A 71,458-nucleotide genomic window follows, 5' to 3' on the forward strand; every position below is an offset into this window, starting at 1 on the left:
CTTTAACGCAAGAGTTTTTGCATTAAAGTATTTGCACAAGAGAGCATCTACACTGGCATGTGCCTTTGTGCAAGAGATGTGCTTTTGCGCAAGAGCATCCATGCCAGTGTAGATACTCTCTAGCGCAAGAAAGCTCCGATGGCCATTTTAGCCATTGGGCTTTCTTACGCAAGAAATTCATGTTGCCTGTCTACACTGGCCTCTTGCACAAGAAGGCTTATTCCTGAGCGGGAGCGTCATAGTTCTTGCGCAAGAAGCACTGATTTCTTACATTAGAACGTCAGTGTTCTTGCGCAAGAACTCACGGCCAGTGTAGACAGGCGGCAAGTTTTTGCGCAAAAGCAGCCGCTTTGGTGCGAGATCATGCCAATGTAGACACAGCCTACGAGCGGTGGCAGGCAACCAGTGGTGCAGCGCGGCTGGTAGGATCGGCTGCAGGCGAAGAGCGGTGGCAGGTGACCAGTGGCGCGGTGCGGCCGGTAGGAGCGGCAGCAGGCGACCATCAGAGCATCCGGTGGAGTGGAACGAGACAGCTGGTGGAGTGTGGCGGAGTGGCTCACATTAAAGACTGCAGCAGAATCCTAGGGAGAGGGCCTCGGACCACGTAAGGTGCCCCTATCTATCCCTCCACCCCCATTTCCACCCAGGTTGGGAGGTAAAACCCTGCAGGTGAACTTTTGGACTCTGGGCGGTACTGACCAGGTACAGAGACTTTTGGGGTGTCGGACTTTGGGACTTCAGATGATTCTTAGCTGGGGGGGAAGGGCTTAGCTCATGTTTGGACTATCAACTCTGTTTCTGGTATTTTCCCAAGTTAATGCCATATGACTTCTCTCTCTTTTTCATTAAATGTTTCTTTCCTACACTCAGACTCTGTGCTTGTGAATGGGGAAGCATTGCCTCTCAGAGGCACCCAGGGTGTGTGAATTTCCCTGGTTTCTGGGTGGGGGCTTGAAATGGACCCCTACATATTGAACCTGGCCCTGATTGCTGCTGGGCCTACCCAGCAGAAGGGTTACATCTATATAAAACCATGGTATGCCCACATCTTGAATATTGCATACAGATGTGGTTGCCTCATCTCAAAAAAGATATATTGACATTGGAAAAGGCTCAGAAAAGGGTAACAAAAATGATTAGGGGATTGGAACAGGTCCCATATGAAGAGAGATTAAAAAGACTTGGACTTTTCAGCTTAGAAAAGAGAAGACTAAGCGGGGATATGATAGAGGTCTATAAAATCATGACTGGTGTGGAAAAAGTGAATAAGGAAAAGTTATTTACTTATTCCCACAATATAAGAACTAGGGGTCACCAAATGAAATTAATAGGCAGCAGGTTTAAACCAAATAAAAGGAAGTTTTTCTTTACTCAGTGCACAGTCAACCTGTGGGACTCCTTGCCAGAGGATGTGGTGAAGGCTAGAACTTTAACAGGGTTCAAAAAAGAGCTAGATAGATTCATGGAGTTTTGGTCCATCAATGGCTATTAGCCAGGATGGGTAGGAATGGTGTCCCTAGCCTCTGTTTCTCTGGAAGCAGAAGACAGGGGAGGGATCATGTGAGGATTACTTGTTTTGATCCCTCCCTCTGGAGTATCTAGCATTGGCCACTGTCAGCAGACAGTATACTGGGCTAGATGGACCTTTGGTCTGACTCAGTATGGCTGTTCTTATGTTCTTATATTAATGGTTAAAGTCAACTGGTTCTTTTTCTGTAGATAGAGGTGGTTGTAGGTGCTGGGTCTCCTAACTGGATGCCAAGTGCACCATATACCCCCATTTCAACTATCCGGGTCTCTCATTTTTTCACCAAAATTAGAAGGGTTCTGCCTAGAATATTTCTTAAAATTTTGTAATTGATTGGATGCAGCATTCATGAGTTATCACCTTCCAGAGAGACAGAGAAATGCTATGAAGTTGTGCGTAAGTCCTTGCTTCGCATGAGGCATGGTGAAGAAAGGTTTATCTCTGGAATCTGCCAGCAGGATCTGTAGGCACAGATTGCCAGTGCTGCACAGATGTCTGCTGTGGAATTCTCCTACATTAGCCACAGAAATTAGTCAATACAATCATACAGATTTCCAGTGTCCTTGTTTATACATTATTGTGTGGAATAGTACTGACTTCCCTTCAAGGTTGGTGCGGTTCAGTAGTGATTAGATTTAGGCCTCATCTCTAAAATTCAGATCCTATTTTGAGCATTGCGAGACTTGGTAGTATTTGAACTCAGAGATTTAAATGTTCTGACAAAAAAAAATTAAAGCCAGTTTAACCGCAACTGACTGCAACGGTTATTTACAAATATACAAAATATATTAAAGATGCTAACAGGCATATTGCAAAAAAACACATTCACATTTGGCACTGACTGGCATCTAAGTTTGCAATCTCCTCTAAGAGGCTAGAAACTGAACCACAAAGGAATGATATTTCCTCTTTTATCCCTAAGCATGGCATGTCCAGATGGGGATGAAGTCACATTGGTGAGACAGAAGGGGAGATATTCCTGGCTTGTGATGTATCATTTCTGTGCACAGAGCCCTTCAGCTTCTAATGATATAACTCTGGGGCCAGCCATAAACATTGTCAGGTTAATAATCTTTCTCTGTGAATGGCTGTCGCAAGTGGAAATGATCAATAAGATGGGGTATTGCTGAGGATTTAAAGAGCATACTCAGATGAGCTAGTGATGGTCACAGCATAAAAGGAATATATAATATTCATCAATAATACACATTTAATTAAGACACTTCTGTCTCAGAGAATGGGGATCCTGTGAAGAAGGTATATTGTTTGTATTTTCCAGAAAACTTTAGCTTTATGGATAATAAAAATAAAAATAAAAGATAATTCGTATAGATCTAGCAACTAAAATATAATCTGACTGGTGTAAAATTAGTCAAGAATATAAAAAGGAAAAAGGCAAGACTACAAAAGGATGCACATAAATGAACATGTGTCACCTCCAAGTGTAAACAACATGTTCTGTAAACATTTTATGTGTAGATAAACTGTGGAACATACTGTATTTAAACAGGATATTGAAATGTTGCATTTCCTCCCCAGGTGTGACCAGCAGAAGAACAAACTTTCTGCTTAGCAAAATGCAAGGCGGAAAAGATAATTGAAGTCGTGATACAGGGACCAGCAGAGCACTAATGAAGACAAAAATCCTTAAAAAGAGAAGTGGAGACTAAAAGTCAATTACAAGTCAAGAAAGCCAATAAACTACTCTTCTTGCTAAAAAACCTGACTTCCTCACTGAGACGCTCCTGAGGGGGCAGACACATTTGCTCACGCCTTTCATCACCACGTTGGAATAATCAGACTTTGTGATTCTTTGTGAGTCAAATGAGTGGGGGTAGCAGTGATGGAATTCACTCCACCACTGAATTGCAAGCCACTAGGCTACAGTACAGCAGTTTTGTGGCTACTATTCCTACCCCTCAGCACCAGTTTCAGAACACCCTATCCACGTACTTGTAGATTCTGCAGGTAATCACTGAGTCTGCACCCAGTCCTCCTAAGCCCATTTTATCAGAGCCTTCTGTGAAGATCTTAGATGGGGCCAAGGACTTTGTGTCAGCCAACCACTATCTGCATGCATTCTGGTGTCCACAACATTCCAGATTTGCTAAACACATATGGGAAGATTTGGTCTTGTCTTTCTGGGTGAATGTCAGCTTCAGAGAATTACAAAGAAAGTTAAGGAGAGGATTATAAAACCCACGGTTTTACTTTCAGCTTTACCAGTCAAATATTAGGCCACTCCGATATTAAAACTGATACAATATAACAATGTTCTTTATATTTAAAAAAGATATAATCTGAAGAAAAATTGGTTATTTTGGGCCATTTTATGTCACATGAGATTCTCTTGTCTTTTCACAGTCTCATCCCAACAGCAACACCGATGTTGTTTTTGGCTGGATGCTTTTGTGTGTTGATGGTTGTTAATGCCAGTTTCTAGTTTTCTTAGTGAAATCTTATAGCAAACACAGAATTGTGCATCAGTTTTTTCCAATGAATCATTCTCTCCCTGGAATCTTTCACTGGATGGGAACTGTTCAGAATATGTCTTGAAATATGACTATTTGCCTTTGGACTCTATCCTGGGTATTGACTCTATCTTTCACCAGAACTGAACTTTTTACTGTTCTTAACAAGGGATTATTTTAAAAAACCAACCTGTTACTTTTGCTATTAAATTTTGTTGGCTTCTTTCTGTTTCCTCATTTTCACTAGTTTGCAAAGCATGATTTTTTTTAAATTCTTTTGTCCAGTCCAAAAGGTGCAGTTTTCTTGATGCTATGTAGCAAGAGATTCTGGATGATAAGGTGTGGCATTCCCCAGGATACAATTTGGATAGCTGAACAGTTGTTTTCCTTCAATTCTCCAACCTGAAGTGCCCTTTGCATTGCTTTGTTGTGAGAACAGCCACTCCTGGTCTGCTCACACACAGTTTCTAGCATGTAAATCACTCCCAGCTATACTGTATGGGTGCTATGGCCAGCCACTCTTGAATTACGCTGCAGAGCAATACCAGCAAAATCCCAGTCCTGGACTTTCCCCCAGAAATGTGCATGTTGTACTGCCCAGACCTTTCCTTGACAACAAAAGCTCATATAAAATCCATCATTTTATTAATGCAAAATGATATGCAGAAATCTTGTTATCTCAAATGGAGTTTCCCAAACACTTCAATCCAAGCTCAGTGGTTTAAATTAAACGATACAATAAGTTTATTAACTACAGAAAGAAAGATTTTAAGTGATTACAAGTAGTGAGGCATAAAAGTCAGAATTGGTTATAAGAAAACAAAAGTAAATCACATCTAATACCTCACTTCACAAGCTAAGTGAATTCAAAGTAACAGCCTGTCTCGCCACATGCGCCAAGAGTCTTATTGGCTGAATGTCTCTCAGTTAGGCTCCATTCCTCAGGCTAAAGCTGTTTCCTTAGTTCTTAGAGGTATTGTGGCTGCTGTGGGCAGAGAAAAAGGACAGAATAATTTGGGGTGTTTGGTCCTCCTTCTTATGCCATTTCCTCTTCTTTGAGCATCATTGCTAGCTGGGGTCCAGGAGGCAGAAAGTCTGAGGGGACAGGAATCACCCTCTGTTTCTTTGCCAAGATGTACATTTCTTACATTTTCCCTGCCAAAGAATGGCCAGTGACACAGGCAAGTCTATTTGTTTTCATTAACACCTGGCTGAGGCATCAGTTTTCCTTTTGTCTCTGAGGAACTGGCTTGCGGCTGCTTCCCCAGATTTGAAAGATGTTTAAGCAAGATCATACTATAGTCTATAACATTACACATAATGTTGCCACACATATTTTATCAGCAAGGAGTAGTCCTGTGTCAGCTACAAAGATAGATAGATATATATTATCATGAGCTTTTGTACTCTCAAGCTCATCTGAAGAAGTGAGTTTTGCCCATAAAAGCCCATGATACCTTTTAGGGTATGGCTACACTAGCCACCCTAGTTCCAAATAGGGTGGCTAATGTAGTCATTTGAACTTGCAAATGAAGCCCGGGATTTAAATATCCCAGGCTTCATTTGCATGTTCCTGGGTGCCGCCATTTTTAAATGCCCGGTAGCTTGAACTACCTGCCCGCGACTACATGAGGCACGGGCTAGGTAGTTCGAATTAACACTCTTAATTCGAATTACTGTTACTCCTCCTGCAAGGAGGAGTGTTAATTAAGAGTGTTAATTTAAACTACCTAGCCCGTGCCACGTGTAGCCGCGGGCAGGTAGTTTGAGCTACCGGGCATTTAAAAATGGCAGCGCCCGGGAACATGCAAATGAAGCCTGGGATATTTAAATCCCAGGCTTCATTTGCAAGTTCTAATGACTACATTAGCCACCCTAGTTCGAACTAGGGTGGCTAGTGTAGCCATACCTTTATATATTTTTTCATTTGCCTCTAAGGACTACTAATTGTATTTAAAGTTACAGACTAACATGGCTACCCCTCTGAGATATTTTCCAGGACAATAATGATTGGCAAATCATCAGTTTTCAATTGGTACTTTATTAGGCATAGTTGTAAAAAAGGGATGGAGCTAGGGATACAGATTGTCACACAAGGCACAGTCAATTAAGGCTTAACAAAGACCTTTCATGAAACTTCTTGTTGATTCTATTTTTAGAATCAAATTCAAAACAAATCTTTTTCAGAGGGTGTGAAATTTTGGGATATAGCATGTGTTGTGCCCACGTTCAGTTTCTGCCCCAAACCAGAAGTACCAAAATACCAGAAACAAAAAAACTTTTCTCATGGTGTTGTAGTTTAGACTAGACCAGAAGTGAAGCCCCAGATTTCTCACAATAAAGCTTTACTCTTCAGCTCTTGGAATTTTTATCCCAACAGGGGATTCCAGATCCTTAGCGGGTTGAAATAAATGCTGAGTGGGACTCTAGCTTTTGGTCATTCATCTAAACCTAGGTCAGTCTCTACATTTGAAGCATTTGAAGTTCTTCTGTACCTATAATTCCAGCTGTGTATTAATAAAATGTCTAGTAGAAACCAACAAGCTTTCAGAGCCAGGAACTTAAAACTTGAATCCCACGCTACAAGTTTTTTGCATGCATACACCCACACATTTGTTCTTTTCTGTAACTCTAATATACAGACAAAAACATTTGGTGATTCTGTATTTTGTTCACATATTCTGATTAGGGATGCAAAAGGTTAGCTGGTTAACTGGTTAATCGGTAAGCCTCCCCCGTAATGAGTGAGGCTTACCGGTTTCAGTTAACCAGTATGGGCTGGAGCAGCTCCCCGCCTGCCCTGAGCAAAGGGCTGCTCGCCCACTGCAGGCAGGGTTTGCTCTGGCTGGCAATGGGAGGACAGCCTCCTCTCATCCCATCGCAGGTTACTGTGGCTCCCCAGGAGCAGGGCTGATAGGGGCTGACGGTCTGCTCCCAGGGAGCCAGATGCAAAGCCAGAGCAAAGCTTCCCCAGGAGCGGGGCCAGCTGCCTTTTGCCAGCCTGCTCCTGGGGAGGTCACTTCAGTGTGGTAGTAAAGCCTCCCCACAGGAGCGGAATGGAGCAGAAGCAAAGCCTCCTCCCTGGAAACGGGGTACAAGGGGCTGGCGGCCCGGTTCCCCAGGAGGCTTCGCTGCAGGCTCTGCAGTATAAAGTTAAGCTTTAAACTCCACAGCCCACAGCATGTGCAACCACTAAGACCTTTAGCAGTTACAAGATAACCTTTTAAAACAACTTTTTATATCCCCAATTCTGATTTTTAGCTGTCTTGCCTTGTATGTTCATTTCTCTGTTTTAAGGTATAGATCTGAATTTGAGAACATGTTTATACATTTTTACTCAATGCCTTATTTTCAGTTCCTGGGATTAGTGTTTGTGTAGCTTTTGATGGATACTTGTCAACTCACAGGGGCAGGGTCCATCAGGGTTGTGGATTTGCTTCAAGACAGAGTTGATTAGGGATAGAGACTTGCTTTTATTAATCTCGCGACGTCACTACTATTATAGGCTTAATACTGCCCAGATGGTTACATAGCTACTGCAAAGTAACATGCCAGTAAGCACAGGCAGTGCAATGCATAAAAGAGTAACAGGCACTTGGAAATGCTTACGCCCTTTCAGGTCTGCGGGGAGTCCCATTCCAGTCACCTTGCACCAGGCTGCAGTGGATGTGGCTTCAGCTGGGGGACCCAAGACACCCGCAGAGCTCTAGGTCCCTGGTGAAACTCAATGGGCACAGGACTCCCTACACTAGTTATACTACAGTTGTTTACCGGGTGTGCACATACCTAGCTCAATGCCATTCTTATCACTCTTATGAGCTGAGACCGAGGTCAAACTTGTTTACTGCTCAGTAGTTTTCCAGCTCAAGGCATGGGTTAAAGCTGATAAAACCCTGCTACTGTTTGGGCTTGCAGGGTCCCAGCCTATGCTAAGCCGGGTACAGCAGGGATGGAAACTTGCATCCCAGGCCTCCTAAGCTGCAGGACCCACATATGACTTTTATGTGACAGTACCCAACTGGAATACTAAAAGCCGCTAGCAAGTATTTGTAGTGGAGCTGGTCAAATGATTTACTGTTAATAACAATAATTACAAATTTAGTTTTTTTCATGTTTGTGAATTGTTTGTGAACAGATCAGCTGTCCCTCTTCGAGGTAGACAAACAAGCAGGGAAACCTGAGAACTGGCTGTCCAGGGGGGGTCCCTTTAAGCACAGACCTCAGATAGCTGCAGGCAACAGCCCCACACAGTAAGTCCTGACCTGGTGCCCTGCTAGAACTGGTTCCGGCCAGCCTTAAATGCAATTCAGAGTACACTCAGTGTGAATGCGTTATTTCGAAATAGCAAAATGCTATTTCAAAATGTATTTTGTGTCTAGACGCGTAATTTTGAAATAAACTATTTCGAAATAACACTGTAGTGTAGACATACCCTTATTCACTATCCATGATGTCTGATTAGCAACATAAGTCATGAATTTTTGCATCTGGTTCCTAATTGAACAACAGTAACTTTTTAATCAGAAGAGTAAATAGTTTTCCTTCATATGTCAGTCCCCATGTTCATGTGAAAATAAACATATCTGTAAAAAAACCAGCTATTCTCCATGAACTAAAACTTATTCGTGTTGCTTCCTTTTCAATAAATGCACTTTTAGTCTTTCATTATGGAAAACAGCACAGAAAGAAAGCACAAATGTAAAATCAGTATGAAGGTGTTCAATTTCTGTGCAATTCCTGCACCTTGAATTTCTGCCCCCAACAGTCAGGAAAACTTTGATTTACCTTCTTTGCATGAAAAGCAACAAGAGCTTGTATTAAACAACTATGTAATTTTTATTTAAGGATTAGGTAGCCCAGATGCAAGAGCTATGGCAAGCTACAGCCTGCTCTAGACTGATCTGTCCCCTGCAAAAGGGCCTACTCTTCAGAGACTGAGCCCCAAGCCACAAGATCTGTACAGCCTTTTTTAGCTCTGTAGCACAAACCCTGAAATCCTGAGTCTGTCTACCCAGGCTCTGAGATTCCCTCAGTGTCTAGACACACAGCAAAGTTAGTGGTAGAGCCCACAACTTGGATTCTTTAGCAACTGGATCACTCAACCATACTCCCTTTATATTTGTACATCTGTAAGTCAAACCATTGCACCTGTAATTAATCTAACATAACTTTTCTACAAAGATGTTTGCCTTTGCCCATGTAAACTAAGTCTGTTAGTGACAAAAGTTTAAGGTCAAGGAGTAATAAATATAAGCATACAGGCTGTAGTGTAGCACATCTGCAACAGAGCTGACAACACCTGCATTTCACAGTTTTGATCAGAGAGTTATTTCTAATTAGCTGTTCCAAATTATTTTCAGCTCCGTATGCTGTTCTAGTGAGCATTCTGAGGTAATTTAATTTAAAAATCAACTTTGGAAGCCATCCAAAAGTAAATATGTCCCCATTGTTCATGAACATCTTAAAAAAGCAAAACAGGATTTGCTGATAAAAGCTGCAGTACTGTGCAAAGAATTGATATCTCTGTTCAGCTAAGTTATGCAAATAATTGCAAAGCCAAATTATTACAATAAACTTCCAGTTACATAAAAATATAAAAACAGCCATACTGGGTCAGACCAAAGGTCCATCTAATCCTGCATTCTGTCTTCAGACAGTGGCCAAAGCAGATGTTCCAAAGGGAGTGAACAAAACAGGTAGTCATCAACTGATCCCTCTCCAGTTATCCATTTCCAGCCTCTGACAAACAGAGGATTGGGATACCATTCCTACCTATCCTGGCTAATAAGTATTGATGAACTTCATGAGTTTATCTAGTTCTTTTTTGAACCTTGCAAAAGGCATGGTCTTCACAACATCCTCTGGCAAGGAGTTCCATGGGTTGACACTGTGCTGCTTGAAGAAGAACTTCCTTTTGTTTGTCTTAAACCTGCTACCTATTAATTTATTTTGTCGACCCCTTAGTTCTTATGTTATGGGAACAAGTAAATAACTTTTCCTTATTCACTTTCTCCACATCAGTCATGATTTTATAGACATCTATTATATCTCCCCTTAGTCAAAGGGTACCATTTTTGGGAGGGTAGGGGAGCAGCAGCCATGCACTCTCGGACCTGGCTTGCTTTTCATCCTGTTCTCTTGGCAATCAGGGAGTGAGGGGAAAGTGCTTGCATTCCATGCATGCCTCTCACACCTGTCTGGCGAAGGGAGCACACTAGCCAGGTGTGAGAGGCACGCACAGAATGCAAGTACAGGTTGGGCCTCCCTGGTCCTGTACCCTCTGGATCTGAGCTGTCCCAGTCCAGGAAGTTTGCTAGACCAGGGGAAGTCAGTGCTTCCCTGCTGGCTGCCCCACTCCTGGGTTCCTCTCCCTGGGGCTCCCTGCCTTGCGGATGGCCCTCCTAACTCTGACCCACCATGGCTTCCTACCTTGCAGCCCGTCTGCTGTCCCAGAGTCTCTCAGAGTCTCCCAGCCAGGGCGGAGACTCCCCAGCCATTTGATTCCTCTAACACGGGGGTTTCCCCTGCCTGGGCAGGAGCTCCCAGGCTGCCTGCCATCTGGCCCCACTAATGCTGGGGTTTGCCTGGCTGGGGCTGGGGCACCCTGGCAACTGCCTGGCCCTGTTGATGCTGGGGGGTTCTAGGCCAGGGTGGGGGCTCCCCAGATGCTGCCTGGCTCATTTGGGGCTCCCCTGCCCCTGCATTGCTCTGGGGCTCTTTGGTCCGGCAACATCCCTGGCTCTGCTGGACCACAGATGTTGCCAGACCACAGAGTCCTGGATTTGTGAGATGCAACCTCTACTTCCCCTCACAACCTGATAATCCGGGGAACGGGATGAAAAGCAAGCTGCATCCTGGAGCACATGGCTGCTGACCGCCCACCCTCCTGAAATGGTGCCCTTGCCTTAGTCTCCTCTTTTCTAAACTGAAAAATCCCAGGCTACATCTACACAGCCCTCTCTTGTGCAAGAAAATATGCAAATGAGGTGAAACGGTGAATGTCACCGTGTCTCATTTGCATACTTAATGAGCTGCCATTTTTGCACAAGGGGCTTTTGCGCAAAAAGGAGCCATCTAGACGGCTCCTTTTTGCGTAGAAATCCCCTCTTGCGCAAGTTCTTCCTGAAAAAAAGTGGCAAAATGGCTCTTGTGCAAGAGAGGGTTTTTGTGCAAAAAGGAGCCAAGTAGATGGCTCCTTTTTGCACAAAAGCCCCTTGTGCAAAATGGTGGCTCATTAAGTATGCAAATGAGGAGTGGCGATATTCACCGCTTCATCTTATTTGCATATTTTCTTGTGCAAGAAAGAGCAGTATAGATGTAGCCCCAGTGTTTTTAATCCCTCTTCATATGGCACCTGTTCCAAATTCCTAATCATATGGCCCTTTTCTGAGCCTTTTCCAATGCCAATATATTTTTTTGAGATGAGGCAACCACATCTGTATGCAGTATTCAAGATGTGAGTGTAACGTGGATTTATATAAAGGCAATAAAATATCTTCTGTCTTATTCTCCATCCCTTTGTTAATGATTCCTAACATTCTGTTTGCTTTTTGACTATTGCTGTACATTGAGTGGATGTTTTTAGAGAACAATCCACAATGACTCCACGATCTCTCTCTTGAGTAGTTGTAGCCAAATTAGTCCCCATCATAGTGTATATATAGTTGAGATTGTGTTTTCCAAAATTAGCCCCCACTATGTATAGTTGGGATTTTTTTCCAATGTGCATTACTTTGCATTTATCAACTTTAAAATTCATTTGCCATTTTTGCTACCCAATCATCTAGTTTTGTGAGGTCCTTGTGAAGCTCTTCACAGTCTGCTTTGTTCAACTTTCTCAACAACTCTTTGAAACATAGAAGTTTATAAACCAGATTTATAAATAGATAGAGGTTTATAAACACGTTTATAGCTACGTGTTAAAGGGTATTTTAGGTTCATTCTTAGTGGAATCAGATGCCATTACTTTTTACAGTTCCAAACAGTAAAACATCAGTAATGGTGGAGTGTTCATAAAGCCATAGAGCATAATTTAGAATTCAGTCCAGTTTCCAGAGCAAAGGTGTAGTGTGTGCGCTGCTGTTGAAAGGTGTGGCCAGCCAGCTGCATGGACTGAGGGAAGGTGGAGGTGGGAGGAGGCTAGACTCACCCCCTTTGCACTTTTCCCTTTTTGGGGTGAGATGCACCCTGAAAGCAAAAGGACAAAGTTATTGCACTGGGGGATTCAGGTGAACAGGGGGGAAAGAAGAAGGCTTTTTGCACCTGCCTCTTCCCCTGGGCATGCATCAGGTATAGGTGATTACATTATGGCTCTTAGACTCATGAGCAGACAGATCAGTGACTAAATTGTTGTTCCATGAAAAAACAGGACTTTAGGTATTCTAACCAGTGCTCTAATGCTATGCCCTAAACAGGATGCAGCAGAGCATTTACTGACAGATAGTGACAGTTTCATGCTACAAACCACAGGTCTGATTCTGCAGCACCTACACAAACAAAACACTTCTGAAAGGGACTGCAAGATCAGACCATCTGACACTAGAAATATCAGTGATCCTGGGTGAAATTGTTGCTCCACTGAAGTAATGGGAGTGCTGCCATTTACTTTACTGGTGCCGGATTTCACCCCTTAGCTTGAAACCTTTCAGGATTGTCACGGATTCTCAATTCTAGCACTCGGCTGTCACAGTACATTTAAGTTGTTTTAATTTATATGTCTAATAAGGCTGCAAAGCAATGAAGGATTGGTTCCTATTCCCAATGAAGCTGCTGGGAACTTTGCCATTGACTTCAGTGGGAGCAGGAGAAGGGCTTGTACAATCCCGTGGAACAAGAAATAAACATTGCACAAACCACAGCAACAAACACAATACAATGACATAGCAATAGCTGGGTCCATTCTGTGACTAGGTGCCCCCACGCCAAACAAATAAATAGTCTGGGCCAAAGCTTAACGTGTCTTTGGAGAGTGAAGTGAAGCCCTAGGAACTTTGTAAGCAGTCAGACTGTAAAAGAGGGTAGGCGGTGCAAACCCAAGCATCAGGGACCTGCAGAATAGCAATGCTGGAGAGAGATCCATTGGGAGCTAATGGGACAGAGTAGAAGTTAACTGGAATGAAAGTTGCGAGCAGTGAGAGTTGTGAGCATTTGTCAGACGCTAAACACTTTGCAGGTGTTGCCGCAATGTACGTGAAATTGACATGTCTTGATTTCAAGCACGGCTATAGACCAAGTTCTGTCTACCAGTTCTGGCGTGCATTTAGTGAAACTCATTACCGCAGCAATAGATGTGGCCAGGTCTTAACGTTACATTAAATCAGTCATTGACGTAATCATTCAGGTTGGCTTTATAGATGTAAACAAGTTGTCTGTGAGACATGTAAAGTCATATTTCACTTCCTCTTCTAACTGTAGACTTGTTCAGTTATCAGCAGGATTGCTGTGAAGGAAGGTAGGCTCTTTTTCAAGCTCTCATTTCATGTATTAAAGCAAAGCTAGTGAGCCTGTACTGTTGGAATATGCCAAATTAAAACAGTGTTTTTCTTATGCTTTTCATTTTGAATACCCTCTTGTCAAAGTGGGAAAATTACAATGAGGTAAGATTTTTGTTAGTGCATTTTATTTTGCTAAATTTATATTCTGAAAAATATTTGCAGTATTTTCTCAAGATATTTTTCCACAAACATAAAGAGGCAGACAGGTTTCAGAAATACAGGCAAGAACAGTATTGTGATTTGATCAGTTTGCCCGCCAAAATTTTGCAAGCATGGAAGAGCTAACATTGTAGCTGTAACAAACCGCCGGTGTTAGAGAGATTGAAATTTTAGTTCTGGCAATTAGTAGTAGCTTGATTGTTATCAAATGTTGTTACAAGAGGTCATTATGTTTTATTGTATAATTTCTGAGTAAAAATCAGTACAAATCTTTTATTTTAATTGCATTTGGTAGTAAAATAAATTCTAGCAAACCTCTGTTTCATCTACCAAAGGGTTTTTTTGGAATTAAAAAATTCCTTGTGCTAGCTGTTTTGATATGCAATCTATATGCTTTGTAATTATATTGTGAGGGCAGAATAAAAATGTTCCTTTGACTTGGGAGACTGAGAACACAATGTGATAAAAGTCTAAAGATGGGTGGGACCCAGTATTCTCAAAGAATATGCGGCAACTGCCACTGATAGGGAAAACGCAGTATGGTCTACGATTGCCATTATTAAACTAGATTAGACACAGCCAGATTCTCTGATGGAGGCATTTAAATCACACTTTCTAAAGCTTGTTTATTGAAGAGACTCTTTAATCCTGGGGCAAGTGTTCCAACAGGTGGCTAGATATCAGAGGGAATTTAACTGATTAATGTAATCCCTCATCTGGTGGCAGTTTGTGTATCATAACTTCAGACAAAATTCAGCTGCACAGCTGGGCTCCAAAGCTGAAGCAGTAAGTAAATCAAAAGGGAAATCCTCTTTTGGTGAATCAGTTAGCGTGCAAAGCCAGTCTTGCCATAGACTCCAGGTAGAAAGATCTTTAGCTTTAGCATATGAAATAAGGATGTTAGGGTTTTCTTTTTAAAAGCCACAATGTGTACTGTCAAAATGTGTCTCAATGGATGGTGCTTGGCGCTTTAATCCTGTCTGACCACAGTGGGCCAAATTCATCCCTATTGTAACTAGACATCAGCAGAATCATACTAATGATGAACTTGTCCCTGCATGGTAGAAGTGTCAGGGCAAGGGATCTGGGAAGGAGAGTGCACGTGTAAGAGTACTGTGGGGTCAGCAGTACAAACTTCCCTATCAGTATGAGTGACTAGTGGCAAAATGGACATACAAGGTGGCTATGGTATTATCTTTTATTAGACCAAGTTCTGGTGGTGAGAGAGACAAGCTTTTGAACCACTCAGAGCTCTTCTTCAGGTCTGGGAAAGTTATTCCGTGGGTCACAGCAAAATGCCCCATGGATCAGATGGTTTAGCATAAGTAATTTGCACACATTACAAGGGACATACAAAGTAGGAATGACCTATTAACAGTGGGGGCAAAAAACCTAATTGGCTTCAAGTGTGATCTTGATAAGTTTATGGAAAGAGGTGGGGGGTATGATGACACTGCCTACAATGGCTAGATATCTGTGACTGCTAGTAGCAAATATCCCCCAGCAGCCAGTGGATGGGATACTAGCTGGGGAGGGCTCCGAGTTATTACAGACAATTCTTTCCCAGGTGTCTGACTGGTCAATTGTGTTGAAATACTCAGGGTCCCATCTGCTCACCATCTTGAGGGTTGGGAAATAATTCACCTTCTACTGAAGGGTGGGGCATGGGACACTTGCATATTTAAATTAGTGTGAATGGTGGCTTCTCTGTAACTGGTAGGCTTTAAATTTGAGGACTTCCATAACTAAGTCAGAGATTAGGGGTCTATTACTGGTGTGTATTGGAGACTTCTGTGAGCTGCAATGTGCAGGAGACCAGACTAGAGGATTATGATGGTCCCTTCTGACTTTAAATTCTGTGAGTCTCTCTAATTTCTTGGGACTGGCATGACTACAACTATGCTGCACAGTGGAATAATGGAATACATTAATGGACATTTGATTCATATTGTCACTGAAAGACAGGTGTGGCCAACCAGAGCCTGAGATGGAGCCACAGTTTACCAATGTACATTGCCAAAGAGCTGCAGTAATTTGTCAGCAGTTCCCATCTGGTGCCTCCTCTCCCGTCTCCAGTATCTTTTGCCCACCAGCAGCCCCATCGATCAGTGCCTCCTCTTCCTTTCCTGCACCTCCTGCCCACTGCAATCAGCTGTTTCATGGCCCTCAGGAGGCTCTGTGGGGGAAAGAAGGAGCGAGGACACAATACACTTGGAAGAGGAGGTAGAGCTAGGAGTTGAGCACTGGACAGTTGGCACCTGTAGCTGCAGCCCTGGAGTCAGAGCCTGAGCAAGGAGTCACATACTAACTTCAGAAGAGCCACAGGTGGCTCCAGAGCCACAGTAAGCTACCCATGCTGTTAATCGTAGAATCATAGAATACTAGGACTGAAAGGGATCTCGAGAGGTCATCGAGTCCAGTCCCCTGCCCTCATGGCAGGACCAAATACTGTCTAGACCATCGCTGATAGACATTTATCTAACCTACTCTTAAATATCTCCAGAGATGGGGATTCCACAATCTCCCTGGGCAATTTATTCCAGTGTTTAACCACCCTGACAGTTAGGAACTTTTTCTTAATGTCCAACCTAAACCTCCCTTGCTGCAGTTTAAGCCCATTGCTTCTTGTTCTATCCCCAGAGGCCAAGATGAACAAGTTTTCTCCCTCCTCCTTATGACACCCTTTCAGATACCGGAAAACTGCTATCATGTCCCCCCTCAGTCTTCTTTTCTAAACTAAACAAACCCAGTTCTTTCAGCCTTCCTTCATAGGTCATGTTCTCTAGACCTTTAATCATTCTTGTTGCTCTTCTCTGGACCCTCTCCAATTTCTGGACATATATATTTATTTCAGGCGAGATAGGCTGTGAGCAGCATTTATCTAGAAGAAGGCTCCATTTTCATTAAACTGTAGAGCTTTTCACTGCTGACTGTGAGGGTTTCAGTTTTCATTGTGACTCTAGGAACAGGATTTTGCAACATCACTATAGACATGATACCACTTCATGGGCACAACAACAACAAATGGTAGGGCCAAGGAATGACAGTTCTACACTTCTTGGTCTGAACATGAGCATTCCTTTCCTGATATTGCCATGGAAATAGTATTTTTTCAGGCTTCCAGCTATAAGTAAACAAGTAACAGAGTGCACCAATAGAAACAATTTCTTTCAGTGTTATCGATGCAATTCAATTATGCAAATATCAATATGGTATTTTACTCAATATTGATTTTATTGAAATATCAGGTCCTGAAGAAAATGTTCCAGCAGGAATTTGTTTTAGCAGACACTTTCATTGTCTACCTGTAACTTCTAAACACTGATAGAAATGTAGCCATGTTAGTCTGGTGTAGCTGAAACAAAAAACAGGGCTATGTAGCATTTTAAAGTCTAACAAGATGGTTTATTAGGTGATGAGCTTTCGTGGGCCAGACCCACTTCCTCAGATCAAATAGTTTGACAATTTTCTTCCACTATTTGATCTGAGGAAGTGGGTCTGGTCCACAAAAGCTCATCACCTAATAAACCATCTTGTTAGTCTTTAAAATGCTACATAGTCCTGTTTTTTGTTTCTTCTAAACACTGGGACAGATCTTCATTATAGGGGAAAAAAGATAATTGAATGGAATACTTTAGTTTGCCACCTATGCTATGCAACACACCACTGGTGCCCTTGCTTTTTAAGTAGCTTCGCAGTGGGGATTTAGTTCTGCCAGGAGTCGAGCATGATCCTTCTGTAATTTTAGCTTACAGGATAGTTTTATCATGTTTTACATAAAGTGATTAATTATTGGCAAGCCTAGTGAACTGAGGTGTGAGAATGCTCTATACTTGAGCATTGTTATTTCATAAATGTTATCCATGATTTTGCACTTCCAATAATTTCACTTTCCTTAGCCCATATTTCAACATAGAGATCGTGACCCAGAGCCACTGAAATAAATAAAGAGCCTTTTACATACCCATTATTCAAATGTCAATGTAAAACAGATGCTTAATTTTTATTTTTTGTTAATAACATTTTAAAGGTATTCATGCAACCATGGGGCTGTACTCACAATGGTTTTGAACAGCTATCTTTGTGTAATTTCAGCAAATCAGGACTTTTCCATAACATCAGTAATTTAGGGATTTTTGTTTGAAATTATTCTGGTATCTATTGTGTAAAATCAGAACACAAGCTTTTCAGTTTGTGATAATCCCAGAAGATCAACACACACAAAACCAATAAAACGTAATTTAAAAAATAATGACACTACGTCTATTAGTAGTTTAGTACTTCAATACCTTAATTTCTCTTACCAGAATTAAAAAATCTTTCTGAAGGGAAAGGCAAAAAATGAAATCATGACACCTTGTGGCCAATTAAAGAATAGATTTTAGGAAGACACAAAAACTATGGTACAAAAGGTGCATTGTTTTCTAACCATCAGCAATGCTTGTCCTGCCTCATTCTGAACCTAGACCTTTTATCTGAGAAAATATGATTCTACTCAGGCAAGAAGCAACACAAACAGTGAGAAACCCTTTGAGGGAGAGGTATTTCCTCATGTCTGGAAACTCATGAGAAGGTTTATTTGGTCATTAGAAAATGAAGTCTGTATTGCTGGAAGTCACTTGAGTGCAGACAAGGCTTTATTGAAGCAGGGATGATACAATGTTATCTCAAATGCTTATTTAACACATGGGTTCTGTTTAAGACCTGCAGTAGGAGTGGTCTTACTGGTAAGCCAGGAAGTTGTGCTTGAATAAATCAAAAGCACTTATGAAATCTAATTCCTTATTTATTTCATAAAATGTAATAAAGGCTAATTGTGTCTAGTGCATCTGCATTGCAAAGGGACTCAAGCCAAAATATCCCATTTTGATTCAGTATCAGGACAGTGGAATTGAAATTCATGTAAGAACTGTAGTCCACAGGCCAGAGCAGTGAAGATATTTAGTGGCCTAAAGACGCAGAGAGGGTTAATGATATTTTCACAGAGAGTCTATCTCCTGTTGGTCTCAGTCATTTCTGAAGGCTGTTTCCTGTGGAGGTGGGGAGGGTGGAGGTGTGTGGCTGTCAGTGCTATATGGCATTAGTCCATTGCTGGGTTACTGTTTATGACCAAGGGTGTATCTAGACTACAGGAATTTTTCAAAAAAAGTGGCCTTTTTTTGAAAAATCTTTACCTGTGTCTAGACTGCCGCTGCATTCTGTCGACAGTAAATCGAAAGAATGCGGAGTTTTGTCGACCGTGGAAAACCTCATTTTATGAGGAATAATGCCTTTTTTCCAAAATGTTTTCTCAAAAAAAGGCGCTATGTAATGCAAACTGTGCTTTTTCAAAAGAGAGTATCCAGACTGCCTGGGTGCTTTTTCAAAAGAGAGTATCCAGACAGCTTGCTTTTTTGAAAGTACTGATTGTAATCTAGAAATTCTTTCAAAAAAGGCATGTAGTCTAGACGTAGCCCCCCGAAAAAAATCAAAAACAGAGGATGGAAATAAGTTTCAAATGAAGGGCAGAAAAGAGAGTGAGCAACAATAGCTGCTTACAGGTCCGTAAGCACAGAAAATGGGTGTCCATAGGTGCTGTAGGCTTAAGCAGGCAAACAGTTAGGGTATGTCTACACTACCCCGCTAGTTCGAACTACGGGGTAATGTATGCATACCGCACTTGCTAATGAAGCCCGGGATTTGAATTTCCCGGGCTTCATTAGCATAAGCGGGGAGCCGCCATTTTTAAATCCCCGCTGCTTCGAACCCCGTGTAGCGCGGCTACACGGGGCTCGAACTAGGTAGTTCGGACTAGGGTCCTATTCCGAACTACCGGTACTCCTCGTGAAACGAGGTGTACCGGTAGTTCGGAATAGGCACCCTAGTCCGAACTACCTAGTTCGAGCCCCGTGTAGCCGCGCTACACGGGGTTCGAAGCAGCGGGGATTTAAAAATGGCGGCTCCCCGCTTATGCTAATGAAGCCCGGGAAATTCAAATCCCGGGCTTCATTAGCAAGTGCGGTATGCATACATTACCCTCCTAGTTCGAACTAGGAGGGTAGTGTAGACATACCCTTATACAAGTGGTGAATTTGACCCTGTAGTAGACCATGTTCTTCTTAGCCATGTATGAGTAACAGATTACAAGTTACCATGCCAGCATCCACTTACAGAGACAGGCACTTTTGCTGGCCGACAACTCCTAGAGGTACTTTGCAAAAAATGAGTCATTGGCAATGAACCAGCAGCTCCAGTGTTATATCCTCACAGTAAAACTCTCCACAGGGAATGAAGGGGAGGGAAGGGCAATTTCCTCACAGAATTCCTCTCCCGTCATTCCATTGGGATGCCCACCTCTATACCAAGAAGATCCCATGGATTCTCACAGGGTAATGGAAATCAGCAGAAGGCCTGCAACTGCCATGCAGAATCTTTGCTTTCATACTGGCTCTGCGCCTCTGGTACTCTTCACACCCTGCCAAAAGGGAGGCAATACAACCCTGCTGCCAGGGAGTCTCAAGTGGAGCCATGGAAGGAATGTAGAAAAGCAGCTGGGAATCCCATCCCTTTCTTCAGCCATTCTGTGACATTTATATAGAAACAGGAGGCCAATCTTCATTTTCACCCTTACATTGGATAAGCTGGTAAATCAATTCACACAGGGTTTTTACAGGCATATTCCTAAGCCAAACTTTTCCTGCCCATATTATCCCTTCTGAGGAGAAATTCCAGTCTGGATTAAGGAAGGAAAAATACAACTAATTTAACAGTTTAATCTGAAATTCCTCTCTCCATCCTCATCAGTCTGTGGTTTGAATCAAAGGAGAGTCTGAAAAAGGAGTCTCAAATGTAAACTGCTCAATTAAAAAGCACATCCAGATTTGGGTCACTGAGGCTACCTCCAGACTGCATCCCTCTGTTGGCAGAGGGATGCAAATCAAGCACTTCAAAAGTGCAAATGACCCCGGGATTTAAATATTCTGGGCTTCATTTACTTACTCACGTTTTGGCGCTGTGCTGATCACATGCCCTTTCAAAAGTGAAAGTAAAGTCTAGCCGCGGCTCTGCCGACAGCAGGGGAGTACAAGATCTGCCGAAAAAGCTCCCCACTGTCGGCAGAGCTGCGGCTAGACTTTACTTTCCCTTTTGGAAGGATGCGTGATTGGCACAGCGCCCGAGCGTGAGTATGCAAATGAAGCCCAGGATATTTAAATCCCGGGCTCATTTGCGCTTTCAAAGTGCCTAATCTACATCCCTCTGTCAGCAGAGGGGTGTAGTTTAGACACACCCTGAGATAAGAAAAGCATGGGGACAGGGCTGGAGACAGACTTTGTCAGGCCCTGGGTAATGTGTGTGTGTGGGAGGACAGCTACAGGCTCTCAGAAGGGGCAGGGCCTCAGGCAGAATGGATGGTGCTAGTGCAACCAGCCCTCAGCACTTCCTAGACCACACTGAGAGGGGCTCTGGCAGTGATTTAGAGGACCTGAAGATGCATCTGATGAAGTAGGTTTTACCCATGAGAGTTTATGCCCAAATAAATCTGTTAAACTTTAAGGTGCCAAAGAACTCTTCATTGTTTTTCCAGATACAGGCTAACATGGCTACTCCCATAACATAAGAACTAGGGGTCACCAAATGAAATTAATAGGTAGCAGGTTTAAAACAAACAAAATGAAGTTTTCCTTCATGCAGTGCACAGTCAACCTGTGGAACTCCTTGCCAGAGGATGTTGTGAAGATCAGGACTTTAACAAGGGTTAAAAAGAGCTAGATAGATTCATGGAGGTTAGGTCCATCAATGGCTATTAGCCAGGATGGGTAGGAATGGTGTCTCTCCCGTTTGTCAGAGGTTGGAAATGGATGACAGGAGAGAGATCACATGATGACCACCTGTTCTGCTCACTCCCTCTGGGGCATTTGGTATTGGCCACTGTCGGCAGACAGGATACTGGACTAGATGAGCCTTTGGTCTGACCCAGTATGACTGTTCTTATGTTCTCCTCTGAGACACGTTACATGAAATGTTTTGCATAAAGCCTTAGGATATGTCTACACTACAAAGTTAGTTCGAACTAATGGACGTTAGTTCGAACTAACTTTCATAGGCACTACACTAGCGCTCCGTTAGTTCGAATTAGGAAAACCTCATTCCACGAGGAGTAAGCCTAGTTCGAACTAGCTAGTTCGAATTAAGGGGTGTGTAGCCCCTTGATTCGAACTAGTGGGAGGCTAGCCCTCCCCAGGTTTCCCTGGTGGCCACTCTGGCCAACACCAGGGAAACTTATATGCCCCCCTCCCGGTCCCGGATCCCTTAAAGGGCCACAGGCTGGCTACGGTGCCCATGCCAGGTGCAAGCCTGCCAGCACCCAGCCAGCAGACCCTGCACCTGGCACGGATTGAGCCACCCACCCAATGCCCCCCAGCCCTCCTCCTCTTCCCAGGACCAGGCTGGCAGCTCCCAGGAGCTTGCCTGGGACCGCAAGAGGTGGGCACCCGCCTGGGCTAGTGCGGACATCGTGGACCTCGTCCACGATCTCCGCACTAGGCACAGGAAAGTGGCCAGCTAGGGCAGGAGAGCTGCCAGCCTGGCCACCCAGGAGCAGGTGTGCAAGAGAATCAAGGGGGTCCACTGAGACCCCCGACCCTGAGCCCTGAGCTTACAATGGCTGTCCTGGGTCAGACCAAAGGTCCATCTAGCCCAGTAGCCTGTCTGCCGACAGCGGCTAACCCTAGGGACCCTGGAGGGGACGGACCAAAGACAGTGACCAAGCCATTTGTCTCGTGCCATCCCTCTCCAGCCTTCCACAAACTTTGGGCAGGGACACCACTCCTAACCCCTGGCTAATAGCACTCCATGGACCCAACCTCCATGACTTGATCTCACTTCCCTTTAAACTCTGTTCTAGTTCTAGCCTTCACAGCCTCCTGCAGCAAGGAGTTCCACAAGTTGACTCTTTGCTTTGGGAAGAACAACTTTCTGTTACTACTTTGAAGCCTGCTACCCATTCCTTTCCTTTCCTTTGGTGTCCTCTAGTCCTTCTTTATGGGAACTAATGAAGAACTTTTCTGTATGCACCCTCTCCACCCCACTCCTGCTTTTACAGACCTCTATCCTGTCCCCGCTCTGTCTCCTCTCCTCCTAAGCTGAGAAGTCCCAGTCTCTTTAGCCTCTCTTCATATGGGACCTGTTCCCAACCCCTGATCATTTTAGTTTCCCTCCCCTCTCCCAGCCTCTCTCTTCCCCTCTCCCACCTCCTTTTCCCAGTCTCCCCCAGTTTTGTTCAATAAAGACAGACTCCATTTTGGAAGACACGTTATCTTTATTTTGTACATCAAGAAGAGGGACTAGGGCGGGAAGGATGTGAGGAAGGAATGGGGCACGAGCCCCCGATGGGGAGGACTGGGCTGGCTCTGCGGGCTTCTGGGGGTGGAAGCTCTCCTGCAGCCCAATTGCTCCCTCACCCCAGATGGCAGCCTGCAGCAAGTGCAGCCGGTCTGATGGCCGAGTGCTGTGATGTGCCCAGTGTGGGTACTCCGGGCACTCCAAGCCAGGACTGCTTTGCAAGCGGGGCACCCCTGAGAACTGTGTGTCCGGGGTGGGGGTCGGGACCCTTTAAGCACAGCCCTCGGCTAACCTGAGACAGCATCTCCACGCTCTAAGTCCTCCTCTGATGCCCTGCTGGCACTGCTTCCGGCCATCCTTAAGCCTGGTTCAGGGTCCACTTAATGTGGACATGCTAGTTCGAATTAGCAAAATGCTAATTCGAACTAGTTTTTTAGTCTGGATCCGTTAGTTCGAATTAGCTTAGTTCGAATTAACTAATCCGAACTAAGTTAGTTCGAATTAACATTGTAGTGTAGACATACCCTCTGTTATGTTCCAGTTATGTCACATTTATATTTTTAGGCAGATTTCCATGAAGAATATGGGGTGCAACGTTTCACCTGGCTAAACTACTTAGTATTGCTGTGCCTCACTTCCCCACCTGGGTAATAGCACTGCTGTAGCTTACGAGGCATTGTAAAAATAATTACATTACTGACTGTATAATCCTTATATATTACTACTGTGATGGGGACCAGATAAATACCTGAGACAGAGGGAAATTGTATTTGGGGTTTCATAACCCCTACCCAGAATATCTCATTGCTTATGAAAAAGCATTGAGGAGCAAGAAGGAGATTTTACAGAGGACATGCTCTAGGCTAGGAGTGGGCAAACTACAGCTGTGAGCTGCATCTGGTTCAACAGCCATTTTAATCCAGCCCTGAGTGGGGTTTGGAGTTTGCCTTGCTTCCCTGGCTCCCAAAGCAGTTGCATGTTCCTTCCTCCATCTCGTAAACCTAGGTGCAGCTATAAGGCTCCATACACTGCCCCCAGCCTAATCACCACCCCTACAGCTCCCATTGGCTGGGAACTGTGGACAATGGGCGGCACTTGTGGATGGGAGGGGAGGAGGGGGCAGTGCACAGAGCCACCTGGCCAGGCCTCTGCATAGGAGCTGTCTGGAACATGTCACTGCTTCTGGAAACTGCTTGAGGAGGTAAGTGCAGCTTGGAGCCTGAGTTCTCTTCTCTCCATACCCCAACTCCCTGCCCCTCCTCTCTGAACCCCTCAGTCTCAGCCCAGAGCACCCTCCTGCATCCCAACCCCTCATTACCAGCCCTGCCTCAGAGCCTGAACCCCCAGCCAGAGCCCTTACCTCGTCCTCTCTCCCCACACTCCAAGCCTGTGCCCCAATCAAGAGCCCCTCCTGCACTCTGAAGTTCTAATTTCTTGCCTCACCCTAGAGCTCATACCTCCACCTGAAGCCCTCACCCCCTCCTACACCCAACACCAATATCATGAGCATTCATGGCCCTCCACACAATTTTCATTCCCTGATGTGGCCCTCAAGCCAAACGATTTGCCTAGCCCCTTCTCTAAGCTATAATAAATGTATTACTGTAATCAGGTAGGTTACTTGTGATACATATATTAATACTGGTTAATGTGCATTATCTTTGTTTTTACAGCAATTGTTTTGGGAAGCAGCACATCCAGAACACCTGCCTGAGTCTCAGGAGACTTTGCCACTGACTGGCTCGGAGATCATAGGCAAGTCACTTTCACCTCCATGAACCCCACTTTCCCAATGTGCAAATTGGGGATCATGATCTATTGAGACAAAATGTTATATAAGAGCTAGATGTTATGATTATTTTTTACTCGTTACAGAAATCTTCCATCCAGTCCCAAATGATTGCTCAAGCACAGTCAAGATGCAGACCAATGGATCTTCAGAAAACTGTGTTGATCCTAATATAACATTTAAAAACTCTCTATATGCCGCTACTTACACAGTAATATTCATACCTGGTCTTCTGGCAAACAGTGCTGCATTATGGGTTTTATGTCGCTTCATCAGCAAGAAAAACAAAGCTGTCATTTTTATGATTAACTTGGCTGCAGCAGATCTTGCTCATGTGCTCTCATTACCACTACGAATATATTATTATATAAACCATGTGTGGCCTTTTGGGAGTTTCCTCTGCTTATTATGTTTCTACCTGAAGTATCTCAACATGTATGCAAGCATTTGTTTCCTCACCTGCATCAGCATTCAAAGGTACTACTTCCTTCTCCATCCATTCAAAGCCAAAGACTGGAAGCGCAGGTATGATGTTGCCATTAGTACTGCTGTATGGATCTTTGTTGGGGTTGCTTGCTCACCATTTCCAATTATGAGAAACTCTGGCTTAACCAACAGTTCAAATTCCTGCTTTGCGGATCTTGAAGTCAAGAAAATAAACAGTAGCGCCGCTTCTGTGATGATGGCGATTATAGCTGAGCTTTTAGGATTTGTGGGCCCTCTAATCATTATTGTATACTGTACCTGGAGAACAAGACAGTCACTTCAGAAATACCAAACACCTTTGGAAAATACCAGTGAAAAACAGAGAGCTTTACGCATGGTTGCTATGTGTGCAGCAGTGTTCTTTGTATGTTTCACACCGTACCACATCAACTTCTTCTTCTACATGATGGTGAAAGAGAATGTTATTACACACTGTGCCATACGCCGAAGCACTCTGTACACTCAGCCATTTTGCTTAAGCCTAGCAAGCCTAGACTGTTGTTTGGATCCTATCCTGTACTTCTTTACAACATCCGAATTTCAGGATCAGTTATCGAGACACAGCAGCGCAATCATCCGGAGTCGTCTTATGAGCAAGGAGAGTGGCTCATCAATCAAGGAATAAATACTGAAAGTCTTTGGAAATATATAAAACAATGCTCATTTAAGATCAGCAATCACGTGTTGTGTGTGTTGGAGGCTGGAGAACCCCTGGCTGTATTGAGCTGGGGTGATGCCTCACCTAGCCTGCTTGAACTAGAACAAGCTGTAGGGAGCGGTGTTGCCTTTGCAGGAGTTGGTCTGAGTGGGCTAGTAGCTCTTCTCTAGCTTCTGTAGTTTTATGATCAAGCCAAAGACACTCCAAACAGGGAGGCCCAGTGTGCCCCCCTCTCAGCAACTGCCCTTTTCCAACAGAAATACAGCACAGCATGGGAAAGTGAAGGTCGGAAATAATTAAACAAAACAAACTTGCTTGAGGTCAAAGCACCAAGTGCAGCCTGCTCAGAGTTTGCAGCTTGATTCAACATGGCAACCATGTTTCCAAAGATACACAGTTGCCTGTCTACTCTATGGTGCCTAGCACTACCATTGATCCATTAGAGCTTGCTGTTGGCACTAAGCCAACTCTCTCTATTTCTAAGCACTTATCTCTATTTCACACTTTCTTTCCACCTTTTCCATTTTTTTGTTCTCTCCCTCTGTTTTCTATACTTTTCTCTTCTTCCAGCTCAAACTTTTTTATTTTTTGTTACACACAGGTGACTGTGTATCCTCCCCTGCCCTCCCACAGCAGCCCATGTGACTCTGGGACTAAATTCTTCAGCTGATCTCCACAAACAGTATGTCCTCTTCAGCCAGCTGCCTCTTCCTCAGCCACCCATAGTCAAAGTGTGCTATACGGTGTGGGACCTTCACACCAGGACAGCAGGCCCCATTTTCCCCTGTTGCATGCAGTTCTCTTCTGTTAAGCGTTTCACAGTTGGTCCATGCAGTAAAAAGATTAAGTAAATTAAACTAACAAATAAATAAGCAAAAAGAGTTATCTGCCCACAATCATTGCACTAATTAAAAAAGAGGCCTAATTAACAGAGTAAATTATTAATAATTCCCTCAGTTCTAATGGTGACCTTAGTTTGAGAGCTCCCATAAATACATTAGCTATTCAAATATTCAAGCAAATTGCAAAGTTTTATTTTGTATAAAGCAGAAATTAGCACCTCTTAATAATGTTTATATAAATTACAATTATTGCATCAAATTCATCCCTAAAGTAACTCCAATGATTTCAGTGGATTTATACCTGGAATTGATTTAGTCAGATATGCGTATGTACTGATTAGTAGCAACAGCAGCTACATCATGCAAAAGTAAGCCTCAAAACTGTATAACACAAGTAAAAGTAGCCAAAACACTTTAATTGTATTACTTTTTGGCCCAGGTAAAAATGCTGTTCCATTTAGTGTCTCCCAGGTCTGAGGGGGTTGCGAGGGTGGGTGGGAATGTAGCCTAGGTTTAAATAATGATTACTCTGGGTATTATCTTTAATGGCAAACGATTAAATTATGTTGACAATAAGCTAGGTAGTCCACCTACCATTTTTTTAAAGGTCAGTGATATAGTTTTTATATATGCAGTTGTTTTTAAAGGGATATTTCAACGTTCACACATGTAACAAGGAAATATACTTTAATAAAAGGTATTATTCCTAGCTTCTCTAGATTCTTAATGAAAAGTTGTTCAATGAGTAACTAGTCCAAAGCTCATTGAAATCTGTGAAAGGCTGCCATTGCCTTAACTGGACACTGTATTTTACCAAAGACTTACACATATACTTTAACTTTATGCATGCAAGTATTCCAGCTGAAGAAGAAATTTAAATACATGTATAAGACTTTGCAGGACTGGGGCCTAAGTGTATATATTCAAGCCTGTACAATGCAATTTTTATTAGTTTTTTTTTCAATCAACCTTCTTTCTCCTGGGCTTTGAACTGTTCAGTTTACTATCATGTCATTCAATCTGTAATTATTATTTCTGTAAGAACTTTTACATACCTTGGTCTGCTGTTGGGAAGTGTTTACTGTAATTCCTTCAAGCTACTGTTTTGTGCTTTATCTGGTTGAGACACAAATGTTTAAAGTACTGCAGTGACATCCAAATAGCTTGTCTTTCATTTTAATTTGCAAAATCATGCTTAAAAATAAATCAGTTTTGCTAACATAACACAAGTTCCACAAATGTGTTACTGTCTCAGAGAAAACAATGTGTTTTTGGATCCTTGCTTATTTACAGTACAATTTCGCTGTTGAGTTCCAACAACCTATTCACTTCACATGAAATTCTTCCCTGTGGAGAAGGTTAAATCAAGACCAATGTACAATTAAGACCCAATTAAGCCCTTAGAATATGATTGTGGCAAGTACAAAGTCATATATGCGAAAGAGTGTAAAGGATTACAAATTTGATTTACTACTAACTTTAGCTGCCTTTAAACTGTCTACACACATCTTTATATCAGTTTAACTATTTCTGTTAGGAAGTGGAATTTTCTACCCAAATAGTTGGTGCAACCCTTAGTTAGGATGTAAGATACTCTGTATTTCCTTGTCGTTCTTGTACAGAAATAGCAACAGAGCATCATTTCAGAAAAAATCTGATGTGGGGTGAAAATTGTGGTCAGCATGTAGAACATTATGGCTGTGTCTACACTGGCATGAATTTCCGGAACTGCTTAAAATGGAATACTATTCTATTTTCAGTTTTTCCGGAAAAGGAGCGTCTACATTGGCAGGCTGCTTTTCCAGAAAAGCCCTTTTTCCAGAAAAGCGTCTGTGGCCAATGTAGATGCGCTTTTCCGGAAAAGAGCCCCGATCGCCATTTTCGCGATCAGGGCTTTTTTCCGGAAAAGACTACTGGGCTGTCTACACTGGCCCTTTTCCGGAACAGTGTTCCAGAATAAGGACTTATGCCTGAGCGGGAACAGAATAGTTTTTCCGGAATAGCGGCTGATTTTGTACAGTAGAGCGTCGTTGCTTTTCCGGAAATTCAAGGGCCATTGTAGACAGCTCGCAGCTTATTCCGGAAAAGCGGCTGATTTTCCGGAATAAGTGGCCCAGCGTAGACACAGCCTATATGTGTTCACGTTCTGGTCTGCAAAGTCTTGGGGGAAGTTGGGGGGAAATGGAGTAGGTTTTTGTGTGTATAGACAAGGCCTCAGGAGAGAGAGATTCCATATTTGGAGTGACAATCAAAATGAGAATCTGTGTCACTGCAGAAGCAACTGTAGTTTTAAAACTGTATCAACATTCCATCAAATCCACAGGAGATTCCTAAACTGTTGACAAAGTTACATGCTAGCATCTCTGGGGAGGATGTCTGCTCTTATTTACTCTGGAGAGAATTTTGATAACTTCTTTTAAAGTTTTCAATTTCTGTGGCAGCAAATAAAATTGTCCATTCTCACTCTGGCCCTGTTGGACAAAAAGCTGTTTTGTGAATGCCAGAGGGAGAACTCAAGACAAAGCTTCTTTTTTATGAGACTTGAGATCTCTTGCCATTTTACCTCCATGATCTGAGAGCAGCACAGGTGAAAGTAAGCTGGGGTGCCCTGGTACGCAGTTCCAGCAAGAGCTGGGTGAGCTGGAGTGAAAGCCAGTTGGGAGCTATTTAAAGAGCTGACAGGGACCCAGGTTGTAATGGGCCAATACCTGTAAGTTACTTTCACGATTGGAGAGCAGCCTCCCATTAATAGTTTCTGATTCTGACATGTTCTCTGGTTTTTCACTTGTTTTTTATCGGGCTGCTGGTGAAAAGTGAAGCCAACTCTATTTTCTCATAAGGTTTTCTCAGTACTGATAAACTGCCCACATTCCTGAGGGTCAAGGCAGGGGTGGTTGACAGCAGCTGCCCCGGGCCCCGCGCTTCAGAAAGCCCCGCGCATGTGCCGTGGCAAAGGGGGGGGCCCCGTGGAATTATGCTGCCCGCGGCCCCGCAAAATGGTCATCTGCCCCTGGTTGACAGACATCAGCAGGTCCTGGATAAATTGAGAGGGGATAGTTCCAGGCCCCGGGAAGGGAAAGGCCCTCAGACAGAAGGGGCAGGGCTGGAGGCTAGCCTCCCCTAGCCAGGCCTTTAGCACTGCCCAGGGCTCTGGTGGCAATTAAAAGGGTCTGGGGGCAACTGAACCCTTTCTCCCCCCCCCCCACATTTGCATACCTACTGTGCATTATGGGCCTACATTGCTCTAAAGACCAATAGCTTGGTAGCCTTTGCAAGGGACAGCCTCCCCTTCCACTGTGACAGCATCCCCCAGTGCACCAGCCTCTTCTCAAAACTGCTGCTCCACTCACTGCCTGCCTCTCTCTCTGGCTTGCCTAATGGACTTGGAAGAGATCATGTATTGACTCTTATAGAGTAAAGTAAAAGTGACTTCATAGGGTGTGTGTGTGACTTTCCTAAATCTATATGCTGCATAATCACAGCCCACACCTATATGTAACAAATGTGACTGTGACATACCATAAGACTTATATCTTCCCCCATGGGAAAACACCTGACTTTTCTCCTTTACCACTTTCAGAAAGTCCCATCTATAGATTTGTCCTGATTTTCTCTTGCTCTGAAATTTGAAAGTAAAAATGAGGAATGAAAGGGGTTTATTCTGTTTAGACTAACAACAATAAACAGCATCCCCAACTCATTTGTGCCATAGGCCTAGGCCTCATGACCTCTTTGGTAACTATGGCTCACGCTTCAAGGGGCACAGCATTTTCGCTTTTTACTTGGTTGGGGCATGGCGGCTCACAAACGGCAATGAGAACTTCATGATTTAGAACAGGGTTTCCCAACCTATGGGTCGCGACCCAAATATGGGTTGCCATTACATTTCAAAAGGGTTGCCAAGTATCTCCCCAGGTGGCTCTGCCCCCTCTCTTCCCCCCATTTTTGAATTGCCTTGGGTCACCAAGTCTTCTTGAATTGTCAAAATGGGACCCCATCTGGAAAAGGGTGGGAACTGCTGATCTAGAACCACATGTGCTACAGGTGAGACCTTGTGGGTTGTATCAGTGGTTTACTTGCCAGATTCTCCTCTTTTGTAGTAAGTTTGTGTAAGCAGGCCGGGGTCGTCCTAGACATGGGCAGCAGGCTCTTTTGTGCTCTGCCTCTCTGCAGAAGGCCATGTCCCTTTGCTACACAGACAAATGACCTAATAGCAGGGCATTGGCATTGTCCAGTCCTCTGATATGCCAATGGGGTGGTTCAGCATTTAGGTTTTGGGTACTCAGCAACAGTCTTGAGTGCAGGGCACAAGGCTGAGGCACTAAGCAACAGTTTAGGGTAAGGGGTACAAGGCTGAGGCTTAACAACTGGCAAGGGGGAGTACTGTCATCCCAAGGTGGTGGGGGGAACATGGGCCCACCTGACTCCACTGCACCCCAGACCAGGGCCCTATCAGTGGCAGAGAAATCTGTTGCTGGGTTGGCTTGGAGTCCACTGCAAGATGTTGTCCACGGCTTGGGGAGATCCACAGTCTGATTCCCCTGGGCTCCTTCCTAAATTCCCCCTTGATTGTACCTGCACACACTGGTTGTTCTCAACATCTTCAGTGTAGTCAGTGAATGGTAGTCTCAGCAGCCCCTCTGCTTCACGTGTATCTGGTGGCTCGAGGTCCCAGGCATCTCCTCTATATGGTTAAGTTCCCGCACTGCAGCCGACCCCCACAGAGGATTGGGGGCCTCTGGCCAGCCCTCTATGCCCCCCATGGAAGGAGGCAAGAACGGCTGGGAACCATCTATCCTCTCCAGTGATTGGGCTGCCACAGGGCCCACCTCTTTATACTTCCTATTTGTGAAGAGAGTCTGCCCTTCCGCTTCTGGTGTAGTGGAAGAAGCTTTTCTGGATCCTTCCACCTGAGGGCATTAGGCTCTTACGCTCCATGGAAGGCTTGCTACAGCTTGTTGGACATGAAATCTGAAAATTGCCTTCATATTCAGTTTCCTGTGACCATGCTAGATTTATAGCATGGTGACAGTAGAAAGCATTCCAGGGAACCTGCCATATTCCATGTGGTGAGGATTCCTTTCATGGACCGTCTACATCCTTGCTGCTGGACTCCCCAGGCACAGTGAGTGCACAGCAATGAAGATGGGTTTGTGTTTCCCCAACAAATACACCAAGAAAGCCAAAATCAAAATGTCCCTCTCTTGGAAGCCAACTAACTTTCATCAGTGACTCCTCAAAAACCAAAGATGGCCCAGTTCAAAACCCTGGGTTTGGTCACATCTGAACTTTGGATAGTTGAAATATGGATTTGAACTTTTCAGCTTGATCCCACTTCCAGAGAAAACTTAACGTAGTGTCAGGGTTGAAGGAGAATTGGCTAGTATCCAAATAATGTAACAAATTCTCTGAATTGCTCACATAGATAAAATATATCACATAGCAACATCACCATCAAAGAGTGTGGTGTGCTAAGCTACAGCAATGTAATAAGATACTGAATGCTTATTGGACGAAAAAATGTTTCATAGGAAGAGGAAATGATTGCTGTTGCGTTATTGGGCATTTTGATTTGTGTACATGTTTCTTGATCTATTGTGTATTAACTATTTTGATTACTAAGATTTTTCAGTTAGCCTGAAATTTGGTAGGTTCTTGTCTCAAGATCAAACCCAGTATTCTTAGAAAAAGGACCCAAAGTAATTATCACTGGTGGCTGTCATCCTGACATCTCCCAAGAGTTATTTTCCCCCAATATACACAGGCTGGAATACACTTTTTATAATGTGTTATGTTGGCACCACGTTGCCTAATGTAGTAGGGTTTCTCTCCTTTTCCTTATTTGTACTTACTTGCCCTTATTACTTATTACTTGCCCTTCTCTCATAGGTTTATAGTACATTTGCTTCAAGCTTATTAGCATATACCTCATTGGTTACCATGGCACTCTTGGGGTCAGACATCAACTGATGTTCCAAAAATAAAATATCTGAAACTGGTACAAACAAGTATCTCTTACATATTATTCACATCGACCTTCTAGCTTGTGAGATTTTATTATCTAGGGTTACTCCTGGTTAGCTGCTTATGCTAAGGTTTTTGGGGCCTTATGTCTTGTTTAGCTACTGTAATCTGTTTCCTCAGAGGCCTTGCAGGCTCACTACATTACTGCCTTAACTTATACCCATGTCTTACTTAACAAATACCTTCACCTATAGGCTACTTTTTAGAGAGCTTATTCCTTGCAGGTTTGTCATAATCCCTAACCTGATATGTCTTTTAGTATTTCCACAGGTACTACTCAATTTGCATAGTATATGGTGGTCCACTCCCAACCAAGATCAGAACTCTGTTATGCCAAGCAATGTATAAATGAAGTAAAATAATGTTGAAGTGTCAATTTTGTCATGGCTTTCTTCAAGCTGCTGATACTGGAGTTAAGTGCTCTGGTAAGAATTATTTTTTAAAATGCAAGTTTCTAGACCTTGTTGCAGAGAAAACCGTGAAAATGTGACAAGAATGTACTCTACAAGCTCATCACCTATTAGGTAAATAAAAAGAACTTCAACATTTATTTTTATTTAATTTATTTATTTATTTGAATCTCATGCTTTTTAAGATGATCTTACAATTTGTGGGACCTGACTCATGATTTGTGAATGACTGAGGCTGGTAAATCTGTTGTCCCTGGCTCACTGTGTCTGCGAGTGTTAAAACCCAAAGTTAAAAACTAACATGGCCATTACTCATTTAAATAAATATAAGTCTAAATCAATGCCACTTCTGTAACACTCTTTATATACTTTAGGGTGAACTTCACCCCTTTGCAGAGGGCTTATACAAGGCATCACTTGACCCAGGAAAATGAGATGTAAGTGGGCTCTAAATAGCACAGGGGCTTTCTGCCAGGACTCTGCTCAGTGGTGAATTTCACTTTTGGTGAGTAAAACATTTTTCCCCTCCAGAAAAGTACAGCTTTGTTTTACATACATCCTTCAGCTGCATCCTGTTTGATAAGTAAAATGTTCTCAGTTTGGAGAAGTGTTGATAATATATATTTGTCTTTCTGTCCACAGGATACTCGTTTATACGGTCAAAAGGACACACATTACATTTCATTACCACTGTAAACTGTCGTGTACTTTCTGTCACAGCAGGGGTATACACAGTAAAATGTGCTCTTGTGTAGAACTATACTTAAGCAAGGACAGTTATGCAAAAACATACAAGTACAGTGTTTTCAGCTCACTTTAATGTAAGACAATGGATTTTTAAAATTAATATCTGTGGGCAAGATTGTAAACCTGTGTAACTTTGGTTGCCAATGATGTCACAGAAGAGTGCATTTTGTGATGCTTTTAATGATCAAGAATGTGTGAAAAGTCTTCAGAGGGCAAAATAAACTAAGACATTGTTGGGATTTTGTGGTTCCCAGAGAGTCAGATGCTGGGCAGAATCAAGGGTCTTTAATACTTCAATTCAGTTCAACAAGACTTTATTCAATGTGCACAAAGGGAGAACCTCTGGTACTAAAATCAGCCAGAGCCCCTCAAGCAAGGAGCTCCTCCCCTTACTATTTGATAGCACATGGCAGTTACATAACACGTTATATAACACAAACCTCTAAACCAGTGGTCCCCAACCTTTAGAGCCTGCCAGGCGCCAGGGGGCGTGGCCGTTCGCCTGCCGGGCACCAGGGGGCGGGGACACATGCACGCCCGGGGGCGGATGGCCCCCCCAATAGCCGCGTGCTCGGGGGCGCCCCCCCCGCAAGCGCCGTGCTCCCGGGACCGGGCCCCCCCTGCAAGCGCCGGGGGCCAACGCCCCCTCCAAATGCCGCATGCCTGGGGCCGGCGCCCCCTTCTCCCCCAAGCACCGCACGGCCAGGCCGGCGCTCCTCCTAAGCGCCGGGCGCCCGGGGCCAGCACCTCCCTCCCTCTAAGCACCACACACCTGGGGCCGGCGCCCCCCTCCCCCCAAGCGCCTGCACGTCCGGGCCGGCGCTCCTACTAAGCGCCGCACGCCCGGGGCCGGGGCCCCCCTCCCCCCAAGTGCCGCGCGCCCGGGGCATGAGCGGCCAATTCGCGGCGCTCCCGGGGCGGCGCTTACCATGCGCCCCGGGCCGGCTCCAGCACACAAATGGCCGGGCGGGCGCATACAAATGGCCCCGTGAGCGCCATGGCGCCCGCGGGCACCGTGTTGGGGACCACTACTCTAAACCTTTCCGTATATGGCTTTGTTTGTTACATGCTTGTACTTCTCCACTCCACATGTTGAGCTCACTCCCCTCCCCTTGACCTTTTCTAGACTGTTCCTAGGGTGGTGAGACACAGCATGCTTCTTTATGCATACCTATTTTCCAAACCACATTTTGTTTAAAACGAACACATGCATACCCTTCAATGTAAAATACAACCATCAGGAGAAAGCCCACATTTAAAAATGATCTCAGCTGAACAGCTCCCACCCCTTTGATTTTTGTGGATCTATTAGCGTATGTCTACACTACAGCACTAATTCGAACTAACTTAATTCAAATTAGTTAATTCGAACTAAGCTAATTCGATTAGAGCATCTAGACCTAAAAACTAATTTGAATTAACGTTTTGCTAATTCGAAATAGCATGTCCACATTGAGTGGACCCTGAACCGAAGTAAAGGCTGGCTGGAACCAGTGCTGGCAGGGCATCAGGTTAGGACTTAAAGGCTGTGTCTAGACTACATGCCTCTGTCGTCAGAGGCATGTAGATGAGACACATAGGCAAAGGCAAATGAAGCCGCAATTTAAATGATCGCGGCTTAATTTACATTTACATGGCTGCCGCGCTGAGCCGACAAACAGCTGATCAGCTGGTTTGTACGCTCAGCGTGCTAGTCTGGACACTCCCCTGTTGACATCAAAGCCCTTTGTCGGCAGTCCAGTTATTCCTCATGGGATGAGGTTTACCGGGGCTGCCGACAAAGGGCTTTGATGTCGGCAGGGGAGCGTCCAGACTAGCGCGCTGAGCGGACAAACAGCTGATCAGCTGTTAGTCGGCTCAGCGCGGCAGCCATGTAAATGTAAATGAAGCCACGATCATTTAAATCGCAGCTTCATTTGCCTTTGCCAAAACAACAAATCTACATGGCTCCGTCGACGGAGCCATGTAGTTTAGATGTACCCAGAGTGTGGAGCTGCTGCCTCAGGCTAGCCAAGGGCTGTGCTTAAAGAGACCCAACCCCCACCCCGGACAGACAGTTCTCAGGGTTCCCCGCTTGCTTGTCTACCTCGATGAGGGACAGCAAAGCAGTCCTGACTTAGAGTGCCCTGAATGCCCACACTCAGCACATCACAGCACTCGGCCATCAGCCTGGCTGCATTTGCTACAGGCTGCCACCCGGGGAGGGGGGTCAATCAGGAGGCTGTCAAGATCCAGGAGGCCCTGCAGGAGAGCTTTCACCCTGAGGAGCCCGCAGAGCCACCCCAGTCCTCCCCATCGGGGACTTGTGCCCCATTCTTCCCTCATGTCCTTCCACTTATCCCTCCCTAGCCCCCCTTTCTGATGTAAAAAATAAAGGATACGTGTGTTCAAAAATAGAAACTCTCTTTATTTAACAAAACTGGGGGGGGGGGGAGGATTAACCTCTGGGGAGACTAGGAAAAGGAGGTGGAAGAGGGGAAGAGAGAGGGTGAAAGAGGGGAGGGGAAAACCTGGGAGGAGGGAGCTGGAATGGGGAAGCCAGGGGAAAAAGGAGAAGGGGAAGTATAAAACTATGGTATGCCATATCTTCAGTACTGTGTACAGATGTGGTCTCCTCACCTCAAAACAGATATTTTGGCCCTGGAAAGAGTTCAGAAAAGGGCAACTGCAATGATTAGGGGTTTGGAACAGGTCCCATATGAAGAGAGGCTAAAGAGACTGGGACTTTTCAGCTTAAAAAAAGAGGAGACTGAGGGGGGATATGATAGAGGTCTATAAAAACATGAGTGGTGTGGAGAGAGTGAATAAAGAAAAGTTCTTCATTAGTTCCCATAATAGAAGGACTAGAGGATACCAAATGAAATGAATGGACAGCAGGTTTAAAACTAATAAGTGAAAGTTCTTCTTCACACAGCACATAGTCAACCTGTGGAACACCTTGCCACAGGACGCTGTGAAGGCTAGAACTATAACAGAGTTTAAAGAGAAGTTAGATAAATTCATGGAGGTTGGGTCCATGGAGTGCTATTAGCCGGGCGGTAAGAACGGTGTCCATGGCCTGTTTCTGGAAGGCTGGAGATGGATGGCACGAGACAAATCACTTGGTCATTGTCTTCCGTCCACCCCCTCCGGGATACCTGGTGTTGGCTGCTGTCGGCAGACAGGCTACGGGGCTAGATGGACCTTTGGTCTGACACAGTACAGCCATTCTTATGTTCTAAGCTCAGGGTCGGGGGTCTCACTGGATCAACTTGATTTTCATGCAAACCTGCTACCGGGTTCGCATGTGGCCTTTCGTGGCCAGGCTGGCAGCTATCCTGCCCTAGACAGCCGCATTCCTGTGCCTAGTGCGGAGGTCGTGGATGTTGGAGGCCTCCCTCCAAACGTCGATGAGGTCCACGATCTCCACACTAGACCAGGCGGGCGCCCGCCTCTTGCGGCCCCGGGCAGGCTCCTGGGAGCTACCAGCCTGGTCCCGGGAAGAGGCAGAGGGCTGGGTGGCAGCAGGTGGCAGGCTCATGCAGTGCCAGGTGCAAGGTCTGCTGGCTGGGTGCTGGCAGGCTTGCAACTGGCACGAGCACTGTAGCCAGACCGTGCCTCTTTAAGGGCTCTGGGACTTGGAGGGAGGCAGAAAAGTTTCCCTGTTTTGGCCCAGAGTGGCCACCAGGGCAACCTGGGAAGGACTAGCCTCCAACTAGTTTGAATTAAGTGGCTACACAGCCCTTAATTCAAACCACTTAATTCGAACTAGGTGTTAGTCCTTGTAGAATGAGGTTTACCTTGTTCGAATTAAGCGCTCCGCTAGTTCGAATTAAGTTCGAACTAGCTGTTTGCATGTATAGACACTATAAAAGTTAATTCGAACTAACGGCTGTTAGTTCGAATTAACTTTGTAGTTTAGACATACCCTAGGGAATGAGTGTGCCATTTGCTGAAAGAGCCACTTTGAAGCAAACAATGTAGAAGATGCACTGAAAAGAAATTCTGCATTTGTAAGCAAGGTCATTGTATTTCAAGCTTTGAGATTCAAAGCTTCCATGATTTTAGGAAGCTCATGACTTCGCTGACTCCGGGTATGTCCACACAGCAAAGTTATTTCGAAATAACAGCCCTTATTTCAAAATAACTTTCCTAGCGTCTACACAGCCAAACCGCTATTTTGAATTAATTCGAAATAGCAGAGCGCTTATTTTGAATTTGATAAACCTCATTCCATGAGGAATAACGCCAAATTCAAAATAGCTATTTTTAAAATAAGTGCTGTTAAAATACTTATTTCGAAATAGGGGGCCTCCAGCCTTTCCAGGGTGCCCTGGTGGCCACTCTAGCTTCAACCAAGAACACTTCTCTCCCTCTTCCCCTCCCCGGAGCCCTTAAAGGGGTTGACCCTGGCCACAGTTCCTGTGACAGCTCCAAGCCTGCCAGCTCAGAGCCAGCAGACTGCCCCTGACCCAGTGGCCCTAAAACATGAGCAGCAAGCCACTGCTCCCCAGAGCAGACTGCCAGCTCTGAGAAGCCTGCCAGGGCCCGGAGAAGGTGGGCACCTTCTTGGTCCAGGGTGGAGATCATGGACCTTATTCAGGTTTGGGGGGGGGGATGCCCTCAACGTCCATGATACCCACACTAGATGGAGGAACACAGCCATCTATGGCAGGATAGCTGCCAGCCTGGCCACCAAAGGCCACATGCGAACCCAGGAGCAGGTTTGCATGAAAATCAAGGTGGTCTGGGGAGACCCCCAACCCTGAGCTCTGAGCTTCCCCTCCCACTTTTTCCCATTGCTTTCCCCTTCCAGCTCCCTCTTCCCAGGTTTCCTCCTCCCCTCTTCCACCCTTTCTTCTCCCCTCTCCTACCTCCTTTCTCCAGTCTCACCAGAGTTTTGTTAATTAAAGAGAGTTGTGTTCATGAAAATACATGTATTTTATTTGACATAAGGAAGGGGGTTTAGGGAGGGGTAAGTGGAAGGATGTGAGGGAAGAATGAGGCACAAGCCCCCAGTGGGGCAGACCAGGGAGGCCCTTAGTGCTCATCAGGGTGGAAGCTCTCCCACAGGGCCTCCTGGATACTTACAGCCCCCGATGGACCTCCAGGTTGGTAGCCTGCAGAAAGTGCAGCCAGGCTCGCAGCAACACATCGACGAGAAGCACCAGAGTGCCCAGGGGAAGCTCTGGCTACATGCTGCAGAGTGTTGTGGTGTCCCGAGTGAGGGCAACCAGACCACATAGAGACAAAATGCTTTGCTGTCCCTCTGGGTATGTCTACACTACCCCGCTAGTTCGAACTAGCGGGGTAATGTAGGCATACCGCAATTGCAAATGAAGCCCGGGATTTCAATTTCGCGGGCTTCCTTTGCATAAGCGGGGCGCCGCCATTTTTAAATCCCCGCTTGTTCGAACCCCGTGCAGCACGGCCACACGGGGCACGAACTAGGTAGTTCGAACTAGGCTTCCTAGTTCGAACTACCGTTACTCCTCGTGGAATGAGGAGTAACGGTAGTTCGAACTAGGAAGCCTAGTTCGAACTACCTAGTTCGTGCCCCGTGTAGCCGTGCTGCACGGGGTTCGAACGAGCGGGGATTTAAAAATGGCGGCGCCCCGCTTATGCAAAGGAAGCCCGCGAAATTCAAATCCCGGGCTTCATTTGCAATTGCGGTATGCCTACATTACCCCGCTAGTTCGAACTAGCGGGGTAGTGTAGACATACCCTCATAGAGGTAGGCAAGCAAGCAGGGAAACCTGAGAACTGGCTGTCCGGGGGTCCCTTTAAGCACAGACTGCAGCAGCCCCACACAGTAAGTCCTGACCTGGTGCCCTGTGTAACCGGGTGGCCTGCTAGGGAGTCTTAGGGCACCCCAGTACATGGGTCACTGCCCCGACCCTTCCCTGCTCCCGGTTTCTACTTCGCTGTTCCCACGGTCCACTCCCGACGATCCGTCCCTCTCATTCCCGTCGGCCCCACTGGTCGCTTCCTGCTGCCCCCGGTCCGCTGTGCTGCTGATCTGGATCGCTGATCTCTCACTCGCCACCACCACCGCGGTGCTCCCTGTCATCTCCCTCCTTGCTGCGCCAGCCGCCCACGTCGGTCGACTCCCCTCCAGGTCCTCTCCTGGCAGCTTCTCCAGCTGGTGCCTTGGCCGGTCCTGTGGAGGAGGCTGAGAGCAGAATCTCCCCTGCTCTCCACTAGCCTCCCCCCCCTCCTGCGTCTCCCTCTCTCCTTTTGAACTCCCCGCTGGGCGTTCCTCCAGCCCCCACCCTTCGTGGGGCTGCCCCCGGCCTCCCGGGTCCTAAAACCCGCCTGTTAATCCCTGGGCTGGAGTGTGCCTGCGCGCCAGCCGTGCCGGCTTCCCCCAACTTGGCTGCCTGCCCTGCCACGTGACGCCAGCCTCCCGGCGCCAGCTGACTCTCCACGCAGGGCGTGGAGCTGCGAATCCCACGTCTACAAGTGCGGGGGTGAGTTCCCCCATCACACCCTGCATGAACTGGTTCCAGCCGGCCTTAAACGGATTCAGCATCACGCGCTATTTTGAAATAGCAAAAAGCTATTTTGAAATAACTATTTCGAAATAAGATATTTCGAAATAACGCTGTAGTATAGACATTCCTATTCATCTAGTTAAAGTGATAAACAAGTGGGAATAATCCAGGATCCCATAGATTTGCCAATAATGTTTAAAATGCAAGAACCAAACCATAGACCTGAACAAAGTTATTTTCCCCATAGAACTTTTTCCTTGCACAGGTTGCAGAATGCATCTAGACACCTGGGCTATGTCTACACTCAAAGCTTCTTGTGCAAGTATGGCCGTTCTTTCGCAAGAATCTGTAGAGCATCCATACTGCCTGCCGCTCTTGAGCAAGGAAATTTACAGTACGGCATGGTAAGAAAGGTCTTCTTGTGCAAGAGCTATGCTCTTTTTAAACAGGTGTAAGCCCTCTTGCGCAGGAGCTCTTGCACAAGAGGGCAGTGTGAATGCTTGGCAGGGATTTCTTGTGCAAGAAAGCCCTATGGCTAAAATAGCCATGAGCGCTTTCTTGCGCAAGAGAGCGTCAACACTTGGATACTCTTGCGCAAAAGCACAGCTGGCACATGGCAGTGTGGACGTTTTCTTGCTTTTCTTGCGCAAGAACATCTTGCGCAAGAAGCTTCGAATGTAGACATAGCCTTGGGCTTCTAATAGCAATTGCTGTCTGTTCCCCCACATAGACGTGTGGATTAATGGATCCATGTAGTGCAAAAGGACAAGCTACTTTCCCACTTCATCTTGACAGCCCTCCCCCTACAGCTATTCTGTACTGCCCCTGAGAGAATCACCATGAAAATATCTTATTGCATGGGGCATGGGGGCGGGACCCAATAGTGCCTGAACAGAGGAATCATGGTGGAACCACCACTTTTAGGATTTGTGTGTTAAAATGCACTAGGACGGGATGAGAAAGGATCAGGATTTGCCTCATAGCAAATATCAGAGGATTTAAGCAACAGATTACAGAGAATTATGTCTTTCCCTTTTCTCCTTTCTCCTTGGTATCCTGGTGTGCATCTGTTTATTTGAGTGACCCTAAAACCAACCCGACAGGCTAGTATAGCCAGTGAAAGAATGTATTTCTTTTTAGTCATTATCCACACTAAGAACTGGGAGCACTGTGCCAGCTATACAGTACTGCCATGTTATCTCTGCAAACATTGGGATGTGATATGTGACAGTGTATATCATATCACGTAACTCAGCAGGAAACAAAGCAATTGATAGTAACTCACATCCCTGAAAATAACATGGCATCGCAACTGCATTCACTGTCATTCATAAGGGAAGGATATCTTGTACATGGAGAAGAGAAAGGTATAGCTGGACTAGATGACACTAAACACTACATGCCTATATAAATTAGAGTGTTTATAGAACATTCAAGCTAAACGCCACTATATATTTTGGATATGGAAGCTAACCCAAAATTTTGCACCTTTCATTCATTTTGAACAATATATTTTTCAGTTATATTTCAGTATTTGCTCACTAGCAAATTTTGGTGTGTGCAGTTTTAGCAAACAGATGGAGTCTACAATACAAAATGTCACAGGCAAAAGTATAATTTGACTGAGGGTATGCATAGAACATAGAAGAAACCCTAATTTTGTGCAAAATTAAAGCCTGAGTTTCATTTCCTCGTGTAGTTTCAACAAAATAATGTTATTATCTGAACTGTTTTAGCGTAAAGCAGAAGCTGAAAACACATTGGCTAGTGAAGTGAATCAAAATACAGGATTTCCTGTTATACACTCTGGCTCAGGCTGCAGATGACAGACAGCAGGATTTCAGCCATGAGAGAAAGAGTGTGAGAATTCTGTCTTCATCTTTGACATTGGAATTTATAACATATCTGTAGCTAGTAAAAACTATTTTGCTTTCCCCCTACTTTTTGCTGTGGATATTTCCTTCTTGAAGAATGGAAGTTTAAATGAGGTAAGGCTTATTTCTGCTGCACATTTCCTTTTGTAAATTCAAGCCATAACAATCTTGAGTAATACCATTATATGCTTTTTCCAAGAGAAATGTTCAAGCAAATGCATGCACTATCCGCAGCAGCCTTTGATAGAAGAGCAATTTGTTGTATTATTTGGGTTGAGTGGGTAAGTAGAAAGCAATGCACTCTGATAAAAAGATTGTATGAGAAAATAGAAAATACTGTGTTGCTCAATAGGCTATTAGAATAGATCATTCTGTTTCATTTCACATATTCTCTTTCTGTTGCATTTGTTAAAAAGCTAATGATAATACTATTTAAACAAAAGCTGTAGAACGCCTTGTCCACTTAAATCAGAAACTTTAGTTCTGATTTCGTTTCAAATCATTAAGTAAATTTTTATTACAAAGATGCACTTCCCCATCCTCACCCAATGTGACTATAATTCTAGTGAGCGACCTTGGCCATAAAGTTCAGACTCAGGTTTGGAACTGTGTTTTGCCGTAGTTTGGGGTTGTTTAGATCTGGAATTAGGGCTATCTTTCTATAATTCATAAATAAATAATACATATAATTTAAAGACTACAGTCCTAACGTTTCTTCAATTTTGGAAATTCTAAGCACAATACCACAGCAATGTAGAACTGGGTGGAGTGCACAGTGACTCAGAATAATGATTATACCAGCAATTTCCACTGATGACTACTGCAATGAAGACCACATAAATACATAGAAGAAAGTTAGATTGCTGATATATAAATGCTTCTTTGAAATTATGTGTATTTTAATTATTGGCTTTACATGGTAATTGAGCACTCTGTGTAGCCTATGTTGCTAATTGAGCACTCTGTGTAGCCTATATTGTCATGACCATAGGTCCACATCCTCCCTCCCCATTCCTTGTAACGATGCCCATTTTTTGTTTCCAGTCTTTAGTTACACTGTAAACCATTCACAACAGGAGCCAATTGATTGTATGCTTTTAAATAGCATCTAATACAATGGTACTTTGAACCTGCTTGAGATCTCTAGGTGCTGCTGCAAAAACTATATCAAAATGGCAAATATATTTAGATGGTTAAATGCTACAATACATTAATATTTTTTCTAAGGTCTTAGAAAATATCACTAGGTTATAACATCACTGTCTTTACCCAGATGTAAATGAGGGCAACATTTAGAAAGACCTGAAGTGACCAGAGGCAGAAAGACAAGAGAGAAAATTCACCAGATGCTCAGCTTTGAAAATACATACACACACATACATACCAGTAAAATACTCCCTGAAACGGAATGGATTTAATCCAAGTTCAGAGCAGCCTGGCAGTAGATGCTAGCTACATTCATTCCATATGTGTGTTAAAACCAATAGACTACTAAACGAAAAACAAGTACAAACCAGACAGAGTAGAACCTATGTTTCTAAGATAGTAGATTCTGTTCAGCATAATATCCTTGTTTCTCTACTCTGTAGGAGGAAAACATCCTGTTTTTAAAGTCTTGAGGCCAAAACAACTAAGCTGCATTTCATTAGCTCCTGGCTAGTTCTTCAGCTGCTTCTAAGGTCTTGCTGCAAAATTTATCCAAGCCTGATGTCACTGGTTAGCTTGGCAGGGCCTCTTTATGAGGACAATGATGGAGGTGAGGTGTATTTGGGTTTGGGGCCTTTCCAGGAGGCACCAGAAAGTCTGTACATCCCTTCGTAGAAAGCCACAAGCCAAAATAACATTCAGGAATGGGGAACCTTTTTTTGGGTTGGGGGACACTGACACCCAGAAAAATCAGTCAGGGGCCACACAGAAGTGGGAAGCACACACCAGAGCCTGGGGGGGAAGGCAAGCTTAGTAGATTTTGTGTGCTCCAGGCCCACGGGAGGTTGATGGGGGGGCTGATGCACCAGTGCGGGCTCCCCAATGCTGGGTGGACCCTGAGCCTTGGGAGCCAGATCTAGTCCCTGAGCCTTAGGCTCCCTATCCCTGCTATAGGACATCATGCTAGCCTCAAAGGGAATGAGGCCTTCAAAAATGTAAAGTTAGATACTTCCCCATGAACTCCCTAAGATTCCCCCCCTCACTTCATATTGTTTCAGAAATTCAGGTAACTCAATACATTAATTGAGTCTTCAGGCAGCCTTGGTGTCTGGCATGAGATGGGGTTAATTATTTCATCCATACTGAACTCTGTCTTGGGAAGAACACTACCCAGGAAGACACCACATTTCATGTGGCCACCAGGGAGTTGGGAATAGTGGAAATTACTAAAGAGGACAGTAGAGCCCTAGAACTTATGGGGCGTAAGGATGAAAACACAAGAAGAACCAGACCTAAGGCCTCTTACAAGTTGTTATTTTTTCTGGGCTCAGAATTACAGGGCCTTACAGGTTCAAGCCTCATGATTCTGTTTAATCAGGAGAGGAGAATGAAGTGTCTTAGCATAGGCAAAATGATAAATGGCACTCTGAGCCAAATTTTCACATTTCACTGTATTTTGCTTTGGAAATGCGATGGGGAGCCTTTTGGTTCTAGTTTCCTGGTTCAGATCTGGATAGTGGCAGGAAAAGATGCTAGCATTTTATGAATGTTCATTGCTCTGTTTGGAATAAGGTTTAATTTAGTGAATTTATCAATTTTAACGTAAAAAAATTGTGTCCAGTGACACCTGTACCCAGTTAAAGATCAAAATGTGTTCCCCGTACAAAACCCACTAAGTAAACTCCACACATTCTTAAGGGCAAGGCTGAGAAAAGTAATGGACATGCCAGATCACGGAACATGGGCTATACTGGACAATTTGGGGAAGTGAATTCCAGAGTTAAGGGCCTCCCCTGACTATGCTCTGACAGCAGTCCCTGAATGGTTACATCCTGAGAGTTTACTTGAGTGCCCCAGCTGATCCCATCTTCCTTCAGGACAATGCCATTCGGTTCCCTCTTCCAGACTCATGGTGTGCCCCATTCACCTCTCTTGGCGATGAGCACTCCTGAAAGCACAGAGCAAGATGAATATGGCTGCAGAGGGGACTGGTGAGATGGGCTAGTAAGCTTGCTAACAGCAAATAGCTCCAGTGCTCTGAGACCACAAACAGCAGTAGTGCCAAGCATAAGGGGCCATTACCTTCTATGGTGTCACTTCCCTCATAGCTACCGCCAGCTCAGGCCCTTTGGCAGGATTTATGAGGAATAAAAGTAGTAGATGGTCTAGAGCATAGTGCAGACAAGCACATCCAGGCCAGCTTAAGCCATTTGCCCCACTGCTCTTTCTCCAACCGCTGGTGGCAGCACTCACCCCTTAATGGTCATCTCTCTCTCAGGAGGAGGTTCTACTGAGGATTTTCAGCATCGATTATTTTGTTCGTTTCAGGACCATTCACATTAAGTTCCACATAGCTTTATGAAGGATGTCTGGTGTGTCCATTTAAAAATATACATTTTTTATTTTGAAAACAAAAGCAGGATAGCCCACACTAATATTTACTTTGTCAAAGTCAATGGTCAAAATGTGATCTATTTTTCATATATGAGCGTTTTGTATATTTATCTTTCAATTCTGAACATATGTTAGAGCATTTTTTGAAAGAATGCCTGTAAAAGAGAGAGAGCGTAAACTCTTGAAAATTTGAAAGAGGAATAAGTAAGAACTTTTTAAAAAATGACAAGTACATTAATAGGTTTTTTTTTGGCTCTGTTTTAATCCTGTTTGGCCCTGTTGTCATAGCTCCAGACAGCAGAATACTGGCACCTTTGCTAAATATAGTCAGCATTACTTCCTTCTAAATAAATTGGTCACTCTTAGAAACATACTAGTGTTGCTTCAGATTAAGGTCCCTTTTTACATTTCCAGTAATATCTGAATTTGCCTGTTCTTATTCTAAGGAATCAAAAAAATTCTGCAGAGAATGGACTAAAGTTACTCTGGATTTAATTCTCAAAAGTGCTAAATACTCACAATTCTAGTTGAAAATAATGAAAGCTGTAGATATTCAGAACTTCTGAAAAAATAAGGCCCTTAATCACCCATGGTATGTCTACACAGCAAAGATATTTCGAAATAACAGCCTTTATTTCAAAATAACTTTTCTAGTGTCTACACAGCCAAACCGCTATTTCGAAATAAATTCGAAATAGTGGAGCGCTTATTTCGAATTTGGTAAACCTCATTCTATGAGGAACAACACCAAATTCAAAATAGCTATTTCAAAATAAGTGCTGTATAGACACTTATTTTGAAATAGGGGGCCTCCAGCCTTCCCAGGGTGCCCTGGTGGCCACTCCAGCCTCAACCAAGAACACTTCTCTCCCTCCCTCCATTCCCAGAGCCCTGAAAGGGGTAGACTCTGGCCATAGTGCCTGTGCCAGCTCCAAGCCTGCCAGCACAGAGCCAGCAGTCACTGCCCCTGACCCAGTGGCCCCAAAACATGAGCCAGCAAGCCACTGGCAGCCAGCTCTCCACTGCTCCCCAGGAGCCATCTACCAGCTCCCAGAAGCCTGCCAGAGACCGGAGAAGGCGGGAACCTTCCTTGTCCAGAGAAGAGATCATGGACCATATTCAGGTTTGAGGAGGATGCTCCCAATGTCCATATCCGCACTAGATGGAGGAACGCGGCCGTCTATGGCAGAATAGCTGCTAGCTTGGCCACCAAAGGCCACATGAGAACCCAGGAGCAGGTTTGCATGACATTCAAGTTGGTCCGGCAAGACCCCCAACCCTGAGCTTCCCCTTCCCCTTCTTTCCCTTGCTTCCCCCTTCCAGCTCCCTCTTCCCAGGTTTCCCCCTCCCCTCTCCCACCCTCTCTTCTCCTCTCTCCTGCCTCCTTTCCCAAGACTCACCAGAGTTTCATTCCCTCCCCTCAAGTTTTGTTAAATAAATAGTTTGTGTTCATGAAAATACATGTATTTTATTTTACATCAGGAAGGTTGGGTTATGGAGGAGTAAGTGTAAGGACGTGAGGGAGGAATGAGGCACAAGCCCCCAACGGGGCAGACCAGAGGGGCCCTTAGTGCTCCTCAGGGTGGAAGCTCTCCCACAGGGCTTTCTGGATACTGTTAGCCCCCCGATGGACCTTCAGTATGGCAGCCTACAGAAAGTGCAGCCAGGCTCACAGCAATGCGTCCAAGAGAAGCACCAGAATGCCCAGAGGCCGCTCTGGCTCCATGCTGCAGAGTGCTGTGGTGTCTCAAGTGAGGGCAACCAGAGCATGCAGAGACAAAACACTTTGCTGTCCCTCATCAAGGTAAACAAGCAAGCAGGGAAACCTGAGAACTGGCTGTCGGGGGGGGGGGGGGGGGGGGGGCAGGTCCCTTTAAGCACAGACCTCAGCTAGCCCCACACAGTAAGTCCTGACTTGGTGCCCTGCAGGAACTGGTTCCGGCCAGCTTGGACGCACTATTTCGAAACAGCAAAATGCTATTTTGAAATGCATTTTGTGTGTAGACGCGTTATTTCAACATAAGCTATTTTGAAATAACTATTTCGAAATAAGATATTTTGAAATAACACTGTAGTGTAGACATACCCCCAGGGGAAAAAAGCATTTAAAAAGCATTTTAAACGTCTTGCATTTGGGGTGGACATTAAAGATAATCTAAGCATGGTCCAAAAACCGAAACAAAAATCTTGCTTCAGTTTTTAATAAGGGTAATGAGAAACTTAGTGACAGGGAAGATAATGGAAGAAAGGATGTGGAAGTAGAAATTACCACATCTTAGGCGGAAGTAAAAATCAAACATCTGAATGGGATCAAACTGAGGGGGGTACAGAATCTCCATTCAAGAATATTAAAGAAACTGACACATGCAATTGCAAGCCCAATAGAAAGGATTTTAATAGATCTGCAGACTTAGGTATCAGACCCTATAATTGTAAAATTGCTAATAAAATGCATAATTTTAAGAAAGAGAACAAAGAGACTTAGAAAACCATTAGTCTGGCCTCATTTGTATGCATGGGCTTGGAACAAATTTTGAAAGAGAAAGTATTTAATGACAGAGGTATTTGATAATTGGAATAATACACAACATGGTTTTCTGAAAGGTAAATCATGCCAGAGTAACCTTGATATATTTTTTGAGTGGATAATTGGTATTTTAGGCAAAAGAAATGCAGTGGATCTAGGCTGTCTGGTTTTCAGTAAGCCATTTCATACAGTTCCATACAGAAAATTATTAGTGTCATTGGAGAAGATGGGAATTAATATAACTGAAAGGTGAATAATGAACTGGTTAAGAGACTACAACAGGTCATATGAAAAAATGAATTATCAGACTTTAAGGACTGTAAGGGCAGACTGCCAGACTTTAAGGGCAGAGCGGGGGAGGAGGGGGAACACCGAGTGGAGGGAAAGGCCAGGGGACTAAAGAAGCAGCTGTCTTGGGGCCTAGATATTTAAAATGGCCTGGGGCTCCCAGCTGCTAACCTAGTTGAAACAGTGGCCAAAGGCCCTGAGTCCTTTAAATTATCACTGGAACCCCAGGCAATACAGGCTGGGCAGTGCTGACAGGTTGGCTGTGCCCAGCTCCACATTTTCCACCCAACCTTTCTCCCCCGTTCCAGTGGACCAGAGCCTCTGTATTGATAAGCCATGGGAGTTACTTTCACTCATGTTTAAGAAAGATTAATTCAGATTTGAACAGATTCTTGGATGATTAGAGGAACAGAAAATCTAACTTGTAAGAGAAGGTCCAAGCAGCTTGTCTTCATTAGTCTAACCAAACACAGACAGAGGAGATAGATGATTGGTCTCCATAAATGATAAATAACAGGGAGGAAGAAGAGTGATTTAAATTTAGGACCCATGTCAACACAAGAACAAACGGATATAAAACGGCTATCAGTAAGCTTAGGCATGAAATTTGACAATGGTTTCTAATGATCAGAACAGCCTCGAAATGGGAATAGTAAGGGCAAAAAACCTAACTGGCTTCAGACTGCACTTGATGAGTTTATGGAGGGATGGAGCGATGGGACTGCCTACAATTGTGTGTAGCCAATCTACAACAGTGGCAAAAATTTCCAGTAGCTGGAGATGGGGCACTAGATGGGGAGGGCCTTGATATATTACAGATATTTTTCTTCCAGGTGTCTGGAGGCTGAGTCTTGTCCATATTCTTAGGGCCTAACAGAGCACCATATTTAGGGTTATGAAGGAGTTCTTCCTCAGCTCATATTGGCAGAAACCTTGATTTTTTTCATCTTGCTCTGCAGCATGGGGCACAGGCTGCCTGCTGGTTTAAATGCAATGTAAATGGTGGAGTCTCTGTAAGTTGAAGTCCTTGAATCTTGATCTGAGGGCTTCAGTAACTCAGCCAAAGGTTTTGGGCAATGTTCCCTTTTTTCCATCCTTGCATGGATTCTTTCCATCTATACGTGGGAAAACATTTTTATGTGTGCTGAAGCATGTGTAAATGTTTGCCATCAATAAGAAAAAAATAACCCTAGCTGTGCATGCTTTGCTAATCAGCTGGGTGGCACTTGAATCTCTCCTGAGAGGCTGCACAAGTACACAGCTTACAGGAAACACCGGTTATAGGTCTATTTCAGAGGTGAGTGGGTGAGGTTCTGTGGCCTGCAAGGTGCAGAAATTCAGCCTAGATTATCACGATGGTTCACAAAACCTCCAGATAAATTTGCCTATCTCTGTGTAAAAGTTTTACACAGTGAAAGCTCATTAGATAACTCCCCTTTATTTATGAAAGAGGGAAAAGCACAATGATTGTTCTGTCAGGTACCAATTATTTATATTGGCCCTGATAGTAAATACAAGTGTTTTTATGAAGTACAAACAGTAGTATTTAAGTGACTGCAAGTGAAAACAGACAGATCAAAGTAAGTTACTAAATTAAAATGAAAAGAAAGTGCATACAGGTTGAATCCACTTGGTCTGGCACCCTCAGGACGCAATGGGTCTCGAACAAGGGGATTTGCCTGATCTGGGGAGGCACCCTGATATTGACCTCCTAGCCCACTGTCCCCTCACTCCTGCTGTCAGCTTCTGGCTGCCACCAGCCCAGCTGGGGCTTCCTGGGGTTGGAGCTGCCCTGTTGTCACTGAGGCTGGAGCTCCCCACTGTGCCCGCTCTGCCGCAGGGCTCCTGGCTGAGTTTCCGACCCCCCTGCTGTGCTCCCAGTCCCACTGCCAGACCTCCCTTTCCCTGGACTCTGTGGTCCAGGAACATCCATGGTCCTGCCATATCCATGGTGGAGAGGTACAACCTGTAGCTAGTTCTAATTTACTAAGAAACTTTGCAATCAGATTCTTAACCTAAAGAGTTGCTCTTATTTCAGGCATAATCTTCAAATCAGAGACTCTTCTACTCTGACTTGCATCTCCAGCCCTCTTTGCATCCTTTCTGAATTGTGCCAGGCTAGCCAAAGACAAAGGGTTGATAGCTTCACATTACTGAAATAAACCTTCCTTAGGGTGGGAATCTACATCCCCCCTTCCATGGAAAAATACCAGGGTCAAAGTGGAATCATTGTACCAGGGGTATGATCATATGTTTTCCTAGGACCAACCACCTTCTGGACTTAGAGGACAAACAAGGCAGTTTACAAGTTGTTTAGTTGATCACCAAGTTGTTAAGGCTTCGGGAGGGGGGTGGGGAGAGAGGCACCAATAAGGGCTCTCATTAGCACATTTAAAACTATAAACTATTTCCTACTTCATATTTCTATCTTCACATACAAGAATGATATGTGCACAAAAATAGGATATACAGATCCAGCAGATTGTAATGTTAAAATTGATAGCTTACATGAAGTATTTTGTCCATAGCATCTCCAAGTTATGAATATTTATATTAATAAGCCAATTTTCATAAAGCATGGGGGAACTATCACAAACATTAATGCATAGTTTTTGCCTTTACTGTTTTTACTCTCCACAGAAATCCTTCTTCCATCCCACCATGTCCTAAATGAGCGCACAGATACATTCAAGATGTCAAGCAACAGCTCTTCAGGAAATTGCACTGATCCTGATATGGGATTTCAGACCTCCCTGTATGCAACCACTTACATCATAATATTCATACCTGGTCTTCTAGCAAACAGTGCTGCATTATGGGTTTTATGTCGCTTCATCAGTAAGAAAAACAAAGCTATTATTTTTATGATTAATTTGTCTGTAGCTGATCTTGCTCATGTGCTCTCGTTACCTCTTCGAGTGTATTATTATATAAACCACGTGTGGCCTTTTGGGAGTTTGCTTTGCCAGTTCTGTTTCTACCTGAAGTATCTCAATATGTATACAAGCATCTGTTTCCTTACCTGCATAAGCATTCAAAGGTACCTTTTCCTCCTCTATCCTTTCAAAGCCAAAAACTGGAAGAGTAGGTATGACATTGCCATTAGTGCTGCTGTATGGATCTTTGTTGGAGCTGCTTGCTCACCTGTTCTAATTCTGAGAAGTTCTACCCCATCCAACAATACAATTACCTGCTTTGCAGATCTTAAAATAAAGCAAATGACTATGGCAACTTCTATTACTTTAGTAACAGTGGCTGAATTATCAGGGTTTGTGATTCCCTTAGTTATTATTGCATATTGCACTTGGAAAATGAGACAATCTCTACAAGAATCTGAAGTGCCCTTGCAACAGAGAAATGAAAAAGAGAAAGCTTTACGGATGATCCTGATGTGTGCAGCTGTATTCTTCATATGTTTCACACCATATCATATAAACTTTCCTTTATTTATGATGGTGAAACAGAATGTTATTACAAACTGCTCCATACTCAGAAGTACACTTCATTTTCATCCAGTTTCTTTATGTCTAGCCAGCTTGAACTGTTGTCTGGATCCAATTCTTTACTACTTTATGACATCAGAGTTCCAGAAAAAATTATTGCAATGCAGTGACTTTGCCCTCCGGAGTTGCCTCATGGACAAAGAGAGTGACTCATCTTTCCAGGACCACAGCGATGATTTTGAAACACAGAAACACTTCACACATTTTAAATGTTGGTCTGTTCGAAGGTTCTGGCCAAATAAATACATGGAAGCTCCTCCAACTGAGCCAGAGAGACTTTCATTACAGTATCCCTTTTGAAGCTCAAGGCACTTTGCTCGACACAGATGCACTCCATGGAGATCGCATTAAGGCCAGACATATGTACTGAATAACATCTCTGACTTAAAACATTCAACACAGAAAGACATTTTAACTGTGTTTTATAATATCATCTATCCCTCTCATCCCACAACCTCCTCCTCACAAAACTTCCTGGATCATCTCTTAGATCCCATAATTTATCTCAATTAAAAAGACACTTCCAAATGTACGCTCAACATCTGATCTATGTTTTAAAATACCATTGACCATAATGAGAATTCCTGCCAAAACAGCTACAACCTACTGCTTCCAAATAGGCTGTTTCCACCTGTGAGGCTTCTATACCTACAAAAATGTACCTTATAACTATGTCTCTTGCTTTTAGGCAATGTTTGGTAGGACTTTTATCCAAGATAAATTTAGAACATCTGGGATATGTGAGAATACATTTTAAAATCATTAAATTAATGTTTTCTATTGAAAATAGTAGTATGGTTTGAGTCTTGATTAACACGATTGTTTCAATGGATTAAAAAAAAGAAGAAATAGAATAAATACTGATCAGATAAAACATTTGACATTCTTGAAAATTCTATCAATATTCTTGGCTGTTGGGAGGGTTTCCATTTTTGCTTGAATTAATAGCAAAGTTACATGCTTCCAAATGACAAATTATTTAGGAATAAGAGTGAATTAAATGTCATCTTAAATATTCAGTCCAGAAATTCTAAGCTGCAGAAGCTCTGGAAAATTATAGACACTAGCCTGTGCTTGTTCAGCAGAGAAGACAGTTTATTAAAAATGTTTCCAAGTAACTTGACTTTTCATAAGGATTCACCTTAAAATAAACAAGCCTTGTCTAGACTAGGACACAACAAGTTGCTGGATTTTTTTTATCCTCTACTAAGTTAGCTCACTTGAGCTAGTTAAGACAATTTAAAGTTAATGTCACTGTAGTCACAGCTCAATTTTGGCAAGCCATGTCTTAGGCTATGCATTCCCATCAAGATAGCTCTATCAAAGTAAAATCCTAGTGAAGGTCATTTTTATCTTCGTGTAGCTAGTTGAGGATAACCCCAGGTGGAGAAGGTAAAGTATTGAACCTGAGGTTAAAACGAAACCAAACCACACCTGTGCATTATCTCTGCTAGGATTTCATATCAAGATTGCAAACTCAAGTCAGTTTCCTCCATGTAAAAACATATTCATCTTTTAGAGTGCGTCTACACAGCCGGGCTAAAGGTGAATTAAGTTACACAACTTGAGCGATGTCAATTGCATAGCTTAAATCAAAATAGCTTATTTCGGCTTTTGGCACTGTCTACACAGCAGGAAGTCTGAGAAAGAGCACTCTTCCTCCAACTTCCCTTACTCCTCATACAATGAGGGTTACAGGAGTCAGAGTAAGAAGTTCTCCAGCTCAACATTATGTCCAAATAACTGTTTTTAGTGCTGACACGTATTATGTTATTTCAGAAAAATATTAGTTATTTCTAAATAATGCTGCTGTGTAGATGTACCCTTAATGATGACGATATCCCCTTAAAGTCCTGCTCAGTCTATAATTTGACATGCGAAAATCAAGCTAAAGATTTCTACATGGGTTAAGTGAGGTTTTCTTTGGAATTGAATTAGCTCAACTGAGTTCAATCCATTGAAAAAAGCACCTTTTTTCATAGCCTGGACAAGACCTTGGATACCCCATCACCTCTTCTGTTCAGAATTGTAGCCATGGAGGCCCATGGGACTTCTGGGGACTTGTAGATGCTGAGAGGGGTATTTACTGGATGAACATTAAAAGAACAAATTGTGATTGTGTGTGCAAAGGAAGAAGGACCAAAAAGCCTTCTCCATAACTTGTTTATCTTTATACAATGTACAGTTCCAAGGGAGAGTTCTACTAACCAGCACTACCAACAGGTGCGATTTTATTGCTAGTCTAACAATATTTGGTGTTCTGTGTAATGCTCTAGCTCCTGGAGTCATGCTAAAAAAGCTGAAAGTCTCTTGTAAATAAATGTCTAGCTCTTATGTTTTCAGAGAAAGCTTAAAAATGTGACTTGTGTACCCTAAAAACTCAGAAACTAGGAGGCACACAAAGTGAACACAAAATGTGTAATTTAAAAAATAGCATGGGTTTTAAACCCATCTCATGATTTTGGGGCCTAACTGATGATTTTTTGAATGCTTGTATTTTGCACTACTGAGCATTTTTCCCAACTAGCAAACAGAAACACAGTGAGAGTGTATCTATAGCGAGGGGAGATGGCCCTGAGTGAGGGGGCAGAACAAGCTTATATCTGTTTAAAGAGTGGTGTGAATCCGATTGCATTGGCCAGCCCTACAGTATAAAGAAGCAGAATCCAGCACAGAAGCTAGATCCTGGTTCTATATTTGATGGAGATGATGCTGTGAATTGCTCAATACCTCCTGTATGGGGCAGGGTCTCCTCACCACCATGGCTGGCGGATATAAGATGCAAGGGGAGTCTTAGTGCTCAACCACTTGTGTCGTCTTGTCCCTATTCTGATGGTTCCTGAAGGTTCCCACTGCAGGCTGTCGCAGATTGCAGACTGATGACTCTTTACTGGAAGTGGATCTCTTAACTAAAAAGTGAAAAGCCTTCCAGCTTTCCAGACCGAGCTTAACGTTGAACCTGTGAAAGAGCCATTAAGTGGTAATGAAACCATTTAACAGACATGTGCTGACCCTGAATTTACTGATAAACACAGCTTTGTATTAATATGTCTACAGGACCTTAGTTTAAAATTTGCTTTAAATATTTCATTAGTTTATGGCTGAAGGTTATAAAATCACATCTCTAAAAATCCATACTAGATATTTAGATGCACAGTCTGAGTATTCAGCTTTAGCTTTAAATGCTTGGCTCTTCAGTCATATAGCTTTTGAAATAAATTCTTCAAAAGACCACTCATCTAAAATACACATTTTAATTTAAATTACTACAGTAAAAAAAACTTACTTCCAAAGTCTTCTCATCCTTGCTATCCATCCCTACTCTTCATTCGCCCCCTGTTGAAGAGAGCCCTGGGGGACAACATTGCTTTTCTTCCTGATAGCTGGACAAATGAGTTTTTCTTTTACTTCTGACTATTTGATTAAATAGTTTTAAGAGAACCCTCTACCAAAATCAATACCTTACTAAGAAATAAAATCCTTTATATACCTAAAATCTTTGGAAACATATTTAACATAAATTGAAATTTAATAAACATGTCTTGCCATGAAAATCACACAAAATAAATTAGCGTTCCCTTGTTCTAAAAGCAATGAACTTTGTTATGAACATACTAACCCGCTCTGTCTGATATCTATATCTATATCTATGTCTATATCTGAGGGTATGTCTAAACTACATGGCTCCGTTGCCTCATCCTACGAGGCATAATGCAGAGGTCAATAAAGGGCTTTCATGTCGGCGTGGGAGGTCCAGACTAGCGCGCTGAGCCAACAAACAGCTGATCAGCATGGCAGCCATTTAAATGTAAATGAAGCCGTGATTATTTAAATCGCGGCTTCATTTCCCTTTGCCAATCAGCCTAATCTACATGGTTCCATCGATGGAGCCATGTAGTTTAGACACACCCTTAGGCTGTGTCTACACTGGCCACATAAAATGGAAAAGGGATACAAAGGAGGTAAGTCAGAATAGGGAAATCCGCGGGGGATTTAAATATCCCCCGCGGATTTAAATAAACATGTCCGCCGCTTTTTTTCCGGCTTGGAGAAAAGCCGGAAAAAAGCGTCTAGACTGGCCCGATCCTCCGGAATAAAGCCCTTTTCCGGAGGATCTCTTATTCCTACTTCAAAGCTGCGGACATGTTTATTTAAATCCGCGGGGGATATTTAAATCCCCCGCGGATTTCCCTGTTCTGACTTACCTCCTTTGCATCCCTTTTCCGTTTTATGTGGCCAGTGTAGAGACAGCCTTAGAGTGTATCTGTCTCTGTGTCTGTCTGCGAGTCCATTTGTTCAAGAACTCCTCCTAAATGGTAAGCGGTAGGGTCACCAAATTTGGTATGCAGTTTCCTCTTCTACTAACTTAAAGCAAGGTTGGTTGTACCACAACAACTGGAAGCCCTTTCCTTAACATGCAAAGGGAGGGGCTGCTGTTTGGAGGGGCACGAGATGACAGCAGCCACTGGGGGCAGCCAGCCCACAGGGGAGCACTATCCTACACAGTGTCCACTCGGCCATGTGCTGGAAGGGGGGGGAACCGTACCACCAAGGGCTGGGGTTCTGCCACCTTGCCTTCCAACACACCTTGTAAGTAGCTTCCCTGCCCCAAACTGTTCCCCCCCCCCTTCCAGCACATGGCCAGAATGCTGGAGGGAACTGGCTGGGAAGCTGGGAGGAAAAAAATGCCCCTGGCAGCTGGAGGTGAGGGGGAAGCAGGTCGGGAGTAAAAAGCATCCCTGGCAACAGCGGGGTCTAGGGGAAGAGAAAAGGCCCAGGCCTGATGGAACACCTGCCCCAAGGTCCCCTTCACCCTGAACCTTCACTCTCGCACTCTCCAGCCTCCTGCACTCCACCCACCATATCTCCGAAGCCCTGCCCTGCGTCCTGCATTTCCCTCACCGCCAGCCTCTGCCCTGAAGGACCTGGGCAATGCTGGGTAAAACTGTTAGTTTAAAATAATGTCTTTGTTTCAGAGAGTTTAAATATGCAGTAATCTGGAATAATTACTTTATGTAGGCTTAAGACTACCTTTAAAATATAAATCAGCTTAGAAATACTGATGAAGAAAATGTAAAACATGGAAGGCTGCATCATGTATTCTGTAATAGTTAATGTTGTATTCAACAGGACAACTGACTTGCCCTTACTACAAAGTTTTTGCAAATAAATCTCTGACAAATGTAAAAAAACCTTTGACTGACATTTTTTATTCCCAAATTTAGTGTTTGTATTTAGGAATGTAAACAACTAGTCAAGTAGTCACCTACCTGCTAAGCCTATCCTTATCGGATAGTCGAGTGACTACACAACTACTCCCCTCCCCTCCCTCACCACTGCCCCTGTACCAGAACCAGCAAGTCAGGGAGAGGAAAGCAGGAGGCAGTGCTGTGGGAAGCCAGTTAAAAGCTGGTTCCCCCCAGCAGTGTCTCCACAGTGTGGGGTGGGAGCGCCGGGGAAGGACTGCTCAGTCCCAGCTTGGTCTGCCCCCAGGAGCTAACCCCATTGCGGCTCTGCACTTTAAATGTAGTAAGAGCCAGGCTTTTACTACATTTAAAGTGCAGAGCTGCAGCGGTTCCAGAGCCATGTGAGCCAGCTCTGCTTAGTCCCGGTCCTCGGAGCTAACCCCACTGCAGCTCTGCACATTAAGGATATGTCTAAACTACATGGCTCCGTCGATGGAGCCATGTAGATTTGTTGTTTTGGCAAAGACAAATGAAGCCGCGATTTAAATTATCGTGGCTTCATTTAAATTTACATGGCTGCCACACTGAGCCAACAAACAGCTGATCAGACGTTTGTCCGCTCAATGCGCTAGTCTGGACGCTCCCCTGTCGACATCAAAGCCCTTTGTCGGCAGCCCCGGTAAACCTCATCCCACGAGGAATAACGGGGCTGCCGACAAAGGGCTTTGATGTCGGCAGGGGAGCGTCCAGACTAGCGCGCTGAGCGGACAAACAGCTGATCAGCTGTTTGTCGGCTCAGCGCGGCAGCCATGTAAATGTAAATGAAGCCGTGATCATTTAAATCGCGGCTTCATTTGCCTTTGCCTATGTGTCTAATCTACATGCCTCTGACAACAGAGGCATGTAGTCTAGACACAGCCTAAATGTAATAAGAGCCCAGCAGCTCTTAATGCAGAGCTGCAGCTCTGGTAGCAAGTACCCCTCCTTATTGACTAATCAAGTAGTCAATGGAAATTCCATCAACTACTCGGTTAGCTAATTAACTGTTACTTATCATCCCTACTTTTAATTAAGTACCTTCTGCATGACCAGTCTTTATAATCTGGCATGCTATGGAAAACATGCTCCATTTTCTTTAGAAAGACATTTTAGAGGTATATTTTTTCAAATATCATTTGCTACATTTGGATTCAGGGATTTAGCTGGAATGGATGAGCAGAGAGAAGAGGGAGTCAGTGGGGAGGGTTTTGGGTTAGTGAGGAGGGGGCGGAGCCTGGGCAGAGTAGGGGTTGAGTTTGAGCGACTTCACTTGCCACCCATGCTCACCACACAAAGAACTGAATGGGAACTGGGGGAAGACCACTTCTCCTGAGGCACTCAGTAAAAGCAGCTCAAGCCTGAATCTAATTCACATGCAGCAGAAATAAATGAAAAAGAAGAACTGTTCATATAATCAAGACTGGACACATTGCCAATAAAGTTGGTTCTCCACACATTAAGAAATTGCTGCCGTTGCAGCTTCCAAAAAATAGAAATGATAGAACAAGATGCAAGCTTAGGGTATAATATTTTTAAAAGTCAGGCTCCAGTTTAATTTTAAGGTCAAGCATGGAATAATTTCACTGGTAACTGAAGGCACATTTCTATCCCATGTTTCATGTACAGTAAAACACAGAGCTTTCTTTACAATCCACCGTTCATTTCTGTCAAAGCAATTCTGAGAAAGATTAGTGGAAATGCAGACTGCCTGCGGTAATTTACTTGGGTACTTACAATACAAAAGAAACTGTCAGTTATGAAGCAGTTAAGATCTCTAACTCGAAGCACCTTCAAAGAACGATTGGTGGTTTACTCATTTCCTTGCTTTTCACAAATGCTGAGCATTTTCACAGATGAAACCAGGCATCTGGGAAGCTCTACAAAGAATAGAACAAAACCCTCAAGCACAGAAAGCTGAACACAGGAAACAGAAGAATGAGAGGTTTGTTTAATTCAGACGAAAAGCTGTGTTTGGATAACTGCATATATTCTATGTAAGGGTTTTACTGCCATAGCTATGTGACAAAAGAAATCTCACTGCTAACTGGCATAGTTATTCTGGTAAAACTTTTAAAATGCAAATAATCCCAAAGGTAAATTACAAATCTGTGTGTCCTGGAACAAATATTTGTGAAGTGTCTATATTGCTTTTTGCCTTTGTGAGTCCTTGTACTCAACAGCATTTGTTTGACTGTCTTCAATTTTTTCCAGCTTCTTGGATTTGGGTCACCGAAAAATCTTTTCCAGCCTGGCCTGTCCAACAATCATTCCATATCCACTCTGGCCTCCTAGACACAGTTTATCCACTGATTTCTTGGCCAGTCACCTGTTCTCTGCCTGAGACCTCTAGTCTCAAATGCCTTCCAAAGAGGATTCCCTTCATCCATCCTTGTGTTCGACACCACAGACCATGGCCAGCACGGACAACCAGAGAGAGAGAGAAGAAAAGAGTTCCTTTACTCCTCTTTTCGAGCATCCAAAAAACTTGCTCCAGAGAGGAAAGAGAGGGCACTAACCGTCCCACCTGAGGGGAAGAAAGATAATCTGAGTTATGGTAGGGAAAGAAGATAGGCCCTGGTATGGTCGGAGGAATGGAGGACTCCAACTTGAGGTTCCTACAGAACTCCTACCACAGAGTGATTGGGAAGAATTGCAAGGACTCTCTGAAGTGGGAGCAGCACATAGGGAACTTGCAGGATGGAATGAAGGAGCACAAAGACCCCCTAAGGTGTGCAAGAAACTTGACCTTCAGAAGTTTTGAAGTGACAATGCCCTCCTGTGATTAATGGAAGGATAATATTCTTTTCTGGACATTCCAGCCATTCAGTCAACTAAAGCATTTTCTCATTGGTTAGCTCTTGAGATGTAACCCTAATTATCTTGCCTATAAGGATTAAAACCATAGACAATGGATCCTAGAGAGTCCCCAGGAATGCTAGGGAAGCAGGAAATGTGTTGGCAGGAAGCCAAGGGATTTAATGATAAGAGAACGTAGGCTTTTGAATTGGAATCAGTGAACTTCCTGTTCCTGTTATTGTGTGACCAGAGGAGAGCCTGAGAGACATGAATTAAGCCAAGGATCCACACATGGAGGGAGCCACCAGCCACTCTGAACAGCGAAAGACTTTGTGCACTCCCCTGCCCCCAAGTCCCGATTGGGGCAGTGGAGCAGCAGTGCGGGCCATGGCCTGGATCAAATGGCTTGGCAGGCCAGAGCCAGACCACAGGCCATATCTTGTAACTTTCCAAACTGAATCCTAGAGAAGCAATTCTCTGTGTTTGAATCTTTTTTTCTTTTTTTGGTATCTCTGTAACATCTAGCAACCAAGCAATGCTTCACCGAGGGCTGTGTCTAGATAGGCAAGTTTTTCCGCAAAATCATCTGCTTTTGCGGAAAAACTTGCCAGCTGTCTACACTGGCCGCTTGAATTTCCGCAAAAGCACTGACGATCTCATGTAAGATTGTCAGTGCTTTTGCGGAAATACTATGCTGCTCCCGTTTGGGCAAAAGTCTTTTTCCGAAAGACTTTTGCACAAAAGGGCCAGTGTAGATAGCAGAGATTTCTTTTCTGCAAAAAAGCCCCGATCGTGAAAATGGCGATCAGGGCTTTTTTTTGCGGAAAAGTGCGTCTAGTTTGGCCACGGACGCTTTTCCGCAAAAAAGTGCTTTTGCGGAAAAGCATCCTGCCAATCTAGATGCGCTTTTCTGAAAATGCTTTTAACGAAAAACTTTTCCGTTAAAAGCATTTCCGGAAAATCATGCCAATGTAGACGTATCCAGGGTGTTTTCTTTGTTTTGTTAATAAAAATCATGCTTTTAAGACCATGATCTGATTGCTGTGTCCTAGAAGGCAGGAGGCTCTGTGTGCACATGCTTGCAAGCATTACTAGCAGAAGAAATTACAGTTTTCAAGCTCTCTCCAGAGGGTGGGTTAATGATCTTGAGGGTATCTCACAGGAAGTAATTCTCAAATGCACCTTTTTGGATTCCCAGAGTAGTTTTTGCATTTAGGTTGTGGCAGTAATACCAATCCGAGGCCAGGGGATCTGTGACCTTGAGAAATTTTAAAACAAGCCTTTAGTGGCAAGGTATTTTTAAAGTCTCTTGTGGGCCCCCACCTTCTGCACTCAAACTGCCAGAGTGGAGAGAACAGCCTTGATGCCTCCTAAAACATGTTAATTGGCAATCAATTATCTCAAGGTAAATACTCTAGTGTTGATACACAACATCGCAATAGTAGGTCTAATTTCTAAATTTCTGGCCATCTTTGGGACTGAGGCTGTCTTAGTTCTAGATTTTTGGATTAATATTTATAAATACACAAAATTCAGAGCACATGTCCATAATTCACACACAATTATTTTAAAAAATATTAATAAATGATGTTGATGTCTCTCGCAGCCTAGGGTAAATCACAAATGCTTCTATCCAGGAACAAAACATTTGGGAGCATCCACAGTAGCTTTTACAAAACTCTACTTTCAGTGAGTTACATTGGAATTGATAGCTATGTATAGCCTAAGCAGGTGGGAAGAAAGGTAGTAAAACGGGTGCTTAGGAAATAAAAATGAGCACGTTAAGCAAGGTACTAAAGAGTTAATGACCTGATTTTCAGAGGTTAAGCACACCTGCAAGCCCTGCTCCCCTTATATTCATGCCCAATAGCTTTTACACAGCTTCTCTCTCTTATCTAGACTGGAGATTTGCCCTGTTTATAGCTGTCAACATAGATATACCTGTGCAATCTTAATCCTAGTGTAGGCAGGTAAAGCCACTGTCATGGTACGTGAAATGATGGACAACCTTAAACAGAAGGTATCTCTTATAGAAAACTAACATGTACAAAGGTAAACAGGCTTTGACATAGTTCAAGTTCCAGCCTTGTTCTGTAGGAAGGACACACATGACACAGAGCCATCTTGTGTCTGAATAATATGCTGCAATTAAACATATTACAGTCACTACATGCACTGGCTGAGTTTACTCTAGTTGTAAGCATTGGTGAACTCCAGCAGTGTAAATAGAACCTTTACCTATTTATTCGAGGGGTTACACCACAGTGCAGCTAACCCAATTGCTGGCTATGAAGGGATGAGCATGGAGCATGTGTCTGGTGCAGAAAACATCTAAATATCTTGGAGAGCCAGGAGGGCATCCTACCTGAATGGGCAGAGGGAGCTTGTGGCTGAGCATAAGAACAATAACAGTTAATAGTTTTGTAAGGGATTAAAACACAGAGAAAATCTGAAAATGAAGAAAAAAGAGCAAAAGATTCTGAATGAGAATGGAAAGAAAGGAAGGTGAGCAAGGGTAATTGAAATTCTGTGAAAGTTGTACTGCTTTTGCTATTAACAGTCACATCTTCTCAAAGTCCACATCTGAAGGGATTAAACCTTGGGAAATTAAAGAGGGGTCAGCCAGTGTTAGCTCAGCATTAGCTAACTGTAATTACTAACTTTTTGATTAAAGAAGGATGGAATTGTCTGGTTCTGATCTAATAATTGCTCATTGCTATGGCCCTGCCGTTCGGGGGACTTACACTCAAACTGCAGTTCTTTCCAGTCTCATCTCTTGATTTTCTTCTCAGGATTTAATAAGAGAAGATATGACTGAGGAAGTTTGGTCACAGAGATCCCCTTGTTACTCTCACTTGATGTGCTGAAAATACCACTGAGTCCACCTACCTGCCCTTTGGGGCTCTCCACAGCTGAGCCAGACCCTCCAGCACTGGCACAGAGGTGGAGTCACAGCCTACAGGAGAGTAATACAGATGCTGATATCAACTCAGCCCTGGGAAGGCATAGTTAAAGGAACTTGATACAGCCTCCAAGTTCACAATCCCGATGAGACCAGAAACCCCAGATAAAGTTTTATACAGAGGAAGCTCATATTGTTTACCCTCTTTCTTACAGGGTATGTCTACACTACAGTGCTGTTTCGAAATATCTTATTTCAAAATAGTGTGTCTACACACAAAATGCATTTTGAAAAAGTGTTTTGCTATTTTGAAATTGCGTGTCCACACTGAGTGGACTCTGAATGGCATTTAAGGCTGGCTGGAACCAGTTCCGGCAGAGCACTAGGTCAGGACTTACTGTGTGGGGCTGCTGCCTGAGGCTATCTGAGGTCTGTGCTTAAAGGGATCCCTCCAGACAGCCAGTTCTCAGGTTTCCCTGCTTGCTTGTCTACCTCGAGCATTTTGTTTCTGCATGCTCTGGTTGCCCTCACTCAGGACACCACAGCACTCTGCAACATGGAGCCAGAGCGGACCGTGGGCTCTCTGGTGCTTTTCCTGGATGCGTTGCTATGAGCCTGGCTGCACTTTCTGCAGGCTGCCATCCAGGAGGTCCATCGGGGGGCTGTCAGTATCTAGGAGGCCCTGTGGGAGAGCTTCCACCCTGAAGAGCACTAAGATCCTCCCTGGTCTGCCCCATTGGGAGCGTGTGCCTCATTCCTCCCTCACGTCCTTACACTTACCCCTCCCTAACCCCCCTTCCTAATGTAAAATAAAATACACGTATTTTCATGAATACAAACTCTATTTATTTAACAAAACGGGGGGAGGGGATGAAACTCTGGTGAGACTGTGGAAAGGAGGCAGGAGAGGGGAGAATAGAGGGTGGGAGAGAGGAGGGAGAAACCTGGGAGGAGGGAGTTGGAAGGGGGAAGCAAGGGAAAGGAGCGGGAGGGGAAGCTCAGGGCTGGGGGTCTCGCCAGACCAACTTGATTTTCATGCAAACCTGCTCCTGGGTTCGCATGTGGCCTTTGGTGGCCAGGCTGGCAGCTATCCTGCCATAGACGGCCATGTTCATCCATCTAGTGTGGAGATCATAGACGTGGGGGGCATCCCCCCTAAACTTGAATAAGGTCCATGATCTCTACCCTGGACCAGGAAGGCGCCTGCCTTCTCTGGGTCCTGGAAGGATCCTGGGAGCTGGCAGACTCCCAGGGATTCTGGGAGCTACCTTACTTCAGGAAAAGACCCTGTCTGAGCAGAGATGTCCTGTGTGACCTGGGTCCAGCAGTTCTTCACCACCCATCACTACAGTCCTTTTGTTTCCAGGTATTTTCAAGTATTCCATTGGGGTGGGGAGGCAGTCTGTAAAGCCAGCTAAAGATAATTGTTTTACTTCCTTCACCTTAAACCTTTATGTCATTTTCCCTCATTGTGGAAAAGAACAACATTCAAGATGGATTCTAGCATCAGGTGACATGGTCACATGTCTTTGTAGCATCCCAGAGTCCCTGAGTCAATAGCAGTGTAGACAGTTTTTTGCCACTCAGTTGTCCCTTGCTAATGAGCCCTTAGGTCTGTGTCTGGCTTCTTCATTTTCATTACTGATGGGCTGGTAATATTCTTTTCTCAACATGAGCACATTGATGATGAATCTACGGTCAATATTCTTAATTTCAGATACAGAAATGGTACATGCATAAAATTGGGAAAATCATATTCAGTAGATTACATCTTTTCAAATGATATTTTATATGGACTATTTTGCATATAGCATTTCCAGTTGTCCATATTCAGAAGCATATGTCCATAAAAAATATGGGATAGCTCTGTGACAACAACATCCTGACGCAGCCATATACAAGTTGGACCTCCCTGGCCCAGAACCCTTGGAACCTAACTGTGCTGTCCCACTGACCCCAGGCTAGGCCTTCAACCCAGCCCTGCTGCTGCTAGGCTCCATCCCCAGCCCCCTGCAGTCTGCCCAGCCAGGGTTCCTTGGGCTGAAGCTCTCTAGCTGTGGCTGGCCGTGCTGCTGCTGGAGCCAGAGCTCCCTGGCTGCACCCAGAACACCATAGCCTGAGCTCTGCAGTTGGGGCTAGGGCTGGAGCGCCGTGGCTAAGGCCGAAGCTCCCTGGCTGGAGCTGAGGCTGGAGCTTCCTGGCTGCTGGGACCAGAACTTCCTGCCACGGTGCCTCCCCCCTCCCAAGCTCCCAGCTGAGTCACCCCTTAGCTCCCCGCACTCCTGCCCTGTCACCAGACCTGCCTGTCCCTTGGCTCTGTAATCCAGGAACACCCATGGTCCAGCAGGACCACAGATTTTCCTGGACCAGAGAGTCCTGGTGTAGCGCCCCCTCTCCACCTGGTTACCTTCTTTTAAAGCCAATCTCCTTTCAGGTTTGAATGGATAGGTCTGGGTTCTTCTGGATCCCGCCACCCACTCAATTTTATTCTTTCTGATTGATGTACTTGGCGGTGCCTCCACCCCCCTCACTCCTTCCTAGCAGGGTCACCAGGGCATCTTGGGAGGAAAATTCTAGACCAGGATAATCCCCACGTATTTGCCAGATAGTTGGAGACTCCCAGAAAATAGCACAAACATATACACTATAATAAACACAATTATATTAAACAGGAGACAATTATAACAGAACAGGGTAAAACACTATTTTTAGGGTCACCGGTGCCCAGCAACTGTGAGGTTAGTGTCCCGTTGGTACGCGGACTTTGTTGGGGCCCTTGATGACTGTTGACCACAAAATCCTTCTCTGTAGTGGTTTAGCAGTGGAGCTGACTAGGTCCAGTACAGCCCAAAGGACTCACAAATGGGAGAAGACAGGTTTAATATGCTGCAGGTAATAAAATCCCCAAACAAATTCCCTGACTCACTAACTAAAAATTGGTGCACTCACACACTCCATGAATGACCTCAGGTTGAGAGATGACTCAGTCTCTGCAAAGGGCTGCTCTCTTCTCACAGGGGTCCTCTTCAAGCAGGAACCAGGCTACTTCGGTCCCAGAATTTCCCCTCACCGCGAAGGGGTGCAGGGCTCAAGATACAGACCACACAACTGCACCAAAATTCAAAACTATAGCCTCCCAGCCCAGCATTCAGACCCACACAGCAGGCAGCAGCCCTGAACTTGCTGCTAGAGCGGAGCTGACCATGCGGTGACTGGTCTCACCCAGGGAGCCGGAGAGCCAACTCAGCCTGGCTGGGGAAGCCTCCCAGCAAACTCCACAACTGGGGATCAACAGTGGAGACATAAACCCAGATGAGGGATCCTGCCTTCAGGTCCCTAGAGGCCAGTTCTCAGGGGGAACCCTGCATGCAGGCCTGGGGCTTACTAGCTCCCACACAGCCAGCTCTCCCCTTGCCCTGGATGGCTCCAGACTCCCCTCAACAATGGTCTCCCCTTCCCCCTGGGAGGGGCATCTCACTCCCCATGGATTGCCGGGCAGACTCTGGCCCTGGTAGGGAGGGAGAGCCAAGGCAAACTCAGAGCCTCTCCCTGAGCTGCCAGCAGACAAGGCCCCGGGAATCCAAGTCATCTCCTTGGGTGTTACACTGGTTTAGGGAGGTACAACTGTTTTGGCATGTTCACATGGATGCACTAGTCCTGTATTTGGGTAGGTGCCCAGCCAAGGTTAGTGACAATTTCTGCTGTGATGTTTTACCTTTATGAAAGCTGTTCAGGTGGAGGGTTGTCATGCTAAATGAAATCAGCATAGATTGATGTGGTAGTTGAAACAGGCTGCAGAATGGGTTCAGATAACAAGCTAGGGTTGCCATGTCTGGTATTGACCCGGACAGTCCAGTATTTTTTCCTCCTGTCCGGTAAAAACATCCAGACAATACCAGACACAAAAAATGTCCGGTATTTTCTGATTTTTTTTCCTGGTCAGAAGACGAAAATACCGGACACCTGGCAACCCTAGCACCCGTGCCTGGGCCCAGGTCCGGGCCCAGCCCCCAGCCTCTCTGGGCCCTGACATCCCCAGCCCCCCACCCCCGGACCCAATGCTTACCTGGTTCTGTAGGGAAGCTAAGTTCCGGCTTGAACTAGAACACAAAATGGCCGCCAGCAAAAAGCCTAAAGACCAAGGGGAAGCAATGCCTTCCCTGGGTCTTAGTGCTCAGCTGCTTCCCTGTTCCTATCCCTATTCTAACTCTGCACTCACTCTGAAAGGGGCTGTGCTGTTTTATTATTTATTTATTTATTTATTGCTTAATAAGTCTTGGAGTTCTTTTTTATTATTATTTTTGCTCAACAACTTTGGTCGCCCCCCCCCCTTTTTTTCCTCAACAGAATTTTTTCCCTGGTGTTTGTTCTTGTTGGGTGGGAGGGAAGAGTGTTCTGTATTTTTGGTTCAACCATCTGGCAACCCTAGTGACAGCAAGGAACAGTCCTGAAAACCTGTGATGGACTCTGGGTGCCAGATCTCACAAGGAGCTCTGAGTAACCCTGCCCACACAGAAACATTTATTTGCCTCTTTTGGTTGATACATCACCATTGGTAATGATATTGTCCGTAGTCACATACATTTGATTATTCTAGACAAATTCAATTCTTTTATGGCTCTGTCTACCACAATGTGATTTTTTTGTAATGAAACCTGAAACTCCAAAATTCCAGAGACCTCAGAGAATGCAACTTGCAAATAGGGAATTCCTAAAGTGGTTCCTCATTGCATAGTATGGTCTAAGGCCGTGGTCACCAACCGGTCGCTCGCGAGCTACTGGTCGATCTCGAGGCCTCGACCAGTCGCTCGCGAGGCGTCCTGTAAGCCCCGCCCCCATTTCCCTCCCACCCCCGAGAAGTCCCACTACTTACCCCCAGAGAAGACGGAGGTAGTGTCAGCTTCCGGCACACTGGGGTTTGGCCCCGGGGCTTCCCGGCACGGGGAGGGGGTTGGCGCCGGGACAAGCACCCGCGGGGCTTCCCTGCGCGGGTAGGGGGGTCGGCTCACTGGACAGGCGCGCGCGCGAGGCTTTCTTGCACGGGAGGGTGGCGGGGGGTTGGCCCTGGGACAGGTGAGCACGCGTGGGGCTTCCCTGCGTGGAGGGGGGAGTTGGCCCTGGGGCAGGCACGCACGGGGCTTCCCTGCGCGGGGGGGTTGGTTCCAGGGCAGGTGCGCGCACGTGGCTTTCCCTCCGTGGGTGGGGGGGTCGGCCCTCTGGGCAGGCGCGCGAGAGGCTTTCCTGCACGGGAGGGGGGTCGGCCCCGGGGCAGGTGAGCGCGCGCGGGGCTTCCCTGTGCGGGGGGGTCGGCCCCCCGGGCAGGCATGCACTGGTTTCCGGGGGGGGGGGAATGCTGGGAGGAGGGAGATGCAGGGGACTCTCTGTCTCCACTGGCATCCCACTCCCCTGTCCTCAACTACAGAATGCTGTCCCCACTCCCCTGTCCCCACTCCCCTGTCCCCAACTACAGAATGCTGTCCCCACTTCTGTCCCCACTCCCTGAATTCTGTCCCTACTCCCGTCCCCACTCCCCAAACTCTGTCCCCACTGGCACTCTGTCCCCTGCTGCAGAATCCTGTCCTCTGCCCTCCCAGCACCGTGTTCCCTCTCCCCTGCCCCCAGCCACAGTACTCTGTCCCCACAAAATGTATAATTATAAATGCTTCATTTTAGATTTAAATAGCATGAATAAAAAACAGACCATTTATTTCATAACTATAAACACGTGATTTTAATTGTACAGGCAGTCCCCAAGTTATGCGGATCTGACTTATGTCGGATCCGCAGTTACGAACGGGGCTTTTCTTGCCCCGGAGGACGGGAGCGGCGGGACGCCCAGATAAGCTGCAGTCCCACCGCCCGCGTTCTCTGGGGCGAGAAAAGCTGCTCCCCATCTCCCTGGTCTGCTGGTCAGACCAGGGAGACGGGGAGCAAAGCCTCGGAGGACGCCCGCAGCAGGACAGCCGCGGCGCACCTGGGCTGTCCCGCTGAGGGCGTCCTCCGCGGCTTTGCTCCGTGTCTCCCTGGTCTGTTGGGGGGGGGGGGGGGACGCAGCCAGTGCCCCCTCTCCCCCAGCAGACCAGGCTTTTCTGCCCACGACGCCTGGGGTAGAGCAGCTGGGGCGCTGCTGGGTTGGTCCCGCAGCGCTGCTCCTCAGCGCTACTGGACCAACCCGGCAGCACCCCAGCTGCTCTGCCCCAGGCTTCCTGATTCAGCTGCTGCTGGTCAGTTTCAGCAGCGGCTGAATCAGGATGCCTGGGGCAGAGCAGCTTGGGTGCTGCTGGGTTGCTCCAGTAGCACCGAGGAGTGGCACTACTGGAGCAACCCAGCAGCACCCCAGCTGCTCTGCCCCCGGCGTCCCCAAGTCAGCTGCTGCTGAAACTGACCAGCGGCTGACTACAGTAAGCCCGAGGCAGAGTTGCTCTGCCCCCGGCTTCCTGGAATCAGCCGCTGATCAGTTTCAGCAGCGGCTGAATCTGGACGCCAGTTCCGACTTACATACAGATTCAACTTAAGAACAAACCTACAGTCCCTATCTTGTATGTAACCCAGGGACTGCCTGTATGTGATTTTAATTGTATGTATTGCATAATTTAAAAATAAACTGTTTATCAGAGTGTGTAAGTAAGGACTGGGGATAGCAAGTGATGGACAGGAGGAGAATAGAGAGGGCGGGGCTTCAAGGAAGGGGTGGGGCTTCAAGGAAGGGGAGGGGCTTCAAGGAAGGGGCGGGGCGGTAGATCTTCGCCTGTTCTGAGATTTAAAAAGTGATCTTGGGTGTAAAAAGGTTGGAGACCACTGGTCTAAGGCATGGGTGGGCCTGTGGTCTGGCTCTGGCCTGCCAAACTATTTGATCCAGGCCATGGCTCACACTGCTGCTCTATTGCCCCCAATCAGGACCTGGGGGTGGGGGAGCGCACAAAGTCTTTTGCTGTTCAGAGTGGCTGGTGGCTCCCTCCCACCGCCAGGGGTGCGCAATGCCTAGCGGGAGCCACCAGCCATTTTGAACAGCATATGACTTTGCACACTCTCTCACACACAGATCTCAATTGGCTTGGGGATCATAGAATCATAGGACTGGAAGGGACCTCGAGAGGTCATCGAGTCCAGCCCCCCGCCCTCAAGGCAGGACCAAGCTCCGTCTACACCATCCCTGACAGATGTCTATTTAACCTGTTCTTAAATATCTCCAGAGAGGGAGATTCCACCACCTCCCTTGGCAATTTATTCCAATATTTGACCACCCTGACAGTTAGGAATTTTTTCCTAATGTCCAATCTAAACCTCCCCTGCTGCACTTTAAGCCCATTACTCCTTGTCCTGTCCTCAGAAACCAAGAGGAACAAATTTTCTCCTTCCTCCTTGTGAAACCCTTTTAGATATTTGAAAACCGCTGTCATGTCCCCCTTAATCTTCTTTTTTCCAAACTAAACAAGCCCAGTTCATGAAGCCTGGCTTCATAGGTCATGTTCTCTAGACCTTTAATCATTCTTGTCACTCTTCTCTGTACCCTTTCTAATTTCTCCACATCTTTCTTGAAATGTGGCGCCCTGAACTGGACACAGTACTCCAGCTGAGGCCTAACTAGTGCAGAGTAGAGCGGCAGAATGACTTCACGAGTTTTGCTTACAACACACCTGTTGATACAACCTAGAATCATATTTGCTTTTTTTGCAACAGCATCACACTGTTGACTCATATTCAACTTGTGGTCCACTATGACCCCTAGATCCCTTTCCGCCATGCTCCTTCCTAGACAGTCGCTTCCCATCTTGTATGTATGGAACTGATTGTTCCTTCCTAATTATGTCCCTATCCTCCAAAGAAGTTGCAACCCCACCCAGTTTGGTATCATCTGCAAACTTAATAAGCGAACTCTCTATCCCAATATCTACATCATTGATGAAGATATTGAACAGTACGGGTCCCAAAACAGACCCTTGCGGAACTCCACTTGTTATCCCTTTCCAGCAGGATTTAGCACCGTTAACAACAACTCTCTGACTACGGTTATCCAGCCAATTATGCACCCACCTTATCGTGGCCCTATCTAAGTTATATTTGCCTAGTTTATCAATAAGAATATCATGCGAGACCGTATCAAACGCCTTACTAAAGTCTAGGTATATGACATCCACCGCTTCTCCCTTATCCACAAGGCTCGTTATCCTATCAAAGAAAGCTATCAGATTAGTTTGGCATGACTTGTTCTTCACAAACCCATGCTGGCTATTCCCTATCACTTTATTACCTTCCAAGTGTTTCCATATGATTTCCTTAATTACCTGCTCCGTTATCTTCCCTGGGACAGACGTTAAACTGACCGGTCTGTAGTTTCCTGGGTTGTTCTTATTCCCCTTTTTATAGATGGGGAAGCACGCAAAGTCTCCTCTCCCTCCAA

General features: G+C 44.8%; 2 protein-coding genes across 6 annotated transcripts; both read left to right on the forward strand.

The window, feature by feature from the left end:
- The first annotated feature begins 13,357 nt into the window (after nucleotides 1-13,357).
- Nucleotides 13,358-34,680, forward strand: P2RY10 (P2Y receptor family member 10). 4 transcript variants are annotated; one of them, XM_089781647.1, is made up of 5 exons: nucleotides 13,457-13,595; nucleotides 24,647-24,728; nucleotides 24,849-33,296; nucleotides 33,557-33,687; nucleotides 33,825-34,680. In XM_089781647.1, the coding sequence occupies exons 1-3, from the start codon at nucleotides 13,545-13,547 to the stop codon at nucleotides 25,871-25,873; spliced, it is 1,158 nt and encodes a 385-aa protein (XP_089637773.1). In that variant the 5' UTR covers nucleotides 13,457-13,544; the 3' UTR covers nucleotides 25,874-33,296; nucleotides 33,557-33,687; nucleotides 33,825-34,680. The 4 variants fall into 4 exon arrangements, with proteins under 4 accessions (XP_014424316.2, XP_089637773.1, XP_089637772.1 ...); XM_014568830.4 differs by lacking the exon at nucleotides 13,457-13,595 and adding an exon at nucleotides 13,358-13,450 and having other exon boundaries at nucleotides 33,557-34,680; XM_089781646.1 differs by having other exon boundaries at nucleotides 33,557-34,680.
- A 4,961-nt stretch (nucleotides 34,681-39,641) lies between these two features.
- Nucleotides 39,642-57,818, forward strand: LOC102445535 (putative P2Y purinoceptor 10). 2 transcript variants are annotated; one of them, XM_089781648.1, is made up of 3 exons: nucleotides 39,642-42,390; nucleotides 42,476-42,557; nucleotides 51,272-57,818. In XM_089781648.1, exon 3 carries the CDS (start codon nucleotides 51,325-51,327, stop codon nucleotides 52,432-52,434), a length of 1,110 nt encoding a protein of 369 aa, XP_089637774.1. In that variant the 5' UTR covers nucleotides 39,642-42,390; nucleotides 42,476-42,557; nucleotides 51,272-51,324; the 3' UTR covers nucleotides 52,435-57,818. The 2 variants fall into 2 exon arrangements, with proteins under 2 accessions (XP_089637774.1, XP_006113726.1); XM_006113664.5 differs by lacking the exon at nucleotides 42,476-42,557 and having other exon boundaries at nucleotides 39,645-42,390; nucleotides 51,272-57,817.
- Nucleotides 57,819-71,458: the final 13,640 nt, after the last annotated feature.

Source organism: Pelodiscus sinensis, chromosome 13 (genome assembly GCF_052426305.1).
Source record: "Pelodiscus sinensis isolate ZL-2025 chromosome 13, ASM5242630v1, whole genome shotgun sequence".
NCBI lineage: Eukaryota > Metazoa > Chordata > Testudines > Trionychidae > Pelodiscus > Pelodiscus sinensis.

What these genes read in the sequence shown, in the direction of transcription:
- P2RY10 (XM_089781646.1), top strand. Translation starts at nt 13,545, where the DNA reads ATGCTTTTCATTTTGAATACCCTCTTGTCAAAGTGGGAAAATTACAAT. An exon ending in AGTGGGAAAATTACAATGAG is followed by an intron (nt 13,596 to 24,646) that starts GTAAGATTTTTG and finishes TTGTTTTTACAG; the next exon opens with CAATTGTTTTGGGAAGCAGC. An exon ending in GACTGGCTCGGAGATCATAG is followed by an intron (nt 24,729 to 24,848) that starts GCAAGTCACTTT and finishes TACTCGTTACAG; the next exon opens with AAATCTTCCATCCAGTCCCA.
- LOC102445535 (XM_089781648.1), top strand. Translation starts at nt 51,325, where the DNA reads ATGTCAAGCAACAGCTCTTCAGGAAATTGCACTGATCCTGATATGGGA.